This window comes from Sceloporus occidentalis, unplaced genomic scaffold (assembly GCF_023333645.1).
Source record: "Sceloporus occidentalis isolate IW3139 unplaced genomic scaffold, rSceOcc1.0.p SCAF_78, whole genome shotgun sequence".
NCBI classification, from domain to species: domain Eukaryota; kingdom Metazoa; phylum Chordata; class Lepidosauria; order Squamata; family Phrynosomatidae; genus Sceloporus; species Sceloporus occidentalis.
This window is the reverse complement of record NW_028317058.1, coordinates 749,721-821,809: the sequence shown is the minus strand read 5'-3', so window position 1 is coordinate 821,809 and position 72,089 is coordinate 749,721. Positions and strand designations below refer to the sequence as shown.

The 72,089-nt window shown below is 40.2% G+C and overlaps 3 protein-coding genes across 3 annotated transcripts in view; 2 read left to right on the top strand and 1 right to left on the bottom strand.

Annotated features, from left to right (window-relative positions):
- The window catches only part of LOC149285493 (serine incorporator 5-like), a 9,029-nt gene extending 3,197 nt beyond the window's left edge, over nucleotides 1-5,832 (top strand). The window contains exons 5-12 of the mRNA XM_089495266.1: nucleotides 215-308; nucleotides 1,275-1,486; nucleotides 3,048-3,143; nucleotides 4,347-4,473; nucleotides 4,604-4,670; nucleotides 5,109-5,148; nucleotides 5,382-5,529; nucleotides 5,682-5,832. Coding sequence (XP_089351392.1) covers nucleotides 215-308; nucleotides 1,275-1,486; nucleotides 3,048-3,143; nucleotides 4,347-4,473; nucleotides 4,604-4,670; nucleotides 5,109-5,148; nucleotides 5,382-5,529; nucleotides 5,682-5,832 — 935 coding nt within the window. The remainder of the gene's footprint in view (nucleotides 1-214; nucleotides 309-1,274; nucleotides 1,487-3,047; nucleotides 3,144-4,346; nucleotides 4,474-4,603; nucleotides 4,671-5,108; nucleotides 5,149-5,381; nucleotides 5,530-5,681) is intronic.
- A 5,699-nt stretch (nucleotides 5,833-11,531) lies between these two features.
- On the bottom strand, nucleotides 11,532-35,644 carry LOC149285492 (thrombospondin-4). Its single transcript, XM_089495307.1, has 22 exons — nucleotides 35,560-35,644; nucleotides 30,147-30,350; nucleotides 27,967-28,214; nucleotides 26,988-27,090; nucleotides 26,259-26,341; nucleotides 25,488-25,539; nucleotides 24,351-24,544; nucleotides 23,823-23,960; nucleotides 22,951-23,028; nucleotides 21,031-21,183; nucleotides 19,805-19,909; nucleotides 17,499-17,606; nucleotides 17,191-17,350; nucleotides 16,285-16,403; nucleotides 16,115-16,167; nucleotides 14,719-14,912; nucleotides 14,133-14,311; nucleotides 13,527-13,575; nucleotides 13,218-13,414; nucleotides 12,745-12,917; nucleotides 11,997-12,136; nucleotides 11,532-11,584 (listed from the first exon to the last, which is right to left on the bottom strand). Exons 1-22 carry the CDS (start codon nucleotides 35,642-35,644, stop codon nucleotides 11,532-11,534), a joined length of 2,868 nt encoding a protein of 955 aa, XP_089351433.1.
- Nucleotides 35,645-44,268: 8,624 nt separating this feature from the next.
- LOC149285491 (metaxin-3-like) lies at nucleotides 44,269-63,911 on the top strand. The gene is made up of 9 exons (XM_089495297.1): nucleotides 44,269-44,337; nucleotides 49,175-49,244; nucleotides 51,172-51,248; nucleotides 56,441-56,533; nucleotides 57,233-57,415; nucleotides 57,869-57,945; nucleotides 59,657-59,814; nucleotides 61,927-62,015; nucleotides 63,807-63,911. The coding sequence occupies exons 1-9, from the start codon at nucleotides 44,269-44,271 to the stop codon at nucleotides 63,909-63,911; spliced, it is 921 nt and encodes a 306-aa protein (XP_089351423.1).
- Nucleotides 63,912-72,089: the final 8,178 nt, after the last annotated feature.

Here is a 72,089-nt window from a genome sequence, read left to right as displayed (position 1 = left end):
ATTTTTGTGGGATTTCATCAAGTGTTGTTCACCGAGCAGAATTCTTGGGTATCAACTTGACATCTATACCCGGCTCACCCTGGGATACTGGGGTTTATGGCGGATTGGGGTTGTTCCTGCCATTAAATCAAGTCGAGTATAATTATTATTGCAATGTTTCCATACCCACGTCATGTTTTGTGTTGCGTTGTAACGCATCCATTTTATTTTCCAGTGTTGCGTTATGTGGGTGCATTTTTTGGCTTCTTTTTCTTGCTCATTCAACTCACGCTGTTGGTGGAGTTTGCGCACAAATGGAACAAAAATTGGTATGTTTATTGAATATATAAAAGCACATTTCTCTTTGTTTAAATGTCTTTTATGTAAAATCTCATGGTGTGTGTGTGTATATGTATACCGTATTGGCTCGAATATAGGCCGCACTTTTTCCCCCCACTTTAAGTCTTTAAAGTGGGGGTGCGGCCTATATTCGGGGTCTAGCGCCGGGCAGGCAGCGGGGTTAGGATACAGATCCCCCGCAGCGGTGCAGGGGACCTGCATCCTACTCCCCGATACGCTCAGACAGCCTCCCCTGCCAGCACTTTCCACGGGGGGGGTGCCGGCACGGGAGGTTGTCTAAGCGCATCGTGCGGATGGTCACCGGCTGCGGAGGTTGTTTACCCGCATCGCCGCAGCCGGTGACCGTCCGCACGATGCGTTTTACCTCTGCCCCCAAGACTTACCAGAGGAGACTCCCGGGTGTCTTGCGGGGCCGGCGGGGGACATCTACGCAACGCGTATTGCGTAGATGTCCCCCGCCGGCCCCGCAAGACACCCGGGAGTCTCCTCTGGTAAGTCGGGGGGGACAGAGTGGCAGCATATCTCGGGGGGGGGGGGGTGGACAGTGGCAGCATATCTCGAGGGGGGAGGAGGACAGTGGCAGCATATCTCGGGGGGGGGACAGAGTGGCAGCATATCTCGGGGGGAGAAGGAGGACAGTGGCAGCATATCTCGGGGGGGGGGGGACAGTGGCAGCATATCTTGGGGGGGGAGGACAGTGGCAGCAAATCTCGGGGGGGGGAGACAGAGTGGCAAAAAAAATGTTTTTTTTGGTGCTTTTTTAAAGAAAAAAACTTTCTTTAAAAAAAGCACCAAAGTTTATATTTCTTTTTTCTTTTAGATAAAACAAATAACTATCTGTATTAATTTAATGGTAACTATTTTTGGTGATATAAATCTGTGAATCATTTTGAGTATTGTATGCAGTGTTACCTTTTTATATTTGTTCTAAACAGGACTTCTGGGACAGCTCATAACAGATTATGGAGTGCAGCGTTGGCGCTGGTCACACTCGTACTGTACTCCGTTGCGGTGGGAGCCCTGGCCTTGTTGGCCTTCTTCTACACGCACCCCGAGGCCTGCACCCTCAACAAAATCTTGCTGGGCGTCAATGGAGGCCTGTGCTTACTTGTGACACTGGTAGCCATTTCGCCTTGTGTTACAAAACGTAAGTATGATTGAGACAAACTGTCCATTTCCTTCTAGAAAATGTTGCCATCTAGAACCTTTCCTCTAGACTGTGGTCTAGACTGACGTCCGCAAAACACTCATTTCCTGATGTTCCTCCTGTACTAATAGCATTTCTTAATTTCACTTTAATGAAAGGATTAAGAATAGCGCCATTAAAAATTAAAACACTGAAAATGTTTTTCCGTCTGTTGAACAAATGAGGTTTCTTCTACATTTCCACACCTTTTCCAACCTGTAGTTGAAACGTCTGGAATTTCTGCAATTTATTGTTTCAATTCCCCAAAAGATGGCGACACCAAAGGTGGAAAAAGTGTTTTCTTCTAAATGTACATTTTTAAAATAAGAATTTTTATTGGGGGGGGGGGGGGTTTAGACATCACTTGAGTCACTCTGTAGCCGTTAGAAATGATTGAAATGATTTACACATTTGACACGCTATATGTTTGTCCCAGGAAAGGTGTTTGAGTTAATAAAATTGAACTATATTAACCTATTTATTATTGAAACTGCTTATATGTACAAACTTTTGGAATTCACAAACTTGAACAGAAAGTACAAAAAAGAATGTGCGATTCTCTTGAAAGATAATTTACTTGGAGACCTCTGACAGGGGAAAATAACCCTTTGTTGGGTTTAGCTTCCTTTCTTTGGCTTCTCAATCATTGTATACGCCTAATCTAAATCATGTTATTTTACATGAAATACAGTAAGGAAGTTGTTGGTTTATGTAAACCCTGTCCAGCGGGAGATTGCAGATGCTTTTCATTGGCCAGGCCCGATCTTGGAGCAGCATAGGCTCTATATTTGATATTGTTGTTTGCTGTTGATGGTGTTAATGCCAGTTCATCTTTATTTAAGAAGTCCCTACTTAAAACATTCTTTGGTAAGGGACAAAGCTAGTCTCCTAGTGAAGGAATTCTTTGCTACAATAGCAAGTTTGGAGTTATGTTTGTTCTTCGGTGCGGAGATCGGGATTTACGACAGGGCCATCGATCCACATTCCAATGTGTTGGAGAGTATTTCAAGCTAGTGGGTCCTGTCGGGTAGTTGCGAGAGTGCGCTCAGCTTTTGTTCCAACCAAGTTCTGACGCTACCCAAATATTTTATTTCATACAGCATGAGCTGCCAGATAACATTGACGCCTTATAGTAATTTGGGTTAGAATGTGCCTCCTGCTCGTGTCGATAGTACATGGAGACAATATAGAGTACATCGCGACAGACTTATAACGTTCAGCGTTGCACATTGTGTATCCACCAGCTCTGTGCGGTTCACAAATCCTATCCACATATTTTATAGAATTTCTGATTGCCTAATGCTTTAGGGGTTTTTATCCTATTGTTGACATATCTTGCAGAATATGATGGTTGGGGTAAAATGTATACGCAATATGTTTTAGACATGTATTGTTCATCGAGCGCACTGCTCTTAGCTGCATCTGATAGGGGTTCGTAGAAAAAATATACACGTTTCTTTTTAGAACAGATGCCTTTATAAAGTTGCAATTTTTCGAAATGTCCTTAATTTGTGTTTTGAAGGTCAGCCCACGTCAGACTTGTTGCAGTCTGCAGTTATCAGCTGTTACGTCATGTATCTCACCTTCTCATCCTTGTCCAGCAAGCCAGCAGAAACAAGTATGTGTTTCCTCTTGTATACTTGAGTATGCTACCAAGGGGGTTATTTAAAAAATAAATGTATATATATATATATATATATATATATATATATATTTCAATTTAAAATTAAGCACATAAAGAAAAACATCCTCAACGGTTTTCATTATTTTACTGCATTTCTACTGCTCCTGCGACTATCCCAGAAAATGGCAATATTTGGTGACTGCACCCAGCTCTGTAATTATGTAATTGAGCAGGGAATCTGCAATGGAAAACAGCAATTATATGAATATTATAAACATACACTTCAGTAAATCCAAATTACAAACCACAAGCTTCATCACTGATAAACATTAAGTTACCGATCCCAAAGATAAAAGCATATGCGTAGATACAATACCTATAAAAACAGGTTTTATTAAATATTTGGTTTAGGTAATCAAGTTTTAAGCTTCCTCAGTCCCTAAGCAGTTTCCAAACAAAATCTTTCAAGTGAGGCTGTTGCTGGAAGCAGATGGTATACAGCTTTTATTACACCCGATGTAACGTTTAATGGCTTACCCTGCAATATACTGCAGTCTGAGGCTGATCTCACGTATGTAGCATGGTACAGCACTGTGGAATATGATGGTGCTATATAAAACATAATAAAAATAATAGTAGTGTGCATAAACTTGTGTTGTACGTAAAAACATTGCCGGTAGATAAGAACCATTCAAACCTATCTAGTCTAGCTTTTTTCCTGCTATAAAATCCTTAATCAGTCCTCCTCTATATGCCTATCCTGTGCGTGTGTAAATCCCCTTAATGTATTATTCACGATCACTTCCGATGGGAGGCCGGTCCACTTGTGTACATTCGTTCTTTATAAAATACTGCAGGGACACTCAAACTAAATCACACTTGAGGACCATGTCTAATGGGTGTCTCTTTTTGGTCTGGTTTGCGATCTGGGACAAATCTACTAAAGTTAATTGAGTTTGCTACACAGCCATGAGAAAGAAGTATAGCGTCTTTAGTGTCGTCTATTAATACAGAAATTGGAAGCGTGTAATGGCATTATAAGTGTCCTCCTGGCTATGTTGGTCTCTACCACATTCTAGTACTTCTATAATCCGTGGCTTAGCTGCTGATACAAAGTATTTTGTTTAAACGCCGTGTGAGGTATCTATGTGACATGTCCTCTTTTCCAACTGTTTGTTTTATTTATTTTTATTTAAGTGCTGGATGAAACGGGAAAGAATGTCACAATTTGTGTTCCCAGCTTCAGTAAAGGAATTAATCAGGACAGCAGACTGGTCTCCATATTGGGTGCTCTCCTTCTGTTTGCCTGTATTTTGTATTCATGGTAAGAATAATATTTTTTTTGTTTTTTTACGTTCTTGTGCTGGAGATAGAACGTCATAGAAAAGTTAATGAAGCCAAATCGATTTATTTTGGCTTAAGTTAATATATTGTAAAATGGTTCTCTTCTATAGTCTCACATCAACCACGCGTTCCAGTTCTGACGCTCTAAGAGGGAGATACACCCCTCCAGAGACAGAGGTAAGTTTCGATGAATGCGCTAGCGTGTGACCAGCTGCTGAGTATACGGGCTGGATGTAGGGTAGAGCGTGGCCACTTGTATCCATTATCCAAAAAGTTTGGGCCTTTGGGATTTAAACTCTGGGGCTGGATTTTGGCCGCAGTCCTGTTAAGTGTTCATTTCCCATTCAGTTCCTTACCTTAAACAAGATAGATCTTCCAGCTTGTTTTGCTCTCATTGTAGATCACATACGTATCACCTTAACTGCGTTTAGCACAACTCATGTTTTTAAAGCCCCACGTTTTCACTTTAGTTTAGCCTTTTGTTTTTGAACTGTTTCAGCTGTTCTGAGGATATATGGTTTAAGACCGGGGGATCATTATACCAAACTCATTTGTCATATCTTTGGCCAAATGGTAAACCTCCCGTAGTTCATTTAAGTCTTGCTGTTCTTGCAGGTGGCACGTTGCTGTTTTTGCTTTGTATCCAGCGGGGAAGGTAATATATTTACAGCTACAGCTCTGTCGCTAAATAACAAGGTTTGGGGAAATAACGTGAACCGAGCTGCAGTATTTTTGAAGTGCATGCCTAATGGAACACAGGGTAACCGGTAACTTACAATTGGGCCGTGCTTGGAATGCCCTGGATGTTTATGGGATTTCTTCCTTGATACTCAATGACTTTGCATGATTTTTTTTATTTTTAATAAATAACTTTTTTTCTTTTTACAGGTGGCATAGATGACCATGTAGAAAAAAGAGGAGGGCAGCAAGTCACCTATGATGAGGAAAGTAGCACCGTATACAGCTACTGTTATTTCCACTTAGTGTTTTTCTTAGGAACCTTTTACATGATGATGACTGTTACCAACTGGTTCCAGTAAGTAGAATAAAAAAAATATATAATATATAACATGTTATTGGCTAGAACTGAACAAAAAGGAGTATCGTTTAATCTAAAAGTGGTCGGAAACGGGCGTTGATTTAGATACACGCTGTTATTTAATGACTTTCTCTTTGTTGTTTTCTCAGTTACGACGACGCAGAAATCGAGAAGTTGTTCTCGGGAAGCTGGTCTCCTTTCTGGATTAAGATGGCCTCGTGCTGGGTGTGCATTTTGGTTTACCTGTGGACCCTGCTTGCTCCTGTATGCTGCGGTCACCGTAAAGGATACGTAGTATAGATTTTCGACTCTCCGTTCATTGTTACGTGTGGGTTCGGCAGAAGGATTTTTTGCGGTGATTATTTTGGACGATAGCGTTCTTTTTTTGTGTGTTGGAAATCATCGTACTTTTTAAAAGCCATATTGTGCTGGACACATCATTGTTCAATCACCGATGTGCGTTTTTAGGACCAAGAACTGACTCACTGGGAACCCAAGCCAATTTGTTCATGTTTTCAGGGACCATGGACTATGGCGTTTCTAATTCCTTTTTAAATATTTCTTATGAATCTCAGACACAAAGAAATCTAATTTCTAAACGCCCCCCCGCCCCCCGTGGTGCTGTACACTACTAACGCAAAGGGCTATCGTTTTTTTTCTTTTTGTTACATTTCCAGCTGTGGGACATAAAAGTTTTACATTGATAACAATATATTACAGGAACCCAAATACACTACTATGTACCCTTTAAAAGAGAACACTTTAATCTTAACATGTTCAGCCTCACTTGAACCCATTTTCCCAAATGCCTTCTTTTTACCCGTCTCCTACTGAATGTTGAAAATATTGAGTTTCAACTCGAAGAATTGGCTGGAGATGCAGCTTTATTTGAATTAATGTGGCCAATTTACTAACAATCAGCCAAGGTAGGAGAATGGAAGCTGCTCCATAAAGTGTGCCTCTCGTGGAACAAATGACTCTAATGGCGCACAATGTCCGGGGGGAAAAATCCTCGCTCTTTTGAAATATCTGTGTCATTCATTAATGCCTAACTCGACACTCTGGGAATGAAAAGCTTAAACAAAAAATGCTTATGTTATTAAAAGCACAAAGACTGTTACAGTCCTGGTCTTCCTTCCCGCTCTGTTCCTGTGATAATTTAGGAAATTCCCTTACGAAAAAAATGACTGCAGTTTTTTGGACATGAAAAAACTGCAATACTGCACTTTTACTGCAGTATTACTGCACATTTACTGCAGTTTTACTGCATTTGTACTTCACTGTACTGCAGTTTTACTGCATTTGTACTTCACTGTACTGCAGTTTTACTGCAGTTATTTTTGTACGGAAGTACAAATGCAATAAAGCTGCAGTACATTGAAGTACAACTGTAGGTTTGCAATATAAAAAAAAAAGTGCAGTAAAACTGCAGTACAGTGACGTACAAATGCAGTAAAACTGCAGAAAATGTGCAGTAAAAGTGCAGTATTGCAGTTTTTTCATGTCCAAAAAACAGCAGTATTACTTCAGAAAAACTGCAGTCATTTTTTCGTAAGGGAAGTAAAGACAAAGAAGAATCGCTAATTCCTCCATAACAATGAATAGTAGCGCATGTTTTATTGTAGAGTCAGTGTCAGTAATGTCTCAATATCTCCGCATTTGCATGTGTGCTGTTATCGCTTACATATTAACTGACATAAAAACCATTTAGACATGGGTTAAAAGCACTAATGCTTAGCTATTGTCTCGTATAGATACCGTGTCCGCTTCCAGAGACGTTATCGGTATAAAAGCACAGTAACAGGCCTCTTCTGCAAGAGGTTTTCGTCGGTGGAAAACTTGTTCTGCCAGCAATAACCAAAAATCATAATTGTTACTAAAAAAAATACACGGCGGGACCATTTTCGCTTTTTTTTTTCTGTTTAGCTATTACTTATGTAATTTGTTTATAACCAAACATTTTAAAGATTTTTTTTTTTATTATTTATTTTTTGTGATACGATCAGTTTTCACATGTTTGGCTTTAGGGAGTAGGCCATGTGGACATGTATAAATAATAAGCCATTTTTACGGGAAGGGCATTCATTACAATTTCCATTGCTCAATACGTTTTTCTACGTGTTTATATTCTTTAATCTGCTGGAACTCTTCAGAAGTCAGACTTTTATTTATAAGGGAAACTCGGGATAGACTGGTAAGTAGGGCTTCGGGGAGCGAGGTCCTCCATTGGTTGCTCCAGTATGAAGAATTTGGTTCTCCATAATTTTTAGACTCCGTGGCCATATAGGCCTTTTCACCGGGATTTTAGGCAGCAGTTGCTCTAGTTCTTGACAATTGCTGTATATTTATATGGGCGAGTCTCATTCAGGCGTAACCTCTCAGTTCTACTTTAGAATTTGATGTTGAGCACCATGTATAGAGTTGACATATAAAGAGCTTTTGTCATGTCTTTTTTTTTTTTTTTTTTTTAATGAGAAGTTTACTTTACAATCACATGTATGACATGTGTACGCCAAATAGAGTCTGAGGTGCAATGCAGGTGAGAACCCCCCCATTAATTCAGTTCCCAACACTTTCTGCTGACACTCCACCTTAATTTGGTTTGTAATACCACACACACACGCCAAAGTATTTTTGTGATGTCATATGGACATATTTGGTCATGAGTGCAAACTACTGACATTGGCTAACACATTCAGTGCTTGCTTATTGCCGTGCCTTGCTGATGTTCCATTACATTTAATTTGTGGAGTGCCAGCAGATTCCTTAGTGTTATTACAATAGGGAGGAATGCAAAATGACCTATAACATGGAAACATATTATTACATACTGGTACAAAGTGAGAAGAGGGCTTGCATTAGAAGGAATATGGCAGAATGTGAAGAAAATGTTGAAAATTCTGATCCGTGAAGGCATTGCACTATTTTGATATCTTTGTTTTTAAAAAGATCACAATAGAATAAAAAATCAGTCGAGCAAAATTGAATATATGACAGAATATTATATGGGATATATTACTATGACTAAAAGTGTATAACGTAAAACAAAATCTTTATGGAAAGGTTCTATTATACATTAATATAAATACAAATTTGGATATATATAATAGCCATAGAGTATACATATTAAAAATGTAAACGCAAAGACAACAAACTGCTGCTTTACTGTGTGGCTGTTTTGTAAAATGACTATACATATAGTTTACAAAGTAATATAATATCCTACAGGTCAATATTTGCATTTTTTGAGCCATGTTACCCGGTTCTGTAATTCCCAGAAGTCATTACCGTTTCCTTTAATATAATTTGATAGGTCCTCTTTAGCAGCCTTAGCTGGCGCTGCTCGCCCTTCAGCGGTTGAGCCCCCTCTGGGTCAGGCTTAGGACCTTTTCAGTCGATAACCCGGTGCTCTTTGCAAACTGATACTGGGATTTGTTTTTATAAAGCAGAAAATACATTTCTCTATAGATAATATAAAGCCAAGCAAGTGTCTCCTGCACCCATAAAATATGCATTACGCAGGGCCAGCTCAACCCTTCATAGAGCATGGTGACATTACGTTCACATGGCAACAGCTTTACATTTGAATATATTAATGTATTTTAATTCCTGTGTGGAACCATATAGGATGGTGGTAACAAAAATACCTCTTGGTTCCGGTATATTTAATATCTATACCTTTAATGCCGGCCTTGGCATTTGTACCGTAGCTTTCGTCTAATCCTGTAAACACTTGGCATGTTTATCATACGGCCCCTGCAATAAGTTACGTTAATCATTTACTAAGCTCTTGGTAGACATCGAGTACTAAAAAGTAGTCATTATTAAAATGTGTACAACGAACAAAAAAACACGACTTTATGTAGCAATAAGGAGCTCCATTATATGCAACTGCTGAAAATGTATTTAATGTTTTTGCATTTTTTTTTCTCTGTATATATGTGAAGTTAGTAGTTTTTATTGCTGGCTTTAGTCATATATATATATATATATCTCATATCATTTGCTCTCAACCTCTTGCTTGTCGCTGATAACTGCTGATTCTCCATCTCCTGATCAAGGAGGAGAGACGCTGGTCACCAACCATCAGCTTGAGGGTTTTAACAAAATAGTTCGGCATCTTGGTGGATTTTATCGTCTCGGTCTGTGGCACCTTTCCATTATCTCAAATACCCTCAGGAAAATTGCCTTTTTCTGAATGAAATTAAACTATGTGAATGAAATTATGTCAACCAGTCTACATTAAAGGCCAGAGGTTGGGAATTATGTACCTACAACCTGATAAGTGTATAAATGTTAGCGTTAGATTCAATGTTGTTATGTAAATTATGTGGATTGTTAAATTCTGATACACCTACATATTTGTTTTTTGATACTCAACTGTTTTTTTGGGGGGGGGGGGATCAAAATGTTGTTTTTATATCCTTTTAATGTTGTAATAAAGTTTTGCTTAGAATATAATGGTTTTGTGCTTTCATTCTGTATGGCAGTGGAATATAATGGTGCTATATAAATTAATAATCCCTTGTCCCGTGAACGCTCCCATCACCATGTTCAGTTGAACTATATGTCTTCATGATAATGACAGCACCTGGGAACTTGCATGGAGAGCTTCTCTGCTGCATTAGGGGCATCATTTGGGCAATTTGATTGCCCGTGTGATCATGTGCAAAATTCCAAAATCTCTCAGCTATATTAGCTTCTTCATAACAAGGGGCTTTATTAACTAAAGCGGTAGTTTGCAGGAGTGTTGCATGTTCAACATGTCTTCACGGTACATTCTAAGTCAGTTAGATTTCACTTGGAACCCAAGCCAAGTTTGTATTTTGCATGGCCAGGTTAACACTTCTTAATTTGGAATGAAATCTTAATGCAAAATTAATTGATTCGAGTTCTCCTGCCAACTTGCTCTGTTAAAGCCTTAAAAGTAAAGCTGTTGCAAAATGTAAACTACTTTTACTTTAGTCAGTACAGTAATAATGTGTCGCCATACACTGCTAAACAATCTGGAACCAGGCCATCTCGGTTGAGGCTGTGGCCCAGCATTGTGTGAGGCCTGAGTATCCCGTGTGTAGCATTGTGCTTCAATGTCACTTCTTATGTCCCATGATTATCAATGTCACTTATGTCCCATGCACATCAATGTCAGGGATGGTTCTTGGGGGAAAAGCAACATTCTTCACTGTTACCCTCTCCTTTTTCTCTAAAAGGAATCTGGTTATCTTCTTGGTGTTAGAACAAATTAGTTCAAGTATATACTGGAGGGGGAGAAGTTGGTTCTAATGTTGTCGTCATGCTGTTTAATGTCACGTAATGTTGAAGAATCTGAAAAGGAAAAATCAGAGAGACTGATGCTCAGCCTTGTCTTCCTCATCAGGAGTGATCTCCGTGAATACCCAAGTTAGAATGAATTCACTGATTATTCACCTGGTCAACCCTAGTTTACTTTTCTAATAAAAGTGTTAGGCAGCAATGCTATACAGGAGTCATTAGAAAGTATGCAGTGACCGTTGTCTTTGTGGATTACTCCAAGAGCAGATGTATTCACAACCATGGATGAAGACATGAAAAATATGTAGAGATCCTTATGCGTTAGGTGCTTATTTACATTTTTAAAAACTGCTGGGATTTAGGGTATATTCAAATATATATATATATATATATATATATATATATAATTTATACATTATTTTCTGTTTTGAGATTATTTGTTGTACTAGAACACATTCATACACCACCTCCCTCCCCCAGAAATGGATATAGACGGTCAACCTACTGAAGACCCAAACTGAATAGGTGTGTGCGTCGCATGAAATGTTGCAGTAGAAAACCTATATAATGTATGGTTTAAAACATCTGGTTTATTGTATCCATCTTAATTCACATACATTCATGTACAGCAAGTATAAAAAAAAATCAAACTTTGTTACATCAGATGAAAATAAGTGAATTCTTTTTCTTATCAAACAAAATCGAGTTTTAAAAAACAAACTGTTGCCTTAAGAAGAAAACTGCTGAGCTTGGAAAGCCTGGAAATCCTCTGGGATTGTATCTGGAAATGTAGGAAAATGTAAACGTTAGTTTGTTGTATTGGGGAAAAACTGTTTTTCTGCAATGTCTTGTATCTAAATGTATATCTCTAGCAAGTAAATACTCAAAATTAATATATTCTATGATACGGCAAGCTGTATGCCAATGTGGAGCAGTTAATATTTAATATTACATATTAAGTATGAATCAGACTTCCAGATGTCGAGAGAGTTTGTAGTGTAGAAAAATGAGCAATATCAGGGCTATATGTCCTATAGGGCAATTAAGTAGTGGAGTTGGCAGGGGAATGGCTATAGCATAATCTGTTGTTGGTCCTCTCCCTGCTGCCCTCGACCTCTCCCATCTCACCTTTCCACGCAGGTCTATTGGTTTTAAAAAAAAAAAAAAAAAATGAAAGTAAGTGGTAGCATTACCATTACAGCGATATTTCAGGTTGGACCAAATTATGTTTTCTTGGGAGAAGCAGAAAACGCCGAGCCGTCCTCCACGCATGGTGGTATCCACAGTGACACCGGAATCTGCCACCAATTCACTCCCTTCGTAGAATCTAGCTCTGCAAGTAGACACGGGCAATCATAAAACGTCCAGTCTGCGTTAGCAGAATGTAACCTGACCACTTACATTTCACGCAAGAAGCCCCAAAACAATTACAAGTAGCGATAAAAGATAACTAAAGCTGACGTGCGACCTCCATATGCTTAAAGTGTATATGCTACGGAAATAAATGCATCTGTGCAAATTTGTGATCTAAAACTACACTGTCAAGAGTGTTTTTTTTTTTTTTTTTTTCTTAGTGGTCCGTGCTCCAGGATATCTTATAGTAAGACAAAGACGTAATGGGAGTTTGCTCAAATGATGAAGAGCATTTTACAGACACTGACATGTTAAAGAACTCCATTTTTCATGATCAGCAGGGACAATCTATTCATATACAGATTTTAGAAAAATTATCACGCAAGGCAGAACAGAAAGTTCATCTTTTTTCAGTGAAAATTGAAGGTTGTTTTTTTTTTGTTTTTTTTTTAAACCTAAAAAGCTTGTTATCTTTACAGTAAACGTCCTCCTGCTAGGCATTAGCATGGCAAGTTTTTTTTCTGTGAAAAACACTCATTCTGTTTAGTACTCAACATGGCGAGCGACCATACATACATTCTAACTTACCTGATATAACCAACTTGGGGTCTGTGCTGTAGGAACCAACGGTATGAAACCTTGTCTTTCCAGCCAACGTTTCTGGGGTCTTTCCAAAGCAGACGCACTTGGTCATTGGTGTCTCCCGTGTGCCACAGAGAGTTCCTTAGATGTTCTCCTGGTCCTGTTTTTGATTTTACTGCCTAAAAGGGGTCCAATAAAGAATTTAGTAATATAAGGACGATATAATCATTACATTATGTTAAATTGCAGATCCACCAGGGCCACATTTATAGCAAAATCAAAACCAAGACTTTCAGTATGAATATTCATTTTACAGCAATACACCTTTACATCAGAGAAACTGGACTTTATCAAGATTGGCAATTTGATCCATTGGTGGTAAATAACATTTGCACTTCTTCATACGCACGTCTTGGTGTGAGACGGAGCTCAGGTGGTTACAGAATAGGAGCCAACTATGGCATGGATGGGATGTATACCTTCAGTTGAATACCGGGCTCTGCTACGGCTCTGAATGGCGTGGCCTGCCAATATGTCTGCTCTGTCTGTTTCCACATGACCACGTAGAAGCTTGAACTATCCTGATAGCCAAAAATAAATCCGGCGTAGTCATCATCCGTGACTGTGTTCACATGAAATGTGCCTTCAAAATCTACTCCATTAAATGCTGTGTAACCTAAAGGGGGGAGAAACAAACACACAGCAGAGTTTTTTTACACCCGCTTCACATTCAGAAGACAATATAATGGTGTAAATGAGGACACATCGAAGAACAGATGATGACATACCAACAGCAAGACCAGGGTCACTGTTCATAGTCTGCACAATCTCCATTCCCTGGAAGACAACAGGTTCATTAGTGTGGCTGGATCGGGGTTATGCGTGGGATGTGCATAAGTGCATTAAACAAACACAAAGGACACTAGAATTTAAGAACTACAATCATTTACAGTGTAAGGCTGGTTGAAAGCAAAAATCTATCTGCCTTTAGACAATTAGTGCTGTTTCCATGTTATATAAAGTGTACATGGAAGAGCACAAAGCAACACAATCGTAACACTGTCCAAACTGACACATACAGCCCTACAGCCCAACAAAGGCAGAGACAAGAAGACTCAAGATCTGACTCCCACTTATCATAGAATCCTAGACATTGGAGCTATCCCTGGGGGTGCAGTGATAGATATGTTTTAAAAAGGAAGGTATGTGGAAACATGCCAGTTTTTGTAACAGAGGATCATCTCTTTACAATATAACATCTTTAATGTTCTCTGCACATGGGATGCATTTTGTTTCTATCTATAACAATGTTACAAAAGCAAGTGTGTTAGGAAGGTAATCAGGAGACCAATGCATTACATGGAAAAGTAACAGTGAAAACATAAAGAGGTTACCTGGTTCAAAACAATCCAGTTGGGATCAATTTGTGCATCGCCTTCTGGATCCAAAACAACAGTCTGATAGGCCCTGAAATCGGTCAATGTGATCTCTGCATTTTCAGGACAAACATCGATGCGATCAATGATGGTGTCCTGATCAAAGTCCGACTCACAGATGTCTCCCACTCCATCATCTGGACAAAGAATAAAATCATCAGAGGGACCGGCGGCCAGCACAATTCCTTTATCAAAACTACAGTACCTAGAACTTGTGATCGCTTGACATACTTTGTTTCAATGTTTACATCGCTTCACATATATGTTAACTTCCTGTAAAACACTATAAAATGTAGCTTTCGGGAAAAATTACAGATCTACTTTAACTCACAGCTGCTGTCTGTATGATGAGAAGATCAAACACATCTGATAAATCATGAGATTCTCCTTGGAATCCCACTTTCTGCACTACATGTTTAACCCTTTCCGATACCGTGTGATGAACATGCTAAGCATTCACTGTTTAGACTCAAGGCTCAAATAAGCGAGGAACCCTTGATTGGTTTCATAAATAAATAATTTTAACATCAGCAATAAACTTTACTGTTGTCATCCTCCTGTCCAGGGTTGGGAACCAGTCTGCAGTTATCTGGCCCTGGAGGAAGGAGGTCAGGAATTCCATCATTATCATCATCATCGTCGCACTCATCTCCTACTCCGTCCTTGTCTGTGTCTAACTGAGAACTGTTGATGACCGTGGGGCAGTTATCTGTGCTGTCCTGGTGACCATCTCCATCACTGTTAGGAATAAATAAAATATACTCTTTTTTTTTCAGTGAAAAGGAGGGTCATTTCTAAACAGCATTCAATGCATTAACACAGTTTGTATTTAGGAGTCATTATTGTTACCCCAGCCTGTATTATTTTCTGTAGATAAAGGTATAGAGTTGTGCCGTGTGCCACAGAAAGAGAGAAAGACAATTTGGTAGAGATGATGCCTTTACGGATTACTAATGGATTGTAAGCTTTTGAGACTAAGTCTCTTCTTCAGGCATATTATGCCATGATAGGTATCATTGTTGCCATTTTTCTGTAGATACTGTATTGTTTATGGCAATACAGCGCCATCTAATGGTTATTCATATAATATAATGTAATGTTGGGTATTTCCATTGCTGAAACAGACGGTTTCAGCAACAGATTGGAGATTTTAAATCAATAAATGACATGAGTGTGATTACTGCCTGGACACATTCTACATTCATAAACGTTTTCAACGTGTTGCTAAATCGGCCACACATGGGGCAATAAAGGTGCCCAACGGCCAGTCCGGTCAAGGTTTCGTGGGGAATACATAAATATACAAGCATTGTGTAGAATGATTCAGTCCACTATTTATATTAATTAAAACCAGGTACAGACTGGCTATCTGTCAGACCGACAAATGCCAATGGGCTCCATACACACTCAACCAAGCATAACGTTCTAACAAAGCTGGTGGCCACATGTACATCATTTGGTGGTCGCTGCATTCAAGTGCCAGGGCCACTTAATCATCCCCAGCTCGACCCTTATTAAAACTCTTACATTAAATGTTTACAATGACACATTATATCTAATATCGGGTTAGGAACAGGAGGAATCAGGTGAGAGGAATCATGGCAAGGGGGTAGAATTTGAGCCACTACTAGAAACTTTTTCATCACTGCTTGCCGCAGCCATTCCTAGGGAAAGAAATCAGGCACGACAATCCCTTTAACGCTGGGGGCATCCAGAACCAATAACTCATGGCTTATATATTTAACAAACACATTTTAAACTAACAGTAACTAACACACATTAAAACATATTAGTACAGGAGGAGAAGAGGCCCTGCTCTTGTATACAGAACATGTACAGTATATCGGGTGGTTGATGGGGGGGGGTGAGATATTATTCATGAAATTATACCTCCTCTTAATAAAAGTAATATTGTGCAATGATTTCATATGAATTCTTACCTGTCTTGATTAGTATCACAGGAATCGCCAACCAGGTCATTATCAATGTCTGACTGTGGGAAAAAAGAGATAATATAATGCTTTGTGTTCTGATACAATAAAATAGATTTCACACTATCATTTCTGTGTCACGACGATCGCCCCACGTTCGCTGCCACTTCTAAACTAACCTGGTTTGGATTGATGATGTCCGGGCAGCTGTCACAGGCATCACCTACACCATCACCGTCCTTGTCTTTCTGGTCCACGTTAGGGACTCGCTGACAATTGTCCAGGAAGTTTTTGATACCTACAATAAAAATATACTGTTGAGTCCTGGAAACAGTCACAACTCATGCATTACTACTCAAGGGAGCAATCATTAAAATCCACATTATACAGCTCGGTGCCACTCCAAATAAATCCGATATAATAAAGCCTACCAGGTCCTGAAAAAAGGGACATAGCATTGACAAAAACTTGGTTTTGTTTCATTTTCTTCCAACAACATACTTTTATCTGTAACTCACCACACTGAGCTGATCCTTTATGGCAATGCTAATAACATCTGGCTTGTACAATGACTTTTTTACTCCATAGACTTCCATTAGTCAGAGTGTCAGACTATGTGATTGAGACCGAGTCGTTCAATTTTGTTTTGAACCCAAGACAGTATGATAGGTAATCAGGGTGTTTCTCTAGTAGATTGGACTTAGATAATGCTATAGATGCTAGAGCACATACTCTAAATTGTCGCTGTCTGGAAAAAGTGTGTAAAAAAACTAGTACTGTTTAAGAAAAAAAACAGTACAATGATTTTTAAAAATGTATTTTTCTGGTACTTGTAATAATAATTTTTGGTGGGCATTCCTCTTAAACTGAACTGAAACCTGGTGACCACAGAGTTTCAGAAATACCCTTATTGATGACATTTAGAAAGCAAGTAAAACATACTAAATTCGGGGGGTAAGCTTGGAGTTTAGCACAGAGACCTGTGAAGTTTTTTTATGCCCTCCCCCCAAAGCAGAACACTCACTAAATATGCATATGTTAGGCCTTGCTTTGGAAATGCATGTAAAGTATGAGTAATTCTTTACCATCTCCATCCATATCATCATCACAAGCATCTCCTTTGCCATCACTGTCTGTGTCTCTTTGGTCATTGTTCAATGTCAGGCGGCAGTTGTCACAAGCATCCCCAAATATATCCTGATCGCTGTTTCTTTGGTCGATGTTCACGGCCAGCACACAGTTATCCTGTATAAACACATCATTTGCATAGTTTTTTATGAGTAGACGTGGGATTTGTACTTGGATTTGCTCCCAACAAGTACTTTTAGCAGGTTATCATGTATTAGTTATTTGTATTCTTAGCAAAAACACTTTTCTATAATGTTCCTTTTACCTGCTCATTTAGGATGCCATCTCCATCAGCATCTTCATCGCAAGCATCTCCCATTCCGTCCTTATCAATGTCCTCTTGGCCTGAGTTTGGAACGTACAGACAGTTGTCCTGTAGGTAAGCAGATCACCAGACATTTTATACAGAATTATTAAAGAATTATGTCTTAAATAACAAATGTGAATCTTGTTCATGTTCTAAATATAGTGTGCCTTAAATACAGAATTTGCCATATTTCCTGTGCTCCAATAGTCTTTTCAGCCATCAGGTCTGAATTTTAGCCAAGCCATACATTCCACAACCTCGGCCAATATGGGCTACTGCAAACGGCTTCCACTGTTATGTGAGATAAACCAAAGAAATCAGTGTCTAGGGATGCTGCAACTTAGATATATAAAAACAGTAACGTGCATCTAGATCTTTTCTAAACAAACTGACACTAAACTGCTTGAATAGATTAACTCTTTTGTAGGAAATGTAGCTGCTGTGGCCTCTCCCCAAGTGGCCTCATCATAAGTGGCTATTTAAGAGTTAAACTGGACTATCCAGACATCCATCCCTGGTGTTCATGCTTTCATCCATCCTCTGGCAATCACTAATGTCTGCCATATCTCCTTCTCTTACAGGTATGAATATCCCATATTTCATTTGAACCCCTCGTTTCCTGCTGTAACCCCTGTTTTCCACCCAGTATGTCTGTATCCTGCCTGTCTCCATACCCTGCTGCTCTCAAAGGGTTAAATTTGGTGCCCTCTAGTCTAGCTTAATTGCATTTGTTAGCCAAGGTCTGAAACCTCTGCCTCCTGTATGCAATTACCTTATCTGACCTCTTGTGAGGCAGCCCTATATATTCCTAGGCCTCACTTGGAAATGTAGCTGCTGTGGCCTCTCCCCAAGTGGCCTCATCATAAGTGGCTATTTAAGAGTTACACTGGAGTTAAACGGGAGGGAAACTACAAACCAAGTACCAATGCAGAAAGCGGCTACAACTCCATCGGAACCAGATCAGCTCATCCCCATCCAAGCCGTCCTCACTTCCCTCAACCACCGACTAGATTGTAAACTCACAAGAGCAGGGCCCTCTTCTACTTTGCACCAGTTTGTTATTGTATGTGTTACTGTATGTGAAATTGTTCTAATGAATGTAACAGCACTGCTGAATCCTCCGGCGCTTTATAAATAAATGTAATGTAATGTAGGTGATCGCAAAGACCATGGGAGTTATGTATAAAAACTAATTCTGATACAAAAGCCTGAAAAGTGGTGTTATCATCATAACAACTGATGGAATGATCAAGTGAACGTGCGTCCACTAAAATGGCTTTGAAACTAGTACTAATTGGACTTGGGTGCTGGCCAAGTCTTCGTGTTCTTCTTCAGGGAAAAAAACACCTTCGTATTCCATGAATATTTGCCCGTATTTGTTAGTTTCGGGCGAGCCCCTGGCGGAGACCAATAGAGTCGCTCTTAAGGACCTTTAACTCCTGATGCTCCAATGTGTACCTTGTCCTGCCCTTGCTGTGCCCTTGCCCTGCATGGGGACTCAAATCCCGTTCTTCCAAGGCCAAATTCCCCAGAACGGTTGTCTCAGACTCAGAAGATATTTCCAAAGACGAACTTGAAGAAACGAAGATTCTTCGTGTTTTGCTTCTTCATCTTGGTGTTCGTTTACTCGCCGCCATATTAGTTTATTCGGTATTCGGTTTGAACAACAAAAACATAACATTCGTTCTCTCGAATACGAATGCACAAGTCTAGCACTAATATACATTCTAGAGAGTTCATTTGGCTGGGGCCTGTGTATAACTTAGAATAACATATTTATATATGTGGTTTTGACCATTGGGTTGCCAAAAGTCACAGTGGAACTGAGTCCCCGAAGACTCTGTTCGGTTTTGGTGGGGGGAGTGGATTGTGCCTTCTGGCCCCAACTCCCTCTTGAAGAATTTAGTTGAAGAGTTGAAGACTTCAGTGGGTCTCTTTAAGGGGAGATCATAGAAGATCTGGCCCACCCAAGGCTTACGAGGGTAGGAAGAGGCTTCATATCACTTCAGGGAGTGCAGCCCCAGAGGAAGAAGATTGGGAACCCGGCTTGCCCCCCTGTGGCCCTACCATTTTTGGATCACCGATCACCATTCTTTCACTGAGCATGGTAGTAGACAGACAAAGAGCACGATTCCTCAGGCTCTTCAAAAAAATAAACCTCTGATGCTACTTACCATATGCAAGGAAAGGAAGGTTAGAACAGTTCTAGGTTTTAATGTATTTCAATCAGCTCTCGTATCCTAAAGGAGTCAGCGGACACTTACTTTTTTGCAGAATTTATCGGTACATTGCAGAGCTTGATCTGGATAGCCGTCAATGTCAGTATCTTTGCCACAAACATAACCGTTCCCAGCCCATCCAACTGTACACTATAGTAAAATGCAAGAACAGAAGAAAAGAATTAAGTAGAGAATTTATACAGAATAAATAGGACTAAGTCATGGCACCCCATCGCCAACAATGCCAGTCACCGTGTGCAGGAATGGCAGACTATGCTGTTTCACTAAGACAAAACGTTAATTGCACTCTCTAGTAACATAAAACTAGCAGATCGGCCATTTTTTTTACTTCTATGACAACAACAATTATGATTTTTTTTTGTTTTCATGGCAACAATTTCTTAGTGCCAACTTTTAGGGCACATGACAAGTGTCTCTGGCAAAAAAATATGAATGAGGCTAAATGTTACTAAAGAATTATTTGTGGGAAGGGTTTGGGCATTTAAAGGTATGATGTTTCTAAGTATTGAGCAGAGGGTATGGAAGAGCACCTTCAAAACAGGACCCATCAACAATTTTCCACAGCCTCTTTTTAATGGCAAACATGGTGACCGTATGATGAAGATCCATAGGTGGAGTAGTAATCCTGTCCATTTTTTCTAGATATACAATCTAATGTGAAATTTCCAGAAACAAATTACTATGTATGCAATGTTTTTCTTGCTCACTGATTTATGGAAGGATGGAGTATTTATCACTAGGTGGCTGCATTGTATGGAGGTACACGTGGTACTCATTGTTCCTCCTAGAATGTCCAGGTAGGATTTCCGGTGTTCCTCGATAGACTGCGGTAGGATATTGAGGTGAGATTTCCAGTGTCTATCACAAGATGGTAGTAGAATGGGTAGGTGAGCGTTCTTATGCTCCAACAATATTCAGCTTGAGATTCCAATATTTCTCGCTAGATGGCAGTGGCATTTTTAGCTTACCGTTACATTTTTCAGGTTAAAGTTCTATTATATACAATATAATCTAGAGAGGGCTGTGAAACCGATTAGAAAATGTATATTAATGAGTGTAAAAAAGAATGGAGAATAATTTACCTTGTGCATTATGTAGCTTTTTTTGTGGCCAACTACACCCGTCCCCAAATAGTTATCCAGTTTATTTTCAATATTGTGAGGGTTCTAGCTGTTGCTATAGCCTTCTTTCCCTTCTTTAAAACAGTTTTCACACCAAAATATGGTGTTATGACATGAACCGATACTCACAACACAGGTAATTTGACCTCCTCTTTCCTCGATACACTGAGCACTGGAATGACATGGGTTCAACCCACTGATCCGGCAGCTTCTTTCTGGATTACAACCCTTAATCTGGTCACCGACAAAGCCAGCTTTGCAAGGTCCACAACGATAGGAGCCCTATGATTAAAGAATAGGAAATGTTTGGATCCATTTGCATTGGTTTACCCCAAAAAGTCAATTTTCTGAATAGAGTGTTGAAATGAAGCAACATTGTTTTGTTATTTACAAAGCTCAATCTATTTTTTTTCTTTAACGAGTAAATTAATTTGAGCCTAATTGTAATTGGTATTAAAACTGAATGCGTACACATCTTCTACATGTATGAGATTCACTTGAGACCAAATGGGCAATGTAACTTGAAAGGGATGTCTCAATTTCCCATAAGGTCCTCTGGGAAGCGGATTTCTATAATCAGCAATGTGGCTAGTGTTCCTACTGAATTAGAGGCTGTCAGTTTCAATCCATTCTTCTTTCATTTCATTGAGATCAATAGAATATTGGATCGATAACTTGGAAAAAGATGCAGTGGGGTTTTAATCAGCACCGAAGAGGAAACATCATTAAAGCTTTTCGGCATAATAATATCTATATGCCATATTTGCTTGGTTTTAAGACGACCCCCCAAAATCTGAATCTTAATTTAGGATAAAAAAAGAAAAAGCCTGAATTTAAGACGACCCTATAAGAAAAAAAGTTTTACTAGTAAATATTGCCACTCTGCCCCATGATATGCCTTTTAACCCTTTATATGCCACTGTGCCTAAAAGGCATATCAAAGCCTACATGAACAACAATTTAGTGCGCACAACTGTAAAATGCATTAAAGGCGACTGACAACAATTTTATCTTAAAGGAGCAGTCAACCTTATTTTCAAGGAAATATGAGCTCCAGATGCTGCTGTAATTTTTGGTCTAATTGGAAACTCTACAGACGCGTGGACACAAAGTCTCTATTGTTAATACTATTGGAATCATCTGACTTACTTCCATATTTTTCCCATGAAAACATAATATTATTGGGCTGAGACCCTCAGGAAGCTAAATAATGACTGCTTGGAAGAGTCTGAGAAGTTTGTATTTCCTTTGTGTAATTATAGTTTATTTTGTAGTTCCAACGTTTGCTTAGGGGATTTGGAGTAAATGGTTGAATCCTGGTGTATGAGCTTTATAATATAGACAGGCACTAATGAATGTATACAGCAGGTTAGACATAAACTAAACATTACTCGGGTATTTGAAACAACAAAAAAAGACTGGATTTATGTTTTATAATACCCAAATTTATTCCATGTTCTTCAACGTAGGTGGAAACGGACATTTAGTCTTTCCCCCGCACTGTGCTTGGTTTCTTGTTATAAAATAAATTACTATAGCTGTGAAATAAAAATTGCCTCTTTAGAGCCAATTAGTGAGATTCCTGAAAATAGTTCTTCCTAATAATAAATACTAATTCTTCTTGGTAGGAAGAAACTGAATAAAATCAAGAAAGTTTATTAATTGCAACAATTTTTTTTTAACATTTGCTTACATAACATGCCTATTGGGGAAAAAAATAGAGACATAGAGTACCTGCGTGTAACAAATAAGTAAATAGGCAGCTGTGTCCACGCGTTTCGCCGTGTGTACGGCTTCCTCAGGGGGAAGCCTACTCATGCAACACTATGGAGTAGTTACCAAGGTAGTAAGTGCGTGTTACCAATGGAGATAATTGATATATAATTGAGAAAAGCAGGTGTATGGCGAAGGACCATTCACAGGGGCTCGTGGTCCAATTCAGTGCAGCAGATACAATAGCCAGAATAGTCACAGAAAATGCAGTAACAGTGACAGGTCGGGTAAGGACAGGGGTAAAACAGATGAAGTAATACACTTTAAAGCCCTTACCATTGTGTTTGTGCAGAGAGAATTAGCCACGCAGCCTCCATTTCTTCCATTGTTGCATTCATTGATATCTGTGCATACCTGTCAGTAAACATAACAATGTATTTTGTATGTGACATACAGCGAACACAGCTAAACATACACATCGCGCACTCACTAACTTGTAATACTAATTATTTGTCTATTTTCAAGATTATTCAAGCCATAGTAATCTGTAATATGGCATACATCAATATACTGAAAATTTAATTACAGCATCCCGCAGAATTAAGGGTCCTGTATTGTCACTGTATGCCACATGGCTGCCATCAGCACATATATATGGGCCCCAGACAAGCAGGGGGCCACCTTTACTGGTCTTTGAGGCCCGAATGGCCCTTTCCTGGGATTGTAGCTTTGTGAGCCCATTGATAGCACGGGGAGGGACCGCGTGATGGGAGGGGCAGAGGAAGGAGTACGAGACAAGGTAGTGGGAGGAGTATGAGACAAGGTAGTGGGAGGAGTATGGGACAGGGTGGTGGGAGGTGCAGAGGGAGGAGTATGGGACAGGGTGGTGGAAGGAGTATGGGACAGGGTGGTGGTAGGAGCATGGGGAGGGGGACAGGGTGGTGGTAGGAGCATGGGGAGGGGCAGAGGGAGGTGTATGGGACAGGGTGGTGGGAGGTGTATGGGACAGGGTGGTGGGAGGAGCATGGGACGGGGTGGTGGGAGGAGCATGGGGAGGGGTGAGGGGACCATGTCTTTAGGTTTGTACTGGGCCCAAGATTTGTGATGGCGGCCTTGGTATTCTATTGATACCAATCCAGTCTTACTCACATGATGCTCAGCCAGCCTTTCTAATGAAACTGGTACACACAGAAGACCTGCAAAATTACCTGCTTGTTTTCCTTCGCATATGTAATGCCAACCCCTTGAACACTGGCTCCTGTATATCCCGGAGGACAGGCTTCACACTTAAATCCGGGAGAAGTGTTTATGCATCGAACGCCAGGGAAACAAGGGTTAAACCGACACTGAAAGCAGAAAAGACAAGTCTCATCATCACTCCCACACAGCAAGACATCATTTGGGGCCCTTCCAACTATTTCTCCCCACGAGTCTCCTGTACCCTAATCCCATATCAATGCCATATGCAGGAATCCGACACAATTCCCACTACATTCACATAAATGAGTCGCGGCACAAAGATCACGCAGGAGATAACTTTGTATGCTATTCCACAGAAGATAAATATTAAGGCTATTTACAAACAAGCATGTTTCTTCTTATAATATTCAATCAGTGGAAATAAATAGAAAATTGGTAACATGTGCCCGGCTTTTATCCATGTCATCGCAATTAACCCTCCCAGCATTCAAGGAAACAACGTGACGATGGAGAATGACTTCTCAGGATTGTAATACCTCGTCTATATCGGTACAAATAACGCCATTCCCCGTGTAACCGGGGGGACAGGGTCCGCACTGAAATCCAGTGGCTGTTTCTGTACATTGTACTCCTCGGAAACAGGAAGTGATGTCACACTTAGGCTTTGGAGGAGGAGTGGGTTTGCGGGGCGGTGGTGCGGGTGTTGGATATTGATCATTAGAACCCAAACCTTAATGTGGAAAACGAATATGAGTTAAAAGATGAGCGCTTGTAACAAACTGTTATCACCACATTCTGCACCAGAATCACTTTTAAATTTTAAAAGAAGAAGGATTTTGTAGAGGAGGGACATTTATTTGAAAGGAGGAGAAATGTTAGAACAAGAGGTCGTAACCTAAATCTAGAGGGCAAGAGGTAGGCCCGGACTGCCTGGACCTGATAGAGCCACACACTGATCTGCTGCTCTAGCGGCACATTGGTTGCTATTAAGTGCAGCCACCCGCTGGATACGCCAGACATTGGCAGCCTTTATGTCATCAGACTGCCACTGGCCTTAAAGTGCCAGCGCCGCTTCTTCATCAACAGTCCTGCCCTGGTCAGAGGCTTAGATGGACTATATGGAGGTTTTACTTTCCCAAGTCGGTGGAAAATGAATGGAACAGCCTCCCATTAGAAGTGGTAGATGTTAATACAAGGGAATTTAAATATACATAGGACAGGCATAAATTTATCCTGAACAAGGAATGATTAAGGTCTGAGTCTCTACATCAAAAAAGTGGGCAGACTAGATGGGCTATCAAATTCTACGTTTATAAGAATGAGTGACTGGAAGACAAACACAAGTATGAGGATAAAAGGGATTATTGAAGGTGCTGTTCCACGTTGGTGAAGAATGTTCAGCAAATAACCCTAAATAGACCCGACAACAACGTAGCAGTGTCTGCTTTTGTCACATGGCGGTTAATTGTTCCCAAGACAAATTATAATTGAGATTAAATCTTACATGATTAAACAGTTATTTCTGGTAATGGTCTGGGTATGGAACAGCACTAGGAATTACATTTCTAAAGGTAGTTACAAAAAGTGTTTAAAAAGTTTATATTACAAAAGCGTTAAATTGCGCAAAATAGATGGAACAGCATGTTTAGTAAATCAATGGTTAATATACTAACCGCAGGCCTGGCATTCAGCGATAGTGTTCCTCAGAAACATGGTCTCTTTAACCTTAAAAAAATGACAAGAAAATATGTTTTATTTTATCTTATTTATGAGATAAAAAAGTGATCTATTTTATCTCCGTTAATAAATCTGGCCTAATATATCTCTAGTGTTTATCAATTTTTTGTCACCTATTTTGGAAATTACAATAAGTGAAACAAAAGAGTATATGGAATGCCCTAATTTAATAGAATAAACTGTAAAACAAAATGTATTAGTAAATTGTTTTCTCTCATTTTATTGAACCATGATTTTTATCCTTTTTTTAACCATCATAACAAATTTTTTATATATTTTTTTTTAAAAATTAAGAATACGAACTTTTACATTTTTATCCTGAATAATGTATACCCTAAACATTAATGAAGCATTATCAATATTTCATCACCACACCCATAGTGGGTGTGGCTAAATCAATGTTTTCACCAATGTCCTCAATAATTACATCCATTTCTGGCTAGGTCCAGCCCGTGACCTGTCATGGTTGTAATAATAGTGATTTGGGTTTACGCTTGCCAGGGATGCATGAATAATAATAATGCATTATAATAATAGCAATGTGCCACCCACAGCCCACTTCCATGAATATATTATAATATATATATATAAAAAAAAATATATATATGTAAATATTATATTAAACATTGTTAATAACGGTAGGGAATTGGTTTTCGAGATCTTTTTAGTAATGCTGCCAGTTAAAGATGAAAGACAACGTGGCTCACCTGTTGCCTCATAACATCTCTGAGTTCACCCAACATTTGATTCATCTGTGAGATTTGGCCTATTAGTTGCCTGCTGACATCACCTACACAAAAACATAATGCACAACCCTTCTCACACACTTCACAATTTCCAACATTTTGCATAAAAGACAGTCCCTGATGTTATGAGCTGAAACGGAGGCTGCGTGGGTAATCCTCTCTCCGCGAAAAAGATTTCTCCCATGTCCCAGAGAAGCAGGACACTGGAGAAATCATTGGGGCAGTAGGATTTAGGCCTTAGGTTGGGATTGACTTGGTGGATCTGGGACACTTGGCAGGTATTTTATGAGCAAACCTGGAAACTCTCAGGGTTCGACCCTGAGTCTCAGGGTTTTTGCCCCAACTTCAGGGTCTCCAAGGTTTCCATAAGGATAGGTTTGACTGTAATTTCATGAGTTGCTATGATGGGCTATCAATGGGTTAATATTTAAAGAGGTCCAGGGTCAACTCATTTTGAACTTTCCAGGATGATATATGGGGGAGGGAAGAGCCTCACCAAAGAGGCAGTGTAAGCGGTGCATGGGCTATGGCTAGACAATGTCACATTATGGAGGGGTGGGGAGTAGGCCAAACCAGGCAGGGTGCCGGCAGCGCCAGAATCCACTTCCCCTGTTTCATCTATCATTAAAGAAGCTATTACATCATATGCTAGCGTTTCACGAAACTGATATATGTAACAAGTAAAGTCACCTGCATTCTGTCCGGGTTCACTCTGCTGCATAAAACAATCTTGGATTGAGGCTATTTGTGACAGAGAACCTCCCATCACCAGCTTGAGTTCATCCAACGTATCCTGCAACAACATCATAGACCTTTAAATGCATTGAACCAAAAGAATTGAGAACAGGTTTGGCTATGAATGTGTTTGTAATTTAGGATTAAAACCCATTATTGATAATATTTTGCCAACAGGCTTGTAAAACTAGCATATATACATAATAATCCTATGAAAGCAATTACATAGGTGATATTTTAATGGCAAAGGAAGGAGGACGCAAGCCACCTGGCCTGGTCTGTGGATTTGTCCATTGAAGTCACTGTGTAACGTAAAACCTTTAGGATATTTTGAATCCAGCTATGGTATTGGATGGGTATGAGGCTGTGATTGTGTTGAAGAAAGGGGTTTTGCAGTTTTTGTTCTACCAGTAGTGTTTGGTTTTTCCATGACCTATAAAAAGGCTAATATAAGCTTATCAGTGGGCACTTTGGTAACACTACCATTCTGAACAAGGCTTGTAAAGCCCACTGCAAAACTTCTCTCTACATGTTCTTACTAAACGTAAGGACTGGCATGTGGGTTAGTTTCTGAGTTTAATGTACATTTATTGTATACGTTACTTACAGTGAGGTATTTTTTCTGTTGCAATAGCAACCAACAGAGCTACTTTTATAATTGTCAAGCAAATAGACAGCAAAACACATCCTTTCATGAGCAGGTTATAAATCAAGACTTAAAAAATAAGGCACAAACAAGACTCTTAAAATACAAGATGCAGGGTAATTAGAACATAATATCTATTATCACATTTTTTATGTATTCTTTTAAAAATATTTTGTTGTTCCTGTGAATACATGATATTTCCAACCAGATGGGATATTACATGGTCAAGCTGTAAATGCATCAACACTGGGGTTTTATGAGAAACAAAGTTTTGTTTTAAGTGCTTACCTGTGAGCGTTTCTGCAAAGTTTTCAGCTGCACTGAGCCTGTGTTCAGGTTTATTCCTGACAATGGTCGAGGTAGGTCCTTGATAGCATCCACCTGAATGCAGTCCAGGTATAGCTCAGCAGAGCTGGGTCCACGGTGGAGACCACTGAGGTGCAGGAGAAGTGTATGCTGCTTTCCATCAGCCAGCTCAATGTTGCTGAAGATAACTGAGTTTAACTTTCCATCACTCTTGAGGTATCGAAGAGAGGCTGAGGTCAAAAGGATAAAATGTCAAGTAAAATACTTAAAAAAAACATACACTCAAAAGAAAAATAAGTCTGAATTAGACCTGTTGTTAGCATATTGACCAGTGAAATCTTGTTGGCCATGTCCAACGCACATTATCATTTAGTATCAGCAGACAAAACCCAGAGAACGAGAACAAAGGATATTCCATGTTTGAAAATTAAGCTCAGCATGATAACATCTTATTTTTGATGCACCCTGCTGTAATATGTGGATTGCACTGCAGGGACAAACAGGTAATACCCACTCAACATTTTAAGGGAATAGGAGAAGACCCAAGTGGATTGGTAAAGGCCAGTTACACCATGAGCTGCTGATAGTCCAAAGTATGGTGGCCATTCTTACCTAACCTGTGAATGGAATTGGCAGATGTATAACTAGCTCAGAAGGTGGACATAGACATTTAACATGTACAGGGACATAGACATTTAACATGTACAGGGACATAGACATTTAACATGGGATGTATAAGATAAATCACTTAATCACACATCCCACATACTGCAGGGCAGATGTGCTGATTAGCAACTTGTCCTGGGAAAAACGGCCATTGTGGCCACTCTAAATTCTAAACATAAGAAAAAAAAAACAAATTTCTATATCTTTCCAATTCAAGAGTTTTTATATAGAGACATGAATCTTATATAAAACATTTCGCACCCGTATCGTGGGTGAGTGTGGTTAAGCTATCAACTACTTTGCCAACAATTCTCAAGAAATAATCAGTTGCTACATTTAATTAAAATGTACTACGTGTTGAAAAGTCAGAGGAAACAAAATGTAATATAATCCCAAGTAGTCTGATTTTAAGATGACAATTTGTGGTCTCCATAATAGAACACAGGAGATTTCATTATCCGGTGTTTCACCTCTTATTGCAACTTAATGAATAACAGGTTTTTGGCACTATAGAGAGGCCCCCTTCCTTCAATGTTCAACGGTTATCTTATTATGCGTACGGAAAATGACCAGACAAAAGCAATTAAAACCTGCATTTTAGTGTAAATATAATGAAATTTGGCAAAATAGAATCCTCACAAGGCACCAAGCTGTCTATAATTCCATACACTGAGCCACTTGAGACAGTTTCTACATTACGGTTACATGCAATCATGATGGAAAATGTTTATTGCCATCTTTTATTAATCCTTTCGTCTCATAAATTACTTTTTTCATGATTTTTTTATATTTCTCAGTTCCCCAATGTTTAATAAAATACAACCTTACTTTAGCTTCAAAAAAGTCTGCCTTTGCACAAAATTATTATTTTTTATGTTCTTTGTGTTACTTGGTTATCACTCGTCCATTACTCCACCCAATTTTAGGCACATCAATTTTGGCTACCCCTACAGTATCCTTTATTTTAGGGGGGCAGTAAACTTAAGTCTTTGTCTGACCAGCCTAGCACGGAGAAGTGAAATGGTTATACCAAATGACAAAGAAAGGTATTTTTGTTATCCCCCCCCCCCCCATTTCCACTTCCAAACTGAAAAAATGTTTGGATGAAATTCTGACAATGCTCATTTCACCAGAATTTGACCACTGGGCCTAAGCACATGAAGAGGTTAAGTAGATAAGGTCTGGATGAAACTCGGTTCAATTGTTATTCAACTCCTTCAATCAGTTCCTTCATTGAACTATCTCTCCAGACCGTGAAGAGTTTCATGTTAAGCAAACTAATGGCTGAGCAGTTTAGCTGAACTTTGTATGTCATCCAACATCTTGTGACAAGAGATCCTAACAAGATAAGATGAAAACCTAGGTGGCATTATTATGCAACAAGCTTGGCTTGGCTTTTGGGGTTCTGTTTAATTGCACCCAGGTTGCTTGAAAAGGAAGCCTAGCTGTGGGGTATTATCATTTGAAATTGTGAAATACAAACTATGACTTCTTACCTTTGTTTAAACGGCCCATTACTGTGAATTCAAAGAACCTACTATTGTCCTTTGAAGAATAAAGTCCAAAGAGTGTAGCTGTGGATTTAGGTTGCAGTTTGAATGTGGACAGTAAATATACTTCATTCATGGATGGATTGTTCAGAGCCTGTTGAAGGAAGTTTGCGACCTGCCTCTGGACTGAGGCAGAGAGAAGATCGAGGACTGAAAGACAAAATGGAAAGAAAATAGAAATTGTGTAATTGATCCAAACAAGAAAATGATGGGAGTGTAGACTGCAATGTCTTAATCCAGAATCTAGGAATATGATGAAGGTTCACTAATACATCATTTGTATTATTTAGATTAAATTAGCATTTATACTGGCAAGTAATGCATCACTCTGACTGTTACCCTACACCCGTGGCGCTCCAGTGGTCTCCAACCTCCATAACCATCAATCAGTGCCTGCCAGCTATAGCCTAAACACCTGTAGACATGCAGATTGACATGCAATGCAAAAAAGTACACGTATTTACGCAGAAAACACGCCTATCCGATAACTAACATAAGGTTTTTTTCTCTGGGTGCTGGGGACAGTTAAGGAGAGATGGGAATTATGCAGGAATTTTATATTTATATTGTTTATAGCCTTATCATATTCCTAGTATTGCTGAATACCCAAACCTTTCTAAACAGTTCTTTAATCAAGTCAAAATTTTTCTTGACTTTCTTTGCTGGGAACATTTGTCATGTGACATAATAGCAGATATTGAATGGTTGTTTCCATACAAAAAATGAAAACACTTTTTAAAGGCCTTTATGTGTTGTTTATATAATTACGAGGAATAAAACAATAAAACAAAGCATCTGCCAAGATTTATTTGCTGGGCAAGTAATGTTTTGTCTCAGTGGACATATATATTGCTATATGATGCCCTACAATCTATCGCTCATCCATTCAATACTTTTTGAATAGGTCCCCCTTCCCACCCCAGGATTACATTAGAATTCACATCTTGATTACTGAGGTCTCATGTTGCACGCTGGGATCCCAGCTCATTCAGCCTACAAATCCAGTGCCCCATCAATAAAATCCTAAAACTGTGGAAATTGTGACCGCTTTGAGGACTGGTTGGCCGGAGTTTGTGTATCAGCTGCAGGCTTCTCCGTATAACTGAGATCCTGTGTGGCAATACACAAGGAATGCATATTAAAGCCTTCGTTGGGAAATGGAAAATATTATAAAGTCAGATGGCATTTATAAAGAACATTTGGACTGTAACGATACTTGAACCTTTGAGTGCCAGAGGAGCGAGCCGTACACTGCCAGACAGGCTGCTATAGTCATTAGTATATCGTTTTGTACAAATTATTTGCAGTGTTCCAATAAAAAGCACCTAAAACCGCAATATGTATCCACATCCAAAAGTAAGGGTCACTCTAACACTTAAAAGTGACATTAAACCCTAATAACAAATAGATTGTAAGCTCACAAGATCAGGACCCTCTTTTCCTTATGTATCAGTATGTCTTAACGTGTTCATGTTATTGGTAATTTTTTATTATCCCCCATTGTAATGTAATAAATGCTGTCCATCACCTAAAGCCTATATTTTATTGCTTAATACAAAAATATATACATATCACACCAGGCAATAGTGGTTCTAGTGCGATAGGTAAACCCCCACCTGTGCAAACTTGATGTCGTTTATATCTATATACCGTATATATATACCAGCATATATCACATCAGGCCATAGTGGTTCTAGTGCGATAGGTAAACTATATCTCAGGTGCCCCCACCTGTAGGCACATACTTGCAAACATTAGAAAACCTCAAAGCGGCCTTGTTTACCCATATGCTAGGGCTGGTCCTGGTAGCATTTGCCATAACTATATGTCCCCTTTATTTGCATATTATTACCCGTCCATTAAACGACTCCTTTGCCTTTGCTAGCATATTACTTTCTGTTGGTTGAAACTGATTCTGGAAGCCTTTGTACAGAAGATAAAGTTGTTGGCTCTTAGATCTTTTGAGCTAAAATAGACCCTTCCTTTTTAAAATAAATATATCCTTAATAATCGCCCTAATTACGGAACAAAAAGTATGAGGACCTCTTTATAACTAAATGTTAAACAGATTACAGCGGCACAGAGGCCGATTCACCAAAATGTAGATCTAGGGCAAAGCTATGAGATTTCATGCTTGCTCCCCTAAGAAAACCCATCGAGCTGCTCAATCCCTTACGTATTTGCAGTGTTTATAGAAGCTGTAAGTCTATGGTAATGCATTAATAGCTATGGCTGTACCACATTGCCTGCGTCTGCTTAATTAACTAATAATCTGAATCATGTCTGTTACAGCTACTGGAAAAACTAAACTAAGCCCTGGAATAAGTTCATAGAATGTATTCTTAAGATTTTAAATTCATCATATTATAGTCCTGTGTTACTGTAAACGTCGTGTTGTTTCCCAGGGATTTGGTAGGAAAAAAGTTATATGAGCAGAGACTCGTTTTGGATGCCTGGACCTTATTAAAACTTCCAGGTTCTCAATATTTACCCTGCAGAAGCGTGGGGACTGCTTAGGTGCTCTTCTGATATAATATATTTAGAGGAGGATTGGCAATGGGGCAGGGATGCAATTGCCCCATGGGCTTCCATGGTTTAAATATTTTGGGCCGCTATCAATTGCCCATCGAGTTGGTCCAAAATTCTTTATAAAGGGGTGGTCCGACCTCAACCCAGCCACTAGTGGAGGCGAGAACGCATCAGGGTCATGTAACACAATGTTACATGACCCCATGGTAAAAGCCAGAAAGAAACCGGCAGGCGAGGTGAGGGGTGAGGAAGTGAGTCAGTGAGTGGGTAAGGGAAGGAGTATGTATATATCTGCGTGTTAGTATGAATGTGTATGTGGGCTATCATGAATGTTTATATGTGTGTGTGTCAGCATGATGGCGAATGTGTGCTTGTGTGTGACAGGGAGTTTGTATTGGCATGAGTGTATAAGTGTGTGTGAGGGAGTGTATGTTAGCATGAGTGTGTAAGTGTATGCTAGACTGTGTGTAAGTGTGAGAGTCTGTGTGTAGATATATGTGCCAGTGCATATGTGCATTACCAAAGGAGGGGGCAAGGAAGGTGCCAGCCCTCTGCTGACACTGTCTAAAACTTGTCTGTATGTATCAATTGAATTATGGTTTTCCTAGAACTTTCTTTCAATGTGTTTTAGACAGTATGCACATTAAGCATAGCGCCTGGCAAATATATCTGGGCTGCTCTATCATTAAGTCTCTGAGTTTCTATCCCGCTCTCAGAATCTCCAGGTAAATGAGCAAATACTTGCTGCCTCACAGTCTGGGGCTGGTCCTGAAAATTCTACTCTAATTTAAGGATATTTGAGTAGTATCCCAGTTGGTGACTCTCAGGGCTATACTACAGTGGATATATTGGCTTAAATACAAGTCACTTCATTAATAATGTTTTGACCTTCACAAGTCATGTTTTTCATAAGGAACATAATTATTGAAATATAATGTGTGATAGGCTTTTAAATAATGTGGTATCTGTATGTAAATGGATGGGAAACCTCTCTTTGCTTGAGAGGCTTTGGGTATCACATTTGGTTACAATCCTTTTGGATCTCTGGGTGAGAGGAAGGTCAACTGGCATATCCCATCCCCCGCCATGTCCTCCTTACTGCCTAGATATACAGGGCTTAGCCCCACCACATGTGTGGATAACCTCGCCTCTCTGGGCTGGATCCATCCCCTCCTGCATCCCGTGTACCTTCTCTATAAGGCTGACAACTTTTTAGTTTTCTTTCTTAAAAGGCGTCTGCTGGCACTGAGAGCCATGAATCATGACTAGAGAAGAGCTTGCATTCTGGTTGTTGGTCAGCTTAATGCCATCATGATGAAAGGGAGCAGATGTGAATGATTTAGGAGCAATGATCAAATCATGCCAGCCCATCAAATTTCAGTTGGGATAACTTGTCCTCTTTTTGTGAACTCTTGCATGTGTTGGGTACCCAAAAATTGTTGTATTCATTTTTGTATGTACTGGATTTTATTAATATTACTTCCAAGATTCAGATTTCTGTAGAGTTTATTCACTGCCATACAAGATGAATATGGTACCAGGTACTTAGTCATCCAGAGTCTCATACAGGTTCTACTCTAGAGGCCAAAACATCGGTAACTACTTAGAGTCCACAAAGAACCTGTGTAACTATTTTTGAAAGCCCATGTTGTGGATAATTTGCTCCGGAGTTGCCAGTCTTCCAGCGTGTCCCAGATGAAGCCTTTGGAGGCTGTATTGGGCACAAAGTCTGTTGAGCTGTCAATGATCAAGCTGTGTCCAAGTAAAGCAAAGCTGTGGCCACGTTTTAACTAGCTAAATGGGTAGTTAAAATTGAGATCCAATGCACCATACATTATGTATAAACTGGATATTCGGGGGAAAAGTGCTAAATATGAGCAGGAACATACAATTGGTATGTATGTATGTATATGGACTGATCTACATAATTTACATCAGTTTATAAAGAAAAAAAAAACGGAAATGTTTAAAATATACATTTTACATATCTTAATTTGTATGTAAATACTCCCCAACTATTAAAAAGCTATAATCCCTAAATATTAGAGGTCAATACATCTAATATTTTGATTGTTGTAAGTACTGTGCAAAATGTGATAATATAATAGACTGTAAGCTCTGCGGTGCAGGGACCTCCTTTCCTGTCCCAAAGTATTCATAAGTTTTGTACCCCAACCAATATGTTTGTAGACCACCGTAATTATTTTATAAGTGGACTTAAAGTACTTTCCCTCTAATGTTACCATAAACTGTAAAGCACTAATTATATCTCTTAGCACTTCAAAAATAAATATATACATAATAAAAATATAAAATGTTTGTTTTTTAATACATCTATTGCAAATGCATCCGAGTGTTCTTTGGTTGATAATATTTCTTAATTTGATCAACTTTTAGATGAGATCTGTATGTATCTGTTACAGATCAGACACTTTATTAAACCAATCATTTTTTTTAATAAACGATGGGATATGTGCTCAAAGATATTTCTATTGGGACAACACAGAAAAACATATAGCATCATATAAGCTTTCATAAACTCAGAGGTCTCTTCTTCAGATGGAAGAAGAAGATGATTCCATCTAAAGAAGAGATGTTTGAGGTCTCACTGTGACTTTTTCTATATTAGCCCAATAAAATGTATTACTTTTACTCCATCTTCTCTTGCGCCAATACAGATGTATACATTTTCCTTACTAAAAAAAACAGGGATATCATGACATATAGTATATGAGGACTGGTTGTATATTAATATTGATGAAGATAGCCCATCGGTTTTATACGATAGTTGGATAATAAAATTCTTGAAAAATTAAATTTTTTACGTTACCTTGGTAATTGGCTTGTGCATTGCACCTCCAGTGTGACACCAGTAGTATCTGTAACAGGAGAAAAAGGGTTTTCAGTTTAGGCATTGTGACTCCTAGGATGTGATTTCCAGTATATTATTCCCTGCCACTCCACAAGATGAGCAGATCTATAGAATCCCAGTTCCCCAGTAGCAGTGAGCAGGTCTGGTATGTAAGGCAGCGGAGGGAAGCTGATATAGAGCTAATGCAGATGCATGGGGGAGGCTCAGGCTGCAGCTGGCCAGCAGGAGTCCTATTCCAGGAGCCACTGATGGTTTGCACTTAGAGACTGCTGTGTTTATTCCACAGCCCCCCTAGCAAAAATAGGTGGGGTCCTGGGGGAAAACTCCATCTGTTCTTGAAATTTAAGTGTGTTTACCTACGCCTTCAAAGGAATTCTGAAAACATGGGGCACATCCATAAAATACCTTCTGCCCTGGCAAGGGTCATCACAGACAGAAGAAGGCTGTAGACTGCAAAGGAGATTCATCCTTAGCCAGATCACCCAAACACATATAAATTACAAAGTGCCCGACATAGAACTCATTTAAAACTGGTAAACAAAGTTCAAATTGTTTTAAAATATAGCCATTCTGGTCATTTGAGTTTGGCAGAGAATTTCAGGGTTTTCAATAAAATGCTGGATTCCGAGGCTCAGTCAGGAATAAAAAGAAGTTCATCCAAGATCATAGGATTATCTGGGTAAATGTCATCTTTTCAAGTAGACAGCAAGTCTTTAAAAGGAAAACAATCATTCCAAAGTGTTTTTCCATATCAATAAACTATTGTCTTTTTCAGTTGAGACTCGGCGCTGTCAGCCATAAATCCACCAGGCATTTTGTGTGCCAAATGGCCAGTCTGGGCCTGAGTACACGTCTAAAGACATTGGTCATAGAACATATATATTAATGCTTCACAGACATCAGTGGAAAACCAACTTCATTTAATTTATGTAATGAGTACGAAGGGTGTTTGCGCAACTTAAATGGATATATTTTACACATACATTCTATGCCTCGAAATCCGTAGACAGGTTAAGCAAGTCTAACGCAGCTTAGAACCAAACCAAACCAAACACTCATCATTTGCACAGAGAAATTTAAAGATAATATAACAGGGATAATTTAACCTTGGCAGACGTCTATGTTATTTTCCCCTGTAAAGTGGGTTTTCGCTAATTAAGATCGATATATTTCTGGCATGAAGCCGAGACATCTTAACCGGTGAAAATCAACCTCAAATTAAAAAGAACTTTGACTTCTTCCAAGACACTTAAAACTGATACATTTCTTAAGTTTGATTTGGGAAACTTTGGAAGTGATATTTTTCTTGCATACAATCCAGAAATGTATGAAATATCTATTATTCCAAATCGTATTCTAAACCGATAATTTGGGATAATCACCAGGAATGTTCATCAGCAGCAATGGTGATTGTTCTACAATCTCAGTCTAAATCACCGCGAGCCTAATAACATCAAAGCAAACCTCTACAAATCTAATGAGATTAAAGTGTGATGTACCTGGAAGGTTAAAAATGTGTAGAGATGCTTCTTGATAGAGTCTAGTTATCAATGAAATGTGATCCTTAAAAAATAAGTCTCATAAAAAATTGTCTAAACCAGTTATTATGCACAAATTTTATAAAACATAGATTAAAGCAGAATTGTAGTAATTAGTGACATTTATGTCGTTCAGGTGGGTTCTGCAATTTGGTGGCCTTGGAGATGCTGAAATCAGCCTACCTTTCAGGCGTGAGAAAGACAAGATTTCTCAAACACATCAAAATCATTCAATTTCTCATCCTCTTTTGGTACATAAAGCACAGCTCCGCATTGCCCTATTAAATGAAATGCTTTTTTTTTTAAATCTATGTTGACATTTCAGTGAAAAATGTGTTTGTTTAGATAAAACAATTAATTTGTCTATATCTAAAGCTATGAGGACTATCAGGTCAAGATTGGTCATAGGGGATGCAGACTTTTTTCATGCCCATGTATGTGATAACAAGGCTTTTCAAGTATTGGTACATCACTGATGTATAGAAATAAGGTTAGCTCTCACTTCATATAAGCTTTTGAGAACTAAGAGATCTTTTCTTCAGATGTAATGGAAGAGACATCTCAAGAAGACAAGTTGGAAGTGCCAAAGTTACTCAACATCTATGTTAGCCCAATAAAAGGTATCAGCTGAGACTCAATTAACATCCAAATCATAAAAAATGTAAGAAAGTAAATGTATACAGTTTATTTACCAAATCATTACCACAATGTATGGATAAAATAGTATGTTTTACCCAGCTAACAGCATTTAGCTCTATAAACTACAACTGTACACATGATAAGGCTGTGCACACATTTATCTCCATGATCCCAGAATGTATGAACTGCATGAATCCAAAAGGGGAAACACTTTAGAGAAAAATTTGATCTAGTCAGTGACCAATGGAACGGTTCACTAGCTGTCATACACGTGTATTTGGGTACATTTGCTTTAAAGAGTGGCGACGTCTATGTTACTCCTTAGAACGGTATAGATAAATGGAGGATGTAACTGCCTCACTCTTGATCTATACTCTCCATATTATAAAAAAACAACATATGAGGTTAAAAAAAACATCCAGTATAAATCCTTCTTCAGAAGGGGAAAAACTTTAGAGTGATGGGAAAAGGTAGTGTCCGTGAGTCCGTGTGACACTTTGGCAATTAAAGGGACTGTTTATTTAAAAGCGTAGAAGTCATCACCAACACCTCTTAGTAAGCCCCGCTGTGTACACTGTCCTGGTACAATACAGAATGTGTCACTATTTCCATGACTATTTTTTTATTTCCATTCTGGCTGTGGAAAGACACCACTCACATGCTACATGGAAAAAACGTGTGTATGTGTAATTGTGTTTTGAAGCATTGTCCCCTTGTTGAATAGGCATATACCCGTCTATGTGCTCTTTATGCCTCGGCATGAAGGATATTTAATGTAGATTTTTAGCATTTTGTGAGTTAATCTAAAATAATTTTGCAAGTACTAAGTATGTGTATAACAGACATTTTAATATAATCAGATTCTTTGTTTCTCATAGTCCAAAAATGTTTGCGCATATTTGACCACTATTGGATTACAGGACGCCAGACACTAAAACTGCTGTGTTTTCCATCCATACAATATTTAGGGAGTTATGTCATGTCTGCCAATCCTTGAAAATACATACGCATTACACTTTATATGAGAAATGTTCTACTGACATCTTTCAATGTGACTGATGTATAACATAAAATAACTTTAGGCCAAAAGCAGGGAAAATTGATAGGAGCTTACTCATATAACAGACTGCCACCAATTTGTCATGAAATGCATAAATGTTGGCCTGGCTCAAGAGGTCATCTCAGGCAGCATCACCAAAATGCAACCAAATTTCAATAGATCTTGGTAGGGTCTTAGGTAGTGAGGGATGAGCTACTCAAGTTGGGGTTACTTTGTCCTTCCCATAAAAAGTTTGAGAGATAGCTAGTATGAAAATCTATCATATCATAAAAGGAAATATGACCATGTACATTCTTTTGATCTGTGCTCAGAGAAAGGGATTTCCACCAAGTGCTCACCAGGTCTCCTGATAAAAGAGAAGATAGGCTGAATCGGAAATAATGCAGGAAATTAATGAAAATTTACAGAAAGGTCTTAATCGGAATAGGAAAACATTACTACAGCCTCTGGAATTAGCATTACTATGTAGATCCAATTCCCCTGTTCCCCACTGTTCTCCTAAGTAGCTTATGTTCCAGTCATTAAGTTATGACTGTGAAAGTCTAATAGCCTTTTCATGTTACTGGGCAATTTTATTATTATTATTATCTTTTATTTATATAGCGCCAACAATTTACACAGCGTTTAGTACAATACAATAGGCACCAAGTCTAGTAGCATTTTAGCTCCCACTCCTAATAAGATCAAAAAATTCCGTCAACCTCCAAGACCAAGTAAGTGTCAGTGAAATAATAGTATTAACAACTCTTAGATTATTTGCACACGAGGCAAATGGTGGGCAGAACCGGCTCACCACCTTCACTGCTTACCTGGTTATTGGTATTTCTCGTGCTCCCCCAAGCCTCAATTATTAAGCCAGTATCATAACCTCGTGCTGACGAGTCCCATTAAGGACGAAACAGCTGTCCATGAGTGCTGATCTGGCTACTGCACCTCTTACCCAAGTTTTGTCTAAAGGCTGTCTTGCACAGAGGGCAATTACTTTCAAGGGTTCCATGTATAAAGTGGATATAAAGCCAAAAGGTGATCATTGTTGACCTTATTTGCATTCGCCTACCCAGAACCATTGGGGTTGAGGCAGCACCATGAGATTTCTGAGGGAAAAACAAGCCTTCTGGCTTGTCTGGTGTCTGTAGATGAGTGATTAATAATACTTCTACTACTACCTGTAAGGTGCACGGCTTTCCACCTCTCCCCAACACAGCTTGGTTCGCTCTATAAAATACTGACATCAGCTCAACAGATTGGGGACACACATTGGAATTTAGTGTTGTTTGTGAAACACGGGTATTATCACAAGTTCTGTTTATTTTATTTACAAAGACAAAACAGGGAAATAGTTTTGTTGGGCAACTGACCCAGTAGCATAACCCTTCTCTTCCCGGTGTCTCCCTACCTTCATACCACACAATGTATGTGGTTATCATGAATAGGCTTTCCAGAACCAAGGTGACATCTAACTGCAGAATGACTAGACAACCAAAATTATCATTGTGACTGGTTTCCATAAAATTTACCATCTATTCAATTTAATTTTCCAAGGAATTAAAGTGCGCTTCTACAGCATGATTGTGCATGGCAAAGAACACCTCTATGAACAGCCAAGACTTTTACTATATTGAGAACCAACGATGGCAACACTAAACTGTGACAATAGCTCCATTCCCTGCATTTTTGAACCCAGCTGGAAGAAAGCAGCCCATATCCCAAGTAAGTCCTGCTTAAGGAGATGGCAATGGCTTTGGATAATGCGCTACAGATGTCTCACTGGCTTTTGATGTTACAGTTTGGTAGGAAAGAAAGCTTTTCCAGACGTGCTTGAGGGAAGATGCACATTGATGTGGCTGCAGAATACATGAATGCCTCTTCTTAATAATCCTTTACGTTAATGTGCAAGAGCTGCTGGTTAGAAGTGAGAAATCTACCCTTGAAGTATAGATATAATATATAGTCAGAAACATGCATCAAACAGCAATATCGAATAATTCTCCGTGCTACAATTGCATTTAGAATTATTTTATTTGCACACAAAGGTAAACGCTGTGCCTTGTTTTTGCATTTTGACTCCTAACAAATCTATACTCCTGTGTATTAAGATATGTATTTTAATTAAAACAAGTTTATTAAAGTGACATTCATTATGTTTTCTTACTCTCAAAAGAATGATTAAGCAAACCTTACTTACAGTTTCCTGTATACCCCTCATTTATACCACCCCAGTTTGCTTACCTTGTTGCTGAGCCCACTTTTTAGACTTAGCCAAGGTTTAGGCTGTTGAACACTGGCACAACAAAAAATATTTAAATGAAAATACACATGCATAAGCATAGGTGCAAATACTCCAACTTGTGCCCACCAGGTATATAGAATAAGTGAATGGAGATGCAGTCAAAACAGGAGAAAAAGCCAAAAATATATGCAAAAAGTATTAAGTAAACATTAAGTAAAACTATCAAATACAACAAATGACCAAAAAGAACTTACATTCGGATTTGGTACTCAATACAAGAAAAAGTGGCAGAGTAGTAGAAAACGCTGGTGAGATCTCCAACATTTCAACATAAAGAATTTATCCAGGCCCTTGAGAAAGACTTTATTGATTCTTATTTAATGTTGTGGGAATAAACCATTCAATTCAAGATAAATGCTGAGCCATGCCATATCCTGGTCCCAACAAACGGTTTGAGAAGCTTGAATATCACAACATTTGTGTGAGTGCATTTATTGGCCTTTTTCAAAGCCTTCAGTTTTTTAACATCTACACTATCATTGCTTTTTGTCTTTTTGTTTCTCTACAAACCCTACAAACGGTTGCCAGGTTCCAATAAGATACTATGCATCAGGCCCAATATGCTTTATTCATAGTTTAACATAAAAGAAAAAAAGTACACCTGACGCGTTTCATACCGGCCCCAAGCTGGACAATGGAATTTATCATTTGACATCTAAGATCACTTTCATAATAAAATATTCTACTAATGTCAAAGTTCATAATGCAAGAATGTTTCAAGAGTGCAACTTGAATTGAGCATTGAGCCTTTTGTGTCTTATATACAAAGGTCCTTGGTCCCTGCACAATGGGAGTGGGTAATAAATAATATACATATTTCATTTCCATTCCCAACAATGTTTTGGAAGTATTATTCCAGCAATTCCTTTTTGTGGATAGTGGGATCCACTTGTAGTGATGTCACCAGACCAGATATTGAAGTCATCATTCTGAACCCCAGTTTTAACATAATTAAGCATTAAGTATTGAGGCCCTACTGCTTGGCCTCTCAATAGTACTGAAGCAAGACTCCAAAAACATCACACAGAAAACCCATACAGAGCCCAGGGAGGCTTCAGGGACTCTATTTCGTTTTGTAAAGGAAGACATGACTGTTTTTATGGCCTGTGTCAATGGGGCAAAGAAATTAAATCTGCTTTAATTTATTATTATGGACCACGGAATCGTGGAAAATATTGCGATATAGAGCCCTTTGGCACTAGAAGCGTTAAAGTCAGCAGTAAGCCTCTAATTACAGAAACACATGGGATGGATGTCATTACCAGGAAATGAATTTATCCAAAGTGAAGCTAAATAAATAAATACATTGATTTAAAATACTTGCAGGCTTTCAACAAACCCAATTGAAAGGGAAATATGCCATCAAGAATGATTGGAGAAACCAAAACATGGGCACTAATTGCACTAAATGCATGGTTTCATGACAGGGCCAGCCCAAGGCAAAATGCCGCCTGGGGCGAATTTTAAAATGCCGCCCCCCCCCTTATCTACCCTTCCTCTCCCTCCGTCCCTGCCGGCCCCCCCATTATCTACCTTTCCTCTCCCTCCGTCCCTGCCGCCCCCCCCTTATCTACCCTTCCTCTCCCTCCGTCCCTGCCGCCCCCCCCCCCATTATCTACCCTTCCTCTCCCTCCGTCCCTGCCGCCCCTCCCTTGTACTTACCTTTCAGCAGTCCAGCTGCGAGTCTCCCTGTTCGGTCTCGGTGCCGGCTTGTAATGCTGAGTGCCGGAAATCTTCTCCCCAGGAAACCTCACACACACACATCCATGCTCATACACACACTTACACATCAATGCTCATACAAGCTAACATATCCAGCCCCATACACACACTCACAAATCCACGCTGTACAAACATTTTTCTTTCTTCAAGAATCCCAAAAGAACATGGCTTGTGGCTGTAAACTGCCAATCTTGTCAAAGTGCTACTTGGGTCCCATGGACCCACTGACATATAAGGGCCAGGTCTGGCTGGCCCCGTTGCTGGTGAGCCTTGGAAATGTGCCCCTTTTGCCTGCTGATTAACTTGGCCCTGTTTGCCAACAGCACCCCTAATACTTTGCTTTGGATTTTTTTTTTACGTCTAAAGGAGGCTTGGGCTGGATCATTGGCTAGATATGGCCAGCTGCACGCTACCTGAACATAAAAGCATCGCATGTGGCTGTGCATATCCAGCCGTGGGCCATACCAAGGTCAGCAGGCCGGCCTTAGGGGTGTGCGACCACAGGCCTCCATGGCAACAGGGGCGCCTGCCCGGGACTTAAATTAAAACATCAGGGTTTTTTAGTTTGTTTTTTTAACTTTATATAACATCCTCCATGTTAAATAAAGGGTTTTTTTTACTTTATTTAACATGGAGGATGTTAAATAAAGTTAAAACAAAAAAAACGGTGTTTTAATTTAAGTCCCGGGCAGGGGCGGCGAGCGGTTGCTCGTGAAGTTTTCAGCAACCCCTCGGCGCCCCTCACTCACCGCCGCAGTGCCGGCGTTTCATGCTGAGCGCCGGAATTATTCTGGAGCTCAGCTGTCAAACGCGCACCACGGCAGAGCGGGAAGACGGACGCCTCCCGCTCCCACCGCAGGACTCCGGCAATAAGGTAAGTAAGGATAGGGAGAGGGGTTAGATAGTGAGAAGGGGTGGGGTAGATAATGAGAAGGGGTAGATAATGCGAAGGGGCAGGGGGGGGGGATTTTTTTCCTTTCTTTTTTTGGGGGATGGGGGCGCCAGAGGAGTAGTCCGCACAGGGCGCCAAAACACTTAAGGCCGGCTCTGTTCAACATCATAAGGAATGAATCAGCGTTCCACAGCCCTTCCCTAAAATCGTCAGTAAAGCGAATGTAACAAGCAGCAAATGCGTTACATTTATATAATTAAAACACATTATTTCTCTTTCGTGCCGACAGCCTGACACGGTTAACTCAACGCTGTGACAGCGAGTGACTGCTCTACATGCATTCTATTAGCGACGTGGGCGTGACTGCAGCAGAAGGCGTAGGATGGTTAGTTGCAGCGGCCTGATTGACAGTGTGGGCGTGGTTTAGCCAGTCTCCCTGCGTCTCCTCCTCAGGAGCGTCTCAGGCAGGAAATTCCGGGCTGATGTGAGCCGCCAGCAGCCGGTTTGCCGCCGTCAGACCCCTGTGATGGAGCTCATGTGCTGGGGCGGTGACTGGGGGCTTCCCTCCGTGCACCCCGAGTGCTTGGTTGTGTTGGTAAGGAGCTGCACGATGGGATTCAGCACTTTCACTGCCCTCCGTTTAACCCTTAGCCCGGCAGGTGTTGTGACGTAGTGCAAAGAAATGCGCTGCAACCTCCAGCCCCCTAAAGGTTAATTTCAGTACAGGCGGAAGGGGCTGCGCAGGCAGGTAGTGCCCAGTATACCGACAGCCATCTGCGGCGTTAGGCACATCACACCGTGTCCGGTCAGTACCGCACCGGTCATATGTTGGCCCCTCTGGACTGGCATGCAGTGCGTGATCCTCATCCCACAGCTTCCCGCATGAAGTGTTAACAAGTGAAAGCATCTTGATCAGGTCACTCATTAGAAACTCCAAATAATGGCTGCCAGGTAATGCAAAGACAGCTTAAAACTACCGCGATTTGTAACTACAATAAGTTACATTCAGATGAGCCTCCTGCTAAGTGAACTCCTAGTGGCTGGCTGAGAGTAGTGAGATCTGTCCATCCTTTGATAATAAATATCTAGGAGTATATGGGGGATGGGGGTATTCCACGCACTGGTTTCTAGCATTGACCCCAATATGTGAATGTACCGGTACCGGGTACTTTCTGATGGCTGGAGGAAGGATGTCCTCTGTGGATAATTGTATTTAATGAATGCTGTTTTGTTCATTCATTGGATTTGCTCAGGGAAGTGTTGCTGCGTCCTGTATTCCTTTACCTGTTACTCTTTTACATTGAATGTAATATATTGCTTTGCAATAAGATGGAGGAAGTCACATAACGCACTGTTTGATCAAACCGATGTACATCAGCTAGAAAATGACGGCCTCTATGATATATATTTTTATATATATATATATATATCACACACACCGTAAAATCATTTTAGTCGTAGATCCGCATCCGTTCTGCAGCCAGCCCCATTAAGGTTCTCTACCGTATTAAATCCCCCAGTAGCAGAAAGTGGTAATTCTGTAACTCCTTCTTACATGTTGCGTGTTTGGCTCATGTATGTGCTGTGGTGGGTTTAATAAAAGGAGTATACAGCGTGTTGGCTGCTGCGATCTCCTTACCCTTTATGCTAATGATTGATTTATTTTTTTTTTTACTTGGCAGGCTTAATCTGAGGACTGCTCCCTTTTATTAACGTGCCTTTGTACTTTAAAGAATGTCTTTAGAGTCAAAAGTTATTTAAAAAAAAAAATCCTCACTGGGATTGATAGAGGCATCTTCTAGTAGTTACTGCGTTGGTATCAGGTCTGGGTGACTTGTGTGACCTGTCTATGTGAAACTGCTCCCCGCCACGCTCTTGCCTGCCCTAAGGTATTTAGAAGCATACAGTGCTTTGTCTATGCATGCGCGGCGGGCCAGTTGGCTGGCTTTCTGAAGTCAAGAAGAAGGCCCAGTACAGAAAATCAGACATTTCAAAGGGAAATGCTTTATTCTGAAAGACAGGGATCGGCCAATGTGATGCCTATCCCAATGCAGCACCTGCCGCGTGTATTAAAGCTGTCTCAGTGGGTTCATTGAATCGAGTAGCAAAAAAGGCTTCCAAATGAGCAATAATTTCCTCTTTTTACCAAGTTGGGTAAGTTGCTTCGCGGCATGTTGACATTTTCTTATCTCCCTTTCCATGCCTCTGAATGAAGAAGGCTAGTTACTCTGGGACGTCAGCTGTGCCCAGCCTGTTAATACTCACTTTTGAATGGACCGGCGTTATTAAATAGCACAAATACATACACTCACTGGCCACTTTATTAGGTACACCTTGCGTTAATTCTTTGTGTTAAATTTTCTACAAGATGCTGGAATCATTCCTCAGAGATTTTGGTCCGTATGGACATGGCATCACCCAGTTGCTGCAGATTTGCCGGATACACATCCATGATGCGAATCTCCCTTTCCACCACATCCCAAAGGTGCTCTACTGTTATGAGATCTGGTGACTGTGGAGGCCGTTGGAGTTCAGTGAACTCATTGTCATGTTCAAGAAACCAGTTTGAGATGATGTGAGCTTTGTGACATGGTGCATTATCCTGCTGGAAGAGGATGGGTACACTGGTCATAAAGGGATGATCATGGTCAGCAACAATATGTTTAAACGATGCTCAATTGGTACTAAGGGGCCCAAAGGTGCCAAGGAAATGTCCCCCACACCATTACACCACCACCACCAGCCTGAACCATTGATACAAGGCAGGACGGATCCATGCTTTCATGTTGTTTAGACCACAGTCTGAGCCTGCCATCTGAATGTCGCAGCTGGAATCGAGACTCATCAGACCAGGCAACGTTCTTCCAGTCTTCCATTGTCCATTTTTGGTGAGCCTGTGCCAATTGTAGCCTCAGTTTCGTGTTCTTCGCTGACAGGAGTGGCACCCGGTGTGGTCTTCTGCTGCTGTAGCCCATCTGCTTCAAGGTTCCACATGTTGCGTTCAGAGAGAGTATTCTGCATACCTTGGTTGTAACGAGTGGTTATTTGAGTTACTGTTGCCTTTTCTGTTATTTTGAACCTGTCTGCCCATTCTCCTCTGACATCAACAAAGCATTGCCGTCCACACAACTGCCGCTCACTGGATATTTTCTCTTCTTCAGACCAATTTTTGTAAACCCTAGAAATGCTTGTGCGTGAAAATCCCAGTAGATCAGCAGTTTCTGAAATACTCATACCAGCCCGTCTGGCACCAACAACCATGCCATGTTCAAAGTCACTTAAACGCTCTTTCTTCCCCGTTCTGATGCTTGGTTTGAACTTCAGCAAGTTGTCTTAACCACGCCTACATGCCTAAATGCATTGAGTTGCTTCCATATGATTGGCTGATTAGCTATTTGTGTTAATAAGCAATTGGAACAGGCGAACCTAATAAAGTGGCCAGTGATTGTAAATAAGGCACAAAAGCTGTTGCCAGTTTTTGGTGGCTTGGTGTTCTCAGCAGAACAAGTGACCAGAAGCCTAGACTTGGATGAGGCTGAGGATGATGGCGCTTACACCAGACAATAGCTAGAGGAGGGTAGGTGTTCATACCTCCTGTAACATACTTGTACCTCTTGGCTGCATGTGTCTTTGGCCTTATCGAAACCCTAGTGCTGCTTTTAGGATGTATACATCTAATCCATATAGTACCTATTTTGTGTGCTATAGCTTGGTTTTGTTTAACTATTCACATTTTTTAACACATACCTGCCTCTTGGACAGATTTATACCAGAATTGAAATAGTAAATCAGTGACATAACATGCCTTGTAACGAACAGGGTGCTGTTACCTGAGAAGTTTTCCCTGTAGATCCAAATGTTCCCCCGACACGGCTTAAGAAGGAAGCATTTTGAATCTGGTAATAAAGCCTTATCCTTGTATTCCGCTTTCACATAGAAAGGACAAGAAAGTGATGTTTGCGGTCGGAGATCAGATGACCTCAATGACTTCATTATGCTTAGGAAGAGCTAGACGTCTTCTATGAATGTAGTTAAACGCACCCTGCGGCCATCATGTGCCGGTAGTGATTGCGTTTTCGGCCAGGAACCAGTTATTCTCACCAGTGTCAGAAAAAAAAACAAAAAAACGACCCGGCATGTGATACTCTACATGGACAAACTCATCAGAACCAGAGTAGAGATGCCGGTTTGGTTTGTTAAGCTCGTATGTGTGCGGTTACGATGGCTGACTCTGATTTGTTACAGCTTTTTACAGTAAACGCTGTCCAGATTTTTGGCTGTTGCTTTTTCTTAACGTTTCCCTTTGCAGGCTTCTACATTATTTCACACTTTCTGTATAAGTTTGAATCGCAGACTATTGTGGCTTCTCAAAATCATTACCGCGTATTCCGGTTAATGTCTGTTTTGGGAAGTGATACTCAAATGCAATAAACGCAAAACAAGTCCCCGCACGCAGGGAAGAACGGCGCACTTTGTATGGAAGCATGTTTATTGTTAAACCATAGAGAAGCTTATTGCTTAATGTCGTATTTTATGAGATCCCAAGAAAAACGCTGTGAAGGTTGACTTGGTGGAAAGTCCATGTTTGTCTAGTTCTGATAAGTGTTTTCCTTTCCTTTGTTACATGTTGGTGGGAATATTTGCAGGGATGTTATAGAGCTGCAATGCCCCCATACCTGCCAACATTTCAAATGGCTAGAAGTAGGGTGTTTTTGGTTTAACCCTTTGACATTTTGCTATGTAACCCACTTACACGATTGCGGGACGGGTGATTGAATTTATTTTTACAATGTCGTTTATAAACGCGTTTTTGATTATTTTTATGTATTCAGGTTGTTTCCAGAGCCCTTCTTAAATATTTATTGTATACAATAGCATCATATGTTATGTCCTGGGTATATATATATATTTCTGATTCAGTTGGGAATTTACCCTCCTGATGCAGTATTAAAGCTTTGTTTGTGTAGCACATTGCATACTTGCCAACTTTCCTGGTCCAGTAGACTGGTGTTCCACTGGCTGTACATGCTTAGTGCCCATTTTGCCACAAAACAAGCTTTGTGTGCCGGGGAGTAGCATAAGTGAGACATGATATGAAGCCTGCAGGTGTGTGATGAGCACTGACACAGCGAGCCATGGGCCAGCCTGCTGTGTTGGACTCTCAAATGTCTTTCCGAACATGCGTGACGATCCAAAAGTGGAACAGGAGGATGCGATTTTAGCTGATTTGGCTAATGTGGGCATATTTTGTACACTTCCTTTTGAACAAAATCATAACGAGCTATGATTTGTGGCCTCAATTTCTGGAAGATACTTCTCCTTCTCACAATTCTGATCCCGTTGCCTGTGTGTTTCTGATCTTTGGGGTTTTATGTTTATAGTTGTGCTTGTTGCGTCTGCATATAGCTTACTTCATTTCATTTATTTTCTAGGCATATGCAAGGTTTGCTGGTGCTCCTCTGAAAGTAACCCCTGTCGATTATACATGGGCCACTCCAAAAGGTAATATTTCATTAGCTCTAACAATTAAAATACTTAATACGTGTATCGGCTTGCAGTCATCCAGAACTTCTAGAAGTGGGAGTAGTAAGCTCACGCAGTGCCGGCCCGGCAAGATATGTCATACAAAACCGAGCCACACAAGAAATGTCTGCTTCTGTTGGGGGACTATTGCTGGGTTTTATATCTGAAGTGATTTTTCATGGTTTTGGTGAAATAAGGGTAATAGAAAAATTGGGAAATCTCCAGATTCGGCGTGCAGTCTCTGCTTCTCCTTGTCAGGTTCTTCTTTCTAAAGGCAAGAGAAGTGGTACTTTGCCACACCCACCCCATGTTCCGCCTACTGCCTGCTAAGTTCCCTCCCACTAAAGGATCTCTGGGCCTGACTAGCCACACCCCCTAGCCACACCCCCTAGCCACACCCCTACTAGCCACACCCATACCTAAAGCCATTCCCCTGAAGAGCAAGAGCTTTGCATAGCCTACTGGCTGGACGATTAGAAAGAACAGCGCTTTGGACTAAATTTATTTAAATAAAGTTCCCTGGTTTAGGTCATTTGAAACAAATGCATTTATAATGTATAATTATTTTTCTCCTTAGTAACTCACGAGTCTTTTTGTCCATTTATCTTGCTCATACTATTGCGTTCTGCTGATGATGTATGTGTTTAGGAAATATCGACGACAAGAAGGGTTTTGGTTTAATTAAGCCTTAAGCCGTACAGATTTCTTGCAATCACGGAAGATATTAACTTGAGAGGAACAGGTCGACCAGAAACATTTCTGATTATTGGGTCGTTATTGGTTCCTTATGCTATATCTCACGATGTTCTGGTTAACGTTACACTTTAAGTATGCGTTTAGAAATTAACAGTAACTCCAAACACAATGGCATAGACATTACATAGTTAGGAAAGAACGCTGCTCTTGAGTTTTCTTAGGTGATAGGGGTTTTAAGGAATTGTGTGATCTTTTCCAGAAGTGAGGGGTCTGGTAATAAAACAAAGAACATCTCGATTCTTTTTTTTAATCCTGTGGTTTTCCCAGCAGATGTCCTGGACATTATCTTGGTTTATAATGGATAGACTGTACAAGTATTCTGCTGCCCTCCTCACAGCTCCTGCTTTCTCCCCCGTCTTCTTGTGTTTATCAACTTCCTTCTATTAGCTGATCCTAGATTTTGTGTCCTTGGCACAGGGTGAATAACTTGTTCTGATTTTATTCCTCCTGTCTGGCATATAGTTTGATTACATTACATTGCATGTGGAACCATCTGCGCCTCTCAACTACATAGGGCATAGGACATAGAACATAGGAAGTTCTTGATAGAAGGCAAACCGGGACCCTCTGTTATTGTGTGCCCTGCCCCCCCATTAATAAAGTGGTGTTGAGCGGGCTGCCGCTGGTGAGAGTAAAGCCCTCTTCACAGTTCCGAGTTTATTCGGACTCAACGGCAGCGGCAGACTGATCTTCTCTCCTTCATGAGTAGCGTTTGACTGTTATGTGTTTTTATTTGCGTTATTTTGCCCGTGATACATAATGTAAGTGGCACAAAGGTTTTAAAGTTCAACTTTAGAGCAACAAGTAAATCTTTTTAAATATTGTTGCAAAAAGTAGCACGCTTCACTCGAGGGAATCTCTCATGGGAAAAGTGTCACGAGCGCCACGGCAATTTCCAACCTTTTTCTCTAGCTCTTAATGGCCGCAAACTGGCTACGGTTTTTGGATGTCTCAGTTGGGTGCAGGCATCTAAATTCATTAAACTGCTTTTCAGGCAGCAATGCTTCAAATTTCCTCCCCCCGACAACTGGATTCACGCAGCTTTGTGTTACAGGAAAGCGGATACATGTCTGACTTCTTGTTTGAGTTGATTGCTAATCAGATGAACTGAATTCTAGCTTTTGGTTCTAAGGCTTCGTGTCTCTCGCAGGTGCTCTGCCGGTTTTGGTGTCGGATGGCAAAGTGATAACCCAGCCTGGCAATATCTTAAGCTTTTTAAGGAAGCAGGTGAGTCTCTGTTACTGTGATAGACTGCCCTGTTACACGGTCACACTTGACACTTCAAGCAGGTCCCACACATTGATTATATACCCCAGCTTATACGTATAACATGTTAATCCGGCATGTCAGGATTCAACTCCTGTGCGCTTTCCGGGCATACTCATGCCATACATTTTTAACCAGGCATACATTTTTATTTGTACATGGCATATAAAACTTCACAAAGCCTGCTGAATGGCCATCTCCTAGAGCAGATATACATACAGAACTGTTACCAGCATGCAAAATAATGGTGCAGCAGCAACAAGGTAACACAATCCAAAGAAGATACACATATTTTTCATGAAACATGATTAGCATACTTTTTAATTCAGGGCTGATCTTGAAATGACAAGCCTAATCGGGTTGCATTTATTATCTTGCTATATACCAGTATGTACACACTTCATTGAATATACTGATTACTCAAATGGTATCTCTCCTATTAAATGTGTTTTAGGCCTGATGCCTAGTAGAGTCATTAATATACAAACTACTTGTGGAGAAGCCTGCCGTAAAGATCCGTATAAACCTGTGATATATTCACAATTGATGGCTCTATATGTAGGCTTTGACCTTCACATAAAATGTTTTGTGATATGCTGTAAGAAGCAACAGAACACTTGGGACACGACGTACATGGTTTACCCATTTGTTCTGCATGGAAATTTACCAATATCAGGCTGTTAATATGGTGAATGAATTAGCTTCTAGTATTCATGTTATGGGGTTTAGTCACTAAAGCAGGATTTGGCAAATACATTTGCAGGAGATCTGCAGCTGTGACTCACTGACTTCACATTAAATTATGAAGGGCCAGCCCTGGAGAGCTTTTCTTGCCAGAAGTATTTTGTTAGCCTTTCACAAATCATAGTTAAATCAGTAGAATTTTATAAAAGTCACCAATTGCATTATGCAGGGCCAGCGCACTCCCTCCGCTTTTACAGGAAAACTTGCCAGGGTCGCCCCTTCATAATGCATAATAAAATTGGAACCTTATAACAGCTGTCGTCTTTAAAGAATTTCAAAGGCTTCTGTACTTTCATGGGTTCAACATTATATACGGTATATATCTGCTTATGTTGCTCTTCTGTCCTTGTCCAATTATGTATGAGTCACTGAATGAAGCATTTCAACACACATAAGCAGAAAATATTTCATTCACGTCTTTTCTTTCTGTAATATTTTATTGGGTGTGGCTTGTACATTTTGGGATAGGCTACTGCCAACTACATTGCCTTCTAAGGGCCAAGGAAGAGAACAAAATAATGGGAAATATTTCCTTCAATTTTTTTTTAGCTATAGGCAGGTTTGGCATATCACACTGTTCCAGGTTGTGTGTTTGGTATGATCCACGATCCCTTTTTTCTCTCCTTTTTTTTTTTTTCCTCGCCATGTATTTTGTGTCAGAATGGGATAGAGAAAACCTAAACTAATAGTGATGTGGATTCTTGTATAATTAGCCCTAGTGTAGGTTGAATGGGTTAGTTAGACATGATTTAGTGCCGTAGGTCCCGTTGATGTGAGGCAATAGGGAGTTGTATAAAATTATTTGAAGGTCTCGTGGTCCAACATGAACCGCTCTGGTGAATTCAGAAGGCTGAAGAGGTACGTCCTGTGATACGTTCAATCGAAGAAAAATAAATAGAAAGAAGCAGGACATCGTTGTTTACTGAAAAATATTACCTGCGGTAACTAAATATTGTTTGTTTTAGTTGGGAAGATATTACAATGTAATGTAATTTGGATGTCCCTAAGAATACAGATCTGCTGTAAGGTATCTTGGCTTCTGAGGGACATTGTCACACATTATTAATGATTTCGGGTCTTAGAAGGGCTGGCAGGGGGGAAATTGCCCCATGGGCTGCCCAGAAGACTTTTTATATATGTATATTTGCAATTCCACATGTATGTGGTAGAAATTATGTGATTTCTGTGCTCCTTTTAGGTTTTCTCTCCTATATATTGGCTTATTCTGTAAACTTATTTTGGACAGGGCAGGATAACCGAGCGTGTCGTCTGGCGAATGTATTTTTGTATGTTTAGTTACTGGCCGTTTTGGTGCCGGTTCCTCCCTGTAAGGGGTACAGAATAATACATATCGTTAAGGGGGCACTTTAACGTTCTGCTGTGCAGTAGGGGCAGGTAGGACACCCAGCCCTGTATCTAGCGAGTGCTCCCTTTCTGCTTCTAGAGTTGGCCAGGCGTTGGAGGACAGAACTACATATAAAGCTGTAATATGGGAAATATATTGTCAGTAATTCATATTCGGCAAGGGAGTTTTCCTGCCATTTGGTTATTTGTCATCAGGAATTATTTAGATGTTAAATAACAAAACCCCTCATAAAATAATTCTCTAGTGTGTTACAATATAACCTTATCTGGATGAAGTGTTAGCAGCCCTTTGTTATTGGAATGTTTATTAAATGACCCCAGTTTAAGAAGACTCCTTCCGTATGCAAACCAGATGTGAGTGAAAGGTGTTATTTTAAAGATTTAAGAGTGAGAATGCTTACACTTCTCAAATGTAACTGGCTTCTCTTGTTTTAGCATGTAGGAAAGACATGAAAATAGTTAATATTTGGATTTCTTAAAAATCTGCTGTGCTGGTGTTCCCTTCAACCTACTGAGTTTTTGGAATTTGCGGCACTTAATTTTTGGAGTGAGAAAAGTAGAGTCTCTTTTTGCAAACCACATCAAGGCAGGATAAAAGCAAAATGGGAGCAAAAGGCAAACGTTTACGTCAATAGGAAACCTGAACATAATCTCCGTCAATAGAATAACATTCAGCTCCTCAATGCTGTACAACCCACAGGAGACCACTGGATTGCAGGGAGCTTTTAAAAACAATAGTAAACTCATGATTTATATCAATTAATGTAGTTAAGATTGTGTCTTCTTACATAAGAAAGATCATATTTGTATATCTGAGTAAGAAAGAGGAAAAACATTGAACATTATAGTATCAAAGGCTGCAGGGTACATTTGAAATGTTCAAAGGCAGATGTGGTCAATTTGGTCAACTTTAGCCTGAACTAACCTAGATCCTAAATCAACTGCATACGCATTAAGCCCGTTCCAGCTCCTGCCCCTTCAGGACACGCTGGCATCAAGCCCGTGGTGGCCAGACCAGCATTAGACATGAGATATGCAAGTTTTGGAGATTCTGAGAACTGTCGGCTTAGATATTCACTTTTTCTGTGGCCAGATGAAAATCCTCGTCAATGGGTCCTTTCATCATGGTGGACCCTGCTAAGGTCAAAAAATATTGACATCTGTTTGAGGTCTGAGGGGTGAGCTCCAGAAGCATCCGTGTTGAATTTAGTGGTTGCCCAACTGGAAGCTGGACATACACGCGTATATACATAAACTAGTGTTCAGACGTTTGGGGTCACTTAGAAATGTCCTTGTTTTTCAAAGAAAAGCATTTTGGAAACGGATGAGAAATACAGTGTAGATGTTAATGTAATGTAAATGACTATTGTAGCTGGAAACGGCACAGAGAACCTTTATCACTCCCATCACGCCTGTGTACCAACGGCACATTGTGTTCGCTAATCCAAGTTTAAAAGGCTAATCGATCTTAGAAAACCTTTTTGCAATTATGCTATATTATAAAAAAATATATAAAACTTTCAGTGAACTTTCCACTAGTTAAGGATGTGGTGCCCTTAAAGTCATTAAGGCTATTTGGTCCCTTAAGATGATCTCCAGTCAGACCATGTGCCATTGGCAAAAGTAACAAAAATGATTAATATGTAAAATTTTTATTTAATTGCAAAATAGCTAGTTTGATGCAGTAGGTGACAAATTTGGTTTGGCTCTAGGAGCCAGCAAAAAATGTAGGAGTCGGCTTTTTTGTTTCCCGATCATATTTTTATTTTCATATATTGGCTCCAAGGATGTTTATTGGGGCAAAAAGACATAAAATACACCTTCAGCACTGCACCACTTTGTACAGTACCATGGTTAACCCCTTCATGACAATGTATTTTGCACCTGAAGGACTCAAGCTTGTATGTTTCACAATTATTCCTCTTTTGTGTTTGTGTACCTGTCAAAGATTAAATTATTTCAAAGTTTCACATTAAACCATATTCATGCTAATATTGTGTCCCCACACACACACACACACACTTCTTTTCTTAGTTTTCAACAATTTGGCTGCAGATCTTTCTCCAGTATTTATGGAGCCTTCTGTGGAAGCTGTTAGAAGATCTCACTGTCCAAAGAACCCCTGCTAAAGTATGCTTCCCATAATAATAGGAAAGCTGACAAAGACAAGATCAGAAGCTAAATCACACAATTTATTTACCAACACACATTCACAAAATTTATCTGCTCTGTTTCTAGATGACTGCTTCATCCATTATAAATTGGGGCATGTATCTGTAATATCATACGCTCATGTACACACGTTAACACTAATACACGCACTCTAACACTATATGTTGATGTACACACTCATGCTAGTGCCATACTGTAACATACACAACACCACACTCGTACCCACTCCCACACTATACTTATACACAAATACACACTGACTCTACCCTTTATACACACACAATACCTTACTCCAGCACCATACATACAGTATATAAACATAAACGCTGTCTCTGAATATATAGCAAACACGCTCGCGTACATTCACATACACCACTCCCCATCTTACCTCATAGAAAATAGCTACTTAGCGCCATTGTTAATCCGGCACTGTATGCTTTTCCGCGTGGGGGCTGTGAGGCTTGACACGATGGTAGCCTTTGCAAGTTTTTACCCCCTCTCTGGAAGTGGTTTCTATTCACCATGTCGACTTGGTGCCCGGGAGTATGAGGGTTTTGTTGATTGTTCCGTGTAGATCATTATTCTCTACCGCTTTTACTGGGAGGCCGTTTCCTAATATCTATCTGTAGCGCTGAACAAAATATCAATCTTTTCCTTTAAGCCTTGCCTGCCATTAACTATTAAATGTCCCCCCGTTTCCCTGGATGTGCGGGATCTGTAGAATGGTATAACTTTCATCCTTAGGTGCTGTCTTTAAGAAGCAAAATATTACACAGCAGATTTGTCTTCTACAAAATGCAGCTCCTTTACTACTGGTATAGATATAGAAAATGTTCTCCATCACTCATTTTTTTTTGTTTTTTTTTTTACAGAAATATAATGCAGATTATGTGTTATCAGCAAAGGAAGGGTCTGACACCCTGGCATATATCGCGCTGATCGAGGAGAATATCCTTCCTGCCCTGGTATGTATGAAGCTTCTATTCTGAGAAAGAGCTTTTTTTATTTAAGATACATTTAGTAAAGACTTGCCTTTTTACTTTGGCTCCTGTTCTCTGGGGAAAGGAATGGGGGTGTCCTTTCATCCATAATGATTTTAAGGAAATTTGATGTGCAAATACCTCTTTTCATTTGGTTAAAATACACAGAAACTTCCTAGTGAACCCAGTGAAGACCTTGGCAGTGTGCAGAAAATGAATTCGTTGTTCAGGTTATTCTTAGCCGTGGCTGCTTTTTGGAATTAACCTACTACTTCTGGACCAGCTACTCCCCATAATGGTCACCGCCCATGAATCTTGCTACTTAACGAGACAAAAGTGTCATCTTTTGACTAATATTTATTGATTTATCTAGTGTCCTCGTATTCGGTAGCACTGTACAATGCACTATGGGTCCCTTTTAAGGTCTGTGTGTGATTCTGTCTCTTCTGTTTCGTGTGGCATGTTAGAAGTGGGGCAATGATTCCTTAGGGTTTCTGTGAAGACCCTGAATGTTTAGGTTGTCCTATCTATGCTAGAGTCTGTCTAGAATGTAGACTTTTATTTTGTCTGTCTGAGAACAAGCCTGTTACTACTTTGTGCTTATCGGTCTAGTTTTCCCTAGCTTAGCCTGGTATATATGTACTCTTTTTTTTTTTTTTTTTTTTTTTCTTCTCCACACCACAGTTACACGCATTTTGGGTTGACACAGAAAATTATTCTAATGTGATCCGTCCCTGGTATGCTGCCCGAACCCCTTTCCCGCTGAGTTTCTTCTTGCCTGGGAAGATGTCTCGCGAAGCATTGAACAGAATAATGCTCACCAAAGGCCGGCCGCCATTATACAGCCTGACTGAAGTGGAAGCTCAGGTAACACGGGTTATTCTTCGTACAGAGACCTCGTGTTTAAGGCATGATCCTCTGCACTGTATGTAAAACCTGTGCTAGTAGACGTTGATAAGCCCTTAGTCTTGTAAGGCTTTTTGCTACAGTGGAATTTGTCATTCTTTTTATCAGACACTGTTATGTAGATCTAGTATCTAAATTATTTTTTTCCAGCAATACTTACTCTAGACAAAATTATTTAATTTAGAACAAAAACATAAAAGTGTGACAGGACTGTCAAATCTCTCTTGTAATATTTGATCGTATCTGTAATTATACATTATTGACGAATATAATACATTGTTTTGGGAGTTATAACATGTCACAATGTGGTGGTTCTTTTTTTTTTTTTTTTTTTTTTTTTTTTTTTTTTACCATTCATTCTTGATGATGAATCAACACATATATGTTGTCACTGCAATTCACTTTTATTGATAGGTTTATAAAGAAGCCAAAGAATGTCTCAATCTTCTGTCCAATCGATTGGCATCATCACAGTTCTTTTTTGGAGACACGTGAGTTGTAAAAATAATAATGAAATGCAGTACATTAGAAGTAGAATACTTCATCTGTCTTTACGTAGCAGGAAGGAGTCGGGGTTTGCTCTTGTTTCTCATTTCATGGTTGCAGATTTCTAGTTGACTTCTTGATATTCTGTGTTGATTTGATAATTTAGCTTGTTATTAGGTAGCTCACTTATTAGTATGTCAGGATTGAAGCTCATGCCTTACTCCTCGTGCCAAGTAGTGCGGTTTTATAGCTTCTCACAGAGTCCAATGATGGTGTGATAAATAAATGGGCACGCTTAAAAAGGAGATGTCCAAGATAGACGTGTAGCTAGAGGCACCTTTCCAGTCAATGCATGCACACCATTCATACTGACCTCATGGTTTTATATTACTTTTTTCACTTTTCAGTCTACATATTACTTATTACAAATGAATTTGGTTCTTTATAGCAATTATCCTATAAAAAAGGACATGCTTGGTGTTGGTGGAAGGTGGTCTAATAATCTAATTAGTATCATTATTACCCAGGTTCAGTTGAAGTGTGCATGTGAAAGATAAATGAAGGTTGTCTAAAAATAGCCAGTATAAGATTAAGATTGGGTTAGGTGAGTCCTTTTTAAAATATGGGAGAAAAAAATCAAGAATTTAAGAATCTCTGAAAGGGAGACCCCAGCACTTTAATGCAGGGCTCGACAAATCCCAGACGCCAGGTCGCCATGGCGACTCAGAATTTTGTCCTGGCGCCTAGGAGTTTGTCAGCCTCTTACATCCACAAAAAAATGCCCCCGCGTCACCACGCAGGGGCGCTGCTGCTGTCTGCCCAGGAGTCTGGGCAGACAGCACAGCCACTCAGAGCCCGCCCCGAGCCTGAGATCCCTCCCACAGAGTGATCCTGTAGGCTGAAACCGCGATTGCAGGAAAACCTGCAATAGCGTTTTCAGCTGCCACAGGCAGCTTCAGGAAAGGGGGTTCAGTGTTGATTGGGTCCCCACACAAGTGTGGGGACCTGACACAACATCCCCCTGCTGCCTGATCGCTCCATGAGAGCGACAGGGCAGCGTTAACCCCTTCAATGCCGCGATCGCGGCATTTAGGGGTTAATTCCCGTTTTGTAAGGGGCTTTGCTGCTGGTGGTCTGCCTGGAAGCCCAGGCAGACCAGCAACAGCAAAAACGAGCCCCCACAAGCCCTTTGACTCCTATAGGAATGGAAGCCTACAGCAGTCATCAGAGACTCCCCCCTGCAATGGCTGGTCTACAGAGGCAGCTTCAGGGACAGGAGGAGAGGGTTCTTTGGTCTCCACATGAGTGTGGAGACCAGCCCCAACACCCCCCTGCTGCCTGATCGCTCCATGAGAGCGGCAGTGCAGCGTTAACCCCTTAAATTCCACAGTTGTCTATAACACATTCGTGGCGTTGCAGGGGTTAACATTTGTCCCCCTTTGCACACGTGTGTAAAATATTCCCACGGATTTCTCGCGTGTGTGAAATATTCCCACGGATTTCTCGCGTGTGTAAAATATTCCCACGGATTTCCAATTGACTTTACTGCGACTGATAGAAAGCCAGGTTAGGGTTACTCAGAGCTCTTCAATATGCGTTCTTCTATAGAAGGGGTGTCGGGGACATAAGTCTCTTTTAAATATGGTTTCTTGCTTTTCGGATTTTTGTGATATTTAGAGCAGAAAATATTCATTTTTTTTATATTTTTTTTTACAGGCCCACGTCCTTGGATGCCTTTGTATTTGGATTTCTTGCTCCTCTTTACAAAGTCCACCTTCCCAAAGTCAATTTACAAGAACACTTGAAGCAGCTTACTAACTTGTGTCAATTCATTGACAACATTCTTAGCCGCTATTTCATGGCGCACACAACAGGTATGCACAAAGTGATCCATGAATTAAATAGTTAATACCTACATTGTGTGCGTGAGAGCTTTTAAAGCTAAGCCTTACCTGGATAGCTGCGATCCACAGTGGCACTAACATTTTAAGAAGCTGCTTATGGCCCCTTGGTCTAAGGGACCCCCTCAAAAGATGTGGGGGGCTGTTAAACAGAATCCTCCTAAAGTTGTATCTTTTTATTTAAAATAAAACCTGTAATGTTTATTTAGTGATATAACTTTAAGCATGGAAAATGAGAGAGCCTGAAATGTAATTGGGGAAAAAAAAACTTCCAGACTTTCAGACCCAGGACACAAATTTTATAATTAGTACGACTACGTTTTTAAGGCAAATGTTGCAGTATAACAATTGTGTCAAACCCTCATCCAACCCAAAATGAATCGGGGTCTCCCAAAAAAAGTCTAACTTGGGGGGAACGTATGCTTCCTGCACGGGTTCTGTAGCGCAAAGTGAGCAGAACTCCAGTAGAAGTCGATATAAGTAGTGATCTGATCCAATGTATTCTAGCTGAACATTGATGTTTGACTTGGATACGCAGAAATAAACCGCTTCAGCTTCCATTGGCTCCAGTTGGACCGCTACAGAGAGAGTGCAGCCAGCATTATACTTACTGGCTTCAGTAGCCGCAGCTATGGGAAGTAAAGAAAGTCTGCTCTAACTTGCATGTAATAACTAAATACCGTATATGCATGAAAAATTTAAAAACACAGGGGACTTAAATGTTTAGTGACCAGTTTGCTTCATTCTTTACTGTCCTATTTGCCATTCCAGTTATTTTGCGGAATATTAGGTTTTGGGGAAATGCATTAAGGCAAGTTTCTCAATATTGTTGATTTCCTAGATAGAATTATATCACAAATGTTGTTGTTTATTCATAGTGAAAAGTGCCCCATATTTTTTTTTGCGGGAGCACGCATTTTTAGCATGTATTCATGTGACCCAAAAGGAATACATTCATAGGCTTTAAATCTCTTCCTTGCTGAAGCTTTAGTTCTGCCTGTATTTTAACACGTGTGTTTTGGATATGTTATAGACCAGGGGTCCTCAAACTACGGCCCACCGGGTCCTCAAAATTTACCCGGCCCACCGGGTGTTTTTGCCTCAGGACATCCATGTGTTCCGAAAGACTCTTTCGAAACACAAGGATGCCTCTGTGAAGTCCCTGCGGCACGCGTTTACTTTAAAAACACGGGGACCGCCGGGAGCAGGCGCACGCAGCGACGTCACTGACGTCCCATGCGTGCACCCATGGCAACCGAGCGCCGCAATATGCTCAGCAGTGAAACAGCCGGCACCAGCAAGCGGCTTTTAAACACTGATGCGGAGGAGAGAGAGGGGCGCCTAGCGCCTCCCCCGCATCCAAAAAAAGAAGACAGCCTTTAAAAGCCGCTCGCTGGTGCCCGCTGCTTCACTGCTGGGCGCCAAAATATGACGTCATATTACGGCGCTCAGCAGTGAAGCAGCGGGCACCAGCGAGCGGTGCAGGAAGAAAGAAGCATCGTGCTCCCGTCGCTGGACTTCAAGGTGAGGGGGGGGATATATAGTGGGGGGGGGAGGTATATAATGGCTAGGGGGGAGAGGGTATATAGTGGGTAGGGGGGAGAGGATATATAATGGGTAGGGGGGAGAGGATATATAATGGGTAAGGGGGGAGAGGATATATATAGTGGGTAAGGGGGGAGAGGATATATAGTGGGTAAGGGGGGAGAGGATATATAGTGGGTAGGGGGGAGAGGATATATAGTGGCTAGGGGGGAGAGGGTATATAGTGGGTGGGAGAATATATAGTGGGTAGGGGGGGAGGGTATATTTGTTGATTTTAACTTTACTTGTTCTTCATTTTAAATATTGTATTTATTCCCGTTTTGTTTCTTCACTTCAAAATAAGATATATGCAGTGTGCATAGGTATTTGTTCAGTTTCTTTTTTTTAACGATAGTCCGGCCCTCCAACGGTCTGAGATACCGTGAACTGGCCCCCTGTTTAAAAAGTTTGAGGACCCCTGTTATAGACCTTCTGTTCTAACCGTCTCACTTCTTATTAACCACAATTCTGCTTTCACCTGTCTTTATCTTGGCTGTATAGACACATCTCCTGCTTGCCAAGAAGCCTTAGATGCCAATCTGCAGAAACTCACACAGCTTGTAACCAAGGAGTCCAACCTAATAGAAAAGGTCATTAGTGCTCTTTAATATCTTTTCTAATCACTAATCTATATACAGAGAAAATATTAAAGTAAACCTCTGGAGTTCCGCACCTTATTTCCAACCAAAGTGCTGTGAGCTTGGTGTGATCACGTAGTCTCTTCTGTCCTCCACCACCGAATGCCAACCTTCCTTGTAACAAGCGTCTGGTATAGCAATTATGGCTACTACATATTTCTGGAATTAAAGTAACCCCCTGGTGCGAGCGCCCTGTAGTGACCATGTGCCACAGCCGAGCAGGTATACACAATGTGTATTTTTTATCACTTCTCCTTATTGCAGATAAGTTTGTATGGAAGCGGTGTTCTTGCCAAGTAGCAATAATACACCTAACACCTGACTGAAAACAAGTCCTGAGATGAATGCCGATGAAACATACCAGAAAAATTCCCTCCACGTCTGTTAAGGCTATTGTAGCTAAGCCACAATTACCCATAAGAAGTTATCTGGTATATGATTCCAGTTTTCCTGGAACTAAAGCTTTATAAAGAACACAACAATAAACCGTATTTGTTGGAGCGTCTTTCGTTATTGCGCAAGCCCCGTGGGTGCTTTCTTAGCTGTGTATCCACTGTTTTGGGTATACGCTAATGGAGATATAAACATGGCAAGACCTCTTACTCTTGTACGTGTGATGTGATTTATTCAGCGATGTGAATCTGAACAAAGCTTTCTTTGTACAGATCTGGCATGTTGTGTTGATTATATTTGAAAGAAGTCATATTTTCCAATAGAACAAACAATACCCGTATTTAAGCCGTTATTCTGCTTTTGGATGAATAACTTCAGCTCCTTGACATGTGGCTGTCCTTTTATATCGAGCTTGGTTGTTTTTAAAGGTATCTTGGAAGTGTTTTGTGGGGCTCTCTGGCAACTTAGAACTATTGCTTGAATGTTTGTTTTTCGTTAAATCCATAGCGCATGTTTAGAAGCGGATGTGTCTGGAGGATGGGGTGTGGATCCCCCTAACCATTCTCAAATGTTGTTATTAAGACATCATAATTAAGAACAAGCTAGCCACTATCTGGCGATACTTTTAGCCAATTGGTGTGTGTGTGTGTTTGATATGGTTGACGCATTCTGTTTAATCCGTCATGAGAGAATTTCGATCCAGAGATGTGTATCTGCCTACAGACCCCTGAAGAATGCACTTTTATAATACGCCTTCAAACTGTTTGTCCCTTTTGTTTTAACAGCTGGTAGTTTATTGGTGTTTTTATGGGCTTTCAATCTGTGGCCTCCGTACAAGTGATGGATTTGTTGATCGTACTGCTAGGTAGTGGGTACAGATCTGTGTTATGACTCTTCATTTGTAAAGTGCGAAGGGAACAGATCTATGCAATATTCTGCAGCTTATATTCGCAAGCTGGTGCTCTGAGAACTTCTTGGGAAGGAAAGCTATGGAGAAGCTTCCAGGTTGATGTGACACGAGGCAGAGTTACTACATTGCGAAATGCATAATCCAACTGAATGCGAATACAGAGTTGGCCCTTGATGGTTTTAAAGACATGGCTAAAATCTCATAACAAGCACACTTCATCTGACTCTTCATTCACTCTAGTTCCTGACTCTTATTCTTTCCTCACTGTATTTGTGGAGCCGCACCCCCAGAGACAGACACTAAAGAAATGATCCTTAGCCTAGAGAGAGGGGAAAACCAATGCATAAACCAAATCCCAGGACAGTTTTGATGTCATTTGTTCTTAATGATTTATACAGCTGTATACATATGTTGCTAAAGTTGGAATGTGTTATTTACAGATGGACGACAATCTTCGTAAGAGCCCGCAAAACCGTCCCCGGAAATTAACCGCATTAAAGCAAGCCAGTGAGACGGGGAACTCGGCCGAGCACATCACACCCTGACACCTCCGCTTTCTTGCTTTTGCTGATAAATGTCGATAACTAAAATGTACGGTACGTTCAGACATACGAATGCTAAAGGGAGTTCTCTTCTGAAAGATTGTGCTTTCTGTATTGGTGTGATGATGATGACCTCATGAGTGATATGCAATGCCAACATAAAAAAATGGTATTGGCAGAATGGAGTAAGGGCACATGGCTCAGTATGGATTCTGAGCAGTTAATATGATTGCACTGAGAGCTTAGCTAGTTTAATGTTGTATATAATATTAAACCGAAAACAAAAAAACACCAATAAATGATTTCCTATTTTTATAACAAATATAAATTTTGTGAAATACGCCAGACATTATAATATATATCCTCAAATATTAATGTGGTTCAGAGAACACATATTACTGTTAGGTTCAAGTGTTCTGTAATAATTTGAACCAACATTAATATATAATATATATATATAAGTATTCCCAGCATCTGTAATAATATTGAAGTATTGTGCATTATTTATATAATAGTTTATTAAATTCTGATAACGCTCCACAATTTTTAGCATTTACAGAAAAGCATATACAGTATTTAGTATAAATGTTAACATTATTGTATTATGCATGCAGTTACACGCTTATGCTTTATATATAACTGTGTTTTATTTTACTGTAGTCTTTATAGTCCTATATTAATACAAACTCTACTAAAACCCAAAAAGGTTAGAAAAAAGAAAATCCGAATCTCAGGTATGCAGGCACAAATTTACCATAATTTCTTTGGGTAAAAAAATTAAGTACGTGTGTGTAGTACACACCCACTCCAGGTAGCGTCACTCACACTCACTTATATGTTCTCACAAGGACTGTACACAAATGCAAGCTCACTCCATACATAATGCACACATCTACACTTTGGACACGCTCCCAGCTTACCTACCTTTTTGGAGGCTTTCGTCTCATCTCCTTTCAAGGGATATGACAAGACAAGAATTGACAGACTAAGACAAACCGATACATTTGGTGGAGAGAGCCCTGCTCGCAAGCTTACAATCTAGAGGGAAATGGGGTGACAAACATAAGGCATAGAGAAAGGGTGAGAGGTATTGTGCTGGTTGTATCGATGACAAGGAAGTTCTAGCAGCTAAGATGATATGCTTCTCTGAAGAAGTGGGTTTTTAGATGTTTCTTGAATGTTGGGAGGGAGGGACAATGCTGAAGGTTCCTTGGGAGAAGATTCCAGAGATATGGGGCAGCTCGAGTGAAATCTTGTAGACGGGAAAAGGAAGAGGTGATGAGTGAGGAGGAGAGCCTTAGCCCATGGGAGGAACGTAGGGATCGAGTAGGAGAGTATTTGCTAATGAGGTCAGAAATGTACGGAGGAGCAGTATTATGGATGGCCTTATATGTCAGTACCAGGATCTTAAATTTAATTCTAAAGGTAATTGGGAGCCAGTGGAGGGTTTCACAGAGGGGGGAAGCAGAAGAGGAGCGACGTGCAAGGAAGATGAGCCTAGCAGCCGCATTAAGGATAGACTGTAGAGGAGAGAGTCGAGACAGTGGAGTGCCAACCAGAAGAGTGTTGCAGTAGTCAAGACGGGAAATAAGGGAATGAACCAGGGTTTTTGTGGATTCTTGGGTGAGGAATGGGCGGATACGAGAGATTTTTTTAGGTGCAAGCGGCAGGATCTGGTGAGGGACTGAATGTGAGGGATGAAGGAGAGGTTTGAGTCAAGGATGACCCCAAGGCATCGGGCCTGGTTAGTAGGAGAGATAGTCGTGTTGTTAATGGTGATAGAGAATTCAGGTAGTGGAGTGGAGATGGAGAGAGGGAAGATAATGAGTTCAGTTTTAGAAAGATTAAGTTTCAGGTAGTGTTGTGACATCCATGAAGAAATAACAGACAAGCAATTGGTAATACGGGACAGGAGAGATGGAGAGAGATCAGGAGAAGACAGGTAGATTTGGGTATCATCTGCATATAGGTGATACTGGAGGCCAAATGAGTTGATTAGTTTGCCAAGAGAGGAAGTATAAAGAGAGAACAGCAGAGGGCCAAGGACTGAACCTTGGGGGACACCAACCGAAAGTGGAAGGGGCGATGATGTCTTGCCAGAGAAGTTGACAGAGAAGGAACGGTTAGACAGATATGAGGAGATCCAGGAGAGAGCTGTATCTCGAATGCCTATAGAAGCAAGTGAGTCTAGAAGAAGGTGGTGATCAACAGTATCGAAAGCAGCAGATAGATCCAGTAGAATTAGAATAGAGTAGTGACCTTTTGCTTTGGCAGAGAGCAAGTCATTGGAGACTTTTGTTAGAGCTGTTTCAGTAGAGTGAAGGGGTTTGAAACCAGACTGTAGAGGGTCAAGGAGGGAATTAGAGGAGAGGAAGTTAATGAGGCGGTTGTACACAATCCGTTCAATCCGTTCAAGCAGCTTAGAGGTAAAAGGAAGCAGAGAGATAGGGCGGTAGTTAGACAAACAGACGGGATCTGAGGAAGGATTCTTTAGAATTGGTGTGATTAGCGCATGCTTGAAGGCAGATGGTACAGTTCCAGATGATAGAGAAAGATTAAATAGGTGGGTAAGTGATGGACCAAGGGATGGATATAGAGACTTTGTAAGGTGTGAAGGGATGGGGTCAAGGGGACAGGTTGTTGGGTGAGAGGAAGAAAGAAGAGTGGCTATCTCTTCTTCGGTTGTAGGGGAAAAGGCAGTTAGTATAGTAGGAGTGGAGAGAGTGGTGTAGGAGGGAGTTGTAAGGAAGAGAGGTCTTTTCTAATAGTCTCGATCTTCTCTTTGAAGTGGGGGCAGCAAGATCTTGGGCAGTGAGAGAGGTTTGTGGTGTGGGTGTGGAGGGACAGAGAAGGGAGTTGAAAGTAGAAAAAAGGCGTCGTGGGTTGGAAGAAAGAGAGGATATGAGAGTGGAGAAGTAGAGCTGTTTGGTGAGAGAGAGGGCAGAGTTGTAGGTGTGGAGCATGAATTTATAATGAGTAAAGTCTTCGCTGGATTTGGATTTTCTGAAATAACGCTCAGCCGTGCGGCAGCACTTCTGAAGAAACCGTGTGGTTTTGGTATGCCATGGTTGGCGTTTAAATTGTCGGGGGTAACTTGTAGTAATTGGAGCTATGGTGTCGAGGGATGAAGCAAGTGTGTTGTTATAAAAAGAGGCTGCTGTGTCTGGGCAGGAAAGGGTTAACATGGAAGGTAAGAGAGGTTCAAGTGAGGCTGACAGTTGGGTAATGGTATTGTCTGGTAATGGCCTACAAGTATGAGGTGAACGCTGTAAGTGTGTCTTGTTAGGGGTTAGCACTGGAGAAAAGGATAGAAGGTGGTGGTCAGACAGAGGGAACGGGTAGATGGAGAAGTCTGAAAGGGAGCATGATCTGGAGAAAACCAGATCAAGTGAGTGTCCCTCGGTGTGCGTAGGGGAATTAGTCCATTGAGAGAGACCAGAGGAGGATGTCAGGGAGAGGAGTTTGGAGCTAGCAGAGTTGTTAGATATATCTAGAGGAATGTTAGTCACCCAGAATAAGACAGGGGATATTAGGAGAGAGGAAGAAAGGGAGCTCCCTTCGCTGCATGCTAAGTGCGAGAGCTGGGATATGACATCATCACTCCGCGATCATCACTTTGCTGGTGGGTGGGGGGACAGATGCAGGCAGCATGTAAAGGTGTTTTTTTTGTTTTGGTTTTTTTTTGTCCCCACCTCCCATTAATCTTGCATGATATGCGCCCCCCTTATCAAGACACTTAAAAAGGGGGTAAATGGTGCGTATTATACCTGAGATTGTAAAACATTGTGTCTTGTTAGAAAGTCCCCACATGTTTCCTCTTTAACCACTTGACCTCATTCAGGTTGAAGGTATGTTGTTGCGCAGATGGGTCTCGGCAAGATGTAATTCTGTACCTGACAACATGGAGCAGATCCCAGGGCTCCCTAATGCCACAGCAGCGATCGGATCCCCTAACCCCAGGTGTCACTCCTGCCATAATACTTTTATTTCTGCGCCCCTTGAACGGTTTCTTCCCCTTTTATGGACTGTTGCTCCTTTATAATAAGTTACAGACTTCGTTGTCCAGATGGAATGCCTGCATCTACACGGTAAAGCTGTTGATGTTTGTGTTCTGCGTCACAGCATACCTTGTAAATTAAATCTATGTCTAGTCTATGAATAAACTCAATCGAACCCTGCCTCTAGAGGCCAAAGCAGCTGGAGTCGTCTGTCCCCTGTGTCTGCAGGGCTATCCGATTCAGTGTAATGATGCTCACAGCAAAAGTGATGTTACAATAAAACAATGTTTGAAAGCCAGAAATTCTGTTTGATGCCAACACCAAAGGATCACCGGCGAGAGCAATACAAACACTACAAACTCTGTCCCTTCTGTGTATCTGAAGTTGCGAGCAGTCCTAACAAGGTACCGGTCAGGATATCCAGTGGTCAGGGTTTTCTTGACCAAAGTGGACCATTGTCTATTATTGAGGTTGATGGTTAGCTCTAAACATTAGTTCAGCCAGGGCTATTTTGCAGTTTAATGGTTCCGTAATATAGATTATTCTATATAAGGGAGCATATCTATAGGCCAATGGGATGACAAATTGCTTTATTCTTATATTTTAAAAAAAAATTAATAACATTACAAAATGAAAGTTGTGTTCTTGGAAGCCTGATATTTAATTATTTATTTAATAAGTGATTAAAATCTCAAAAGCCACCAAGTGAATTTTATATGCTTTATGTAATAAATGTCTGAACAATAAATTTTGATATTTGTGATATTTACTTTTGCAGTACAGATTATATAATTTTGTGTATAAATGTCTTTTGCGGATAGTAGCATTACTTGCTTGTGTATATGCTTAAACTGAAATATATCCTGAAATGGTATTTGTTAAACAGTATAAAATCCAAGACTAGATTGAGTTCCCGTTACTGGACGTACCTCGATGAAGCCCGCAAATCCCGATGGACGTACTCCCACTTGGCTTCCTGAGGAAGATTGTTTAACCCAATGAAACGCTGTATTGTTTAATTGCAAAAAATTGCTTCTACAAAAGCTACTTATTTTCCCATTAGCCATCAAGGGAAAATGTGGTTTGTAAATCAGTTTTTTTTTTTTGTTGGTGCCAAATATCATATATATAATTTTAATAATCGCAGAAGATCATGAGGCGCATGCAGTTGTTTGTTCATTACTGTGGTGTCTGCATCTTCTGAAAGAAGATCTAAGCTTACCCTACACAATGTATAGTTCATATGAGGGGATTTCTTGCAAATCAGATTGAAGTATGCATTATTCGGGACCATCTTAGGCCTTCTTGCAAAACACATTAGCCAGGGTTGGCCCTTCATAATGCATAATGATATGACATGCAGAATCGTTCTACTCCATATCCTGAAGCAGAATTTAATTAATGCGATATACAAATGGTTGGTAAAGATCAACACTATTCAAACACTAAAATGTGCTTCCCATCTGGTTTTCTTTGACAGGTGGAAATGTCATTAGCTGTCTGGGTGTTTTAGGGTTCATATGAGAAGCACAAAAAGTCCCTGATGCAAATTTTGAAATTCCTTGTATCTTGCATAAGAACATAAAATTACAGAAACCTGAAAAAACAATTGAACTATGCAAATAAACGATATACTGATTTATTATTTTGTCAATGCTTATTTCCCATAAGCCTCAACAGTAAGCTAAAAAATATGCAGCTGGAAAAGCGGTTATTAGGCAAAAAAAATTTTACATCTCATTTTTCTAAATTACATAAATGTGCAATATTTAAATGATATTAAGATTTCCCTCCCCCCCCCCCCATCAACCTTGAAGACATCTGCTCTCTGGCTTTCAGATTGCGTTTTCCACTCAGGCCTGCTGAAGATCTTAGCAAAGCTAATGGGTTTACCATTGTGAGTGATGCTGGATGCCAGTGAGCAGGGAAAGGTTTGGCTCCCTGCTGCCAGGACCCAGCTCTCCCTGTACATCAAAAGCCGCATGTCAGTTTGTGTTTTGTATTCCCTTGAAAAGGTCTCAAGGTTATGTAAACTTATAATGGCAAAACAAATGGCCATCGTTGTTGGGTAGACCTCTATCTCGGGTTTGTTTCAGCTTAGTGACAATGTCTCGACTGTGTAATGTGGTTCTATGTTTCCTTTATCTAAAGATGGAGCCTGTGTATCACCTAATGGGTACGCAATGAGGTAATAACTCAATATCAACAATGGGCTTTCTTATTTTGGGGGTAGAGAGGCTGAGAAAGTTAAACAAAGATGTGAACATAGGCTATCTCATGCCTGGTCACATGTACATATGACATGGGGGGGGGGTATCTGTCTTATTACCAAAAAAGTTTGCATTTTTACTACCCAGAAGTCATTAAACATAATTTAAATATACTTATTCTAAACATTATTTGAAGATTATTACGGTAATCTAATTCTTTCTAGGATGTACAACAGAGTTGATGGGATAATTCTGTCGTGACTCCGCAATCTTCGCTATGGCTGTTGGGTGCTGGGACATCTCAAAAGCTTTAGAGGAGAAGAACATGTATGCTCCTATTCACTTTGCTCTATTAACCATCAGCCCCCATCTTTCTTGTACGGTAGCTTTAGTTAATGAGCAGCAGTAGGAAGAATAATTCACTCTAGAAAAAGCCACTGGGCAATGTTTTGGATGAACTGAAGAAGATGATGTGTTTAAAATGGACAACGTTCATCGCTGAAAAGAAAGCAACCTCTTAGACATAAATTAACATGTTCATTTGTCTCCTATCTGTTGCTTCATAATATGCGACTGTTTGAGTGTTAGAGTGTTCTGGAGACATTGCACCGCTCTAAGAAACAGTGTGAAGCATTTGGAATAAATTAAGAATGGCAAAGGTTCCACTGTTCCTTATTACATAATTACCCTACATATCCTCCAACTTGCCTCTTAACATATGGAAAGTACATATCCCTGTATAATTTTAAGGAGGCTCACTTCCCTGGAAGGAATGCATTATGCATGCTGTAAAATGTATTCCTTCTGTAAACTTGAAAATCGTTGAAATCTTATTTGCTGCACAATCTTCAAAGGCATATATTCTGTTCGCAATAGTGGTCAAATAACATGGAAAACAGGAAATTTAAAGGGCAGATGAATTACCCAACAAAATTTAGTTTTTAGAAGTGGTTCGTTTTAATATATGATTCTATCAAGGACTAATTAACGGATAATCATCATTACGCACTAGTCCGTTATACTTTATATACAAGCATAATTATCCTTCCAAAAACTGGTCCCTATGCAATTACTTTCAGATGTTTGGGCTGTGGATATGAGTCTTTCGTCTATAGTGTGGACCTTAGTGACTACCTTACATAGTAATATAGTTCATAAGGTTGAAAAAATACCATCAAGTTCAACCCTTCTACCTAACCTTCCTATTCTTGATCCAAAAAGAAGGCAAAAAAACCCTAATCAATCTACTTCGAATTCTGCCATCAGGGGAAAAAAATCCTTCTTGACTCCAAGAGGGAATCGGATTTCTCCTTGGATCAAGAAGCTCTAAAATATTAATGTTCTATTTATATCCCTGTATGTCATGCCTTTCTTTTTAGTCTCTCTTCATAACTAGTATCTCCCGATCCCCTTATTAATTTCGTAGCCCTCCTTTGCACTTTTTCTAATTCCATAATGTCCTTTTTAAGGACCGGTGCCCAGAATTGTACCGCATATTCAAGGTGAGGTCTTACCAATGACCTGTAGAGAGGCAAGATGATATCCTCCTCCCTTGAATCAATACCTCTTTTTATGCATCCCAAAACCTTATTGGCCCTCGCAGCTGCTTGCTGGCATTGCGCACTGTTGTCAAGTCTGTTGTCAACTGTTATTCCTAAATCCTTCTCACTGGTAGTTTCCCCTAAGGATATTCCATTTAAAGAATAGGTCACATTTTTATTATTTTTACCATAATGCATAACTTTGCATTTCTCTATATTGAACCTCATCTGCCACTTGCACGCCCAGTCCCTAACTCTGTATAAATCTTCCTGCAATGAAGAGACATCAAGATTAGTCTGAATTACCTGGCCTAATTTTGTGTCATCAGCAAAAAACTGTGACATGGCTCTCAATGCAGCTTGGGAGATCATTTATAAGTAAATTAAAAAGAAGAGGACCGAGGACAGACCCCTGAAGAACTCCACTTAATA

Coding starts and splice junctions, on each gene's coding strand:
- LOC149285491 (XM_089495297.1), top strand. CDS start 44,269: ATGGAGCTCATGTGCTGGGGCGGTGACTGGGGGCTTCCCTCCGTGCAC. Junction 49,245..51,171: donor TACATGGGCCACTCCAAAAG/GTAATATTTCAT, acceptor TGTCTCTCGCAG/GTGCTCTGCCGGTTTTGGTG. Junction 62,016..63,806: donor AGTCCAACCTAATAGAAAAG/GTCATTAGTGCT, acceptor TGTTATTTACAG/ATGGACGACAATCTTCGTAA.
- LOC149285492 (XM_089495307.1), bottom strand. CDS start 35,644: ATGCCTAAACTGAAAACCCTTTTTCTCCTGTTACAGATACTACTGGTG. Junction 27,091..27,966: donor CTTTGCAGAAACGCTCACAG/GTAAGCACTTAA, acceptor ATGTTGTTGCAG/GATACGTTGGATGAACTCAA. Junction 12,918..13,217: donor AGCCCGGTATTCAACTGAAG/GTATACATCCCA, acceptor GACCCCTTTTAG/GCAGTAAAATCAAAAACAGG.